This window comes from Pieris brassicae, chromosome 2 (genome assembly GCF_905147105.1).
Source record: "Pieris brassicae chromosome 2, ilPieBrab1.1, whole genome shotgun sequence".
NCBI classification, from domain to species: Eukaryota; Metazoa; Arthropoda; class Insecta; order Lepidoptera; family Pieridae; genus Pieris; species Pieris brassicae.
In genome coordinates this window covers 6,917,264-6,969,384 of record NC_059666.1, presented here as the reverse complement: position 1 = coordinate 6,969,384, position 52,121 = coordinate 6,917,264, and the positions used below count along the sequence as shown (strand labels likewise).

The window sequence follows — 52,121 nt, the reverse complement described above, 5'->3', positions numbered from 1 at the left end:
TTTGTGTTTAAGAAGGAAACGTTACAAATAAGAATATTGATATTAATTTGTATCATCCTGTAGTAGTCGGTGCATACTTGTAATAAATGAAATCCGGTCATGTTTTGGAAGGAAAACAACACTTGTCCGAAGGCTAATATCCGAATTTGTTGATAGTGAAGAGTTAACTTGGAAGTAAGTAATTCACTGAAAATCAACTTTATTCGCGATTACCGCAGTAATCATAGGGCTATCGTGGCGCACGCGCGTCTTATAATGTGCGCCTATTGACGCAGTGCTTTACAAAGATGTCACAAACTTTCAGGTAAGCGAGAGTTACCTAATTAGTTAATTAGTGCGTTATAGTGGTTGGTTATTTTCGATATCTTAATAATCTGTTTTAAATACAAAATTAAATTAAAAATATTGTTTATATTACGTTCCATAACGGATATAATTTAAGATTAATTTTGTATACTTAAACATAATTAGGAATTAGAAAATTTAAATGCTTAGAATTATTACAATACGATTTTTGTCTAATTAACAGTATATTTTCGATAATTGTTATTATTCCTAATAAGTTTATAGATTTTTAGTTTAATTCCCAATACATTCTAGTGAGCAGTGTTAGCCTAATGGCTTCAGCTTGCGACTCTCGTCCGTGAGGTCGTAGGTATGAGCCCCAGCTGTGCACCAATGAACTTTCTATGTGCGCATTTAACATTCGCTCGAACGGTGAAGTAAAACATCGACAGGAAACCAGCTTGCCTTAGACCAAAGAAATCTACGGCATGAGTCAGGCACAGAAAGCCACCTACTTGCCTATTAGATGAACAAATTATCATGAAACAGATACAGAAATCTGAGGGCCAGACCTAAAAAGGTTGTAGCGTCATTGATTTATTTTACATTCTACAAGTAATAACAGTGTTTACTACTTTAATATAAAGGTGATTGTCAAATGTATAATAGGACCTAGTGATAACTGTTCTATGTGAGAGACGATATTTATTATTGATAGCATTGAACTGTATACAAACGCTTATAAACGCTATTAACTATAAACCAAATTAAAAATTCACTTGCACTCGTTCGTCTTGGATTTCGATTGCCCTGGAATAGTAAATTCAATTTGGGTGCAGTGACAGTCATTGGATTGCTTGCTCTACTTTTTGAGGCTTGACTAAGTAATTATATCTTGTATGATTTTGCACGGACTTTAGTAGTTTTATAGGAAACTGAAGTTATAACTAGACAGTAATAAATTGATTTTGAAAATCTAAAGAAAAAAGAACTATCGTTATGTAACCAAGGTTAAACCCCTTAGTGATTTTGAGTTTTTGAACTCATAGTGAGTTAATACCGTATAATAAATAATAACAAAAGCAACGAAATTAACAAACCAAATAAACATTTTGCTTTTGTAAAATGTCACTGAAGACTTGATTGTTGACATTACAGTCGTATGTACCTATATAAATTTGAATATTATGATCACACGCATAATATTTCCGGTTTATTGAAGTACTTATTTTATAAACATTGTATAAGAAATCATAACTCAAATCATAATCAATGCATATGATAATTAAAACAATGGTTTTATTTTAATTCAGTCCAACGATGGGACGCGATAGGTTGGTTTGTTTAATTACAATATATTGTGAATTTAACGTTGAAAAATTATAGAAAAATTCACTTTAGCGGGCAATGAGTTTCTCACTTGACCTTTTTTAAAACCGTGCGTGACCAACTAAAGCGGCAAAGCAACAGAATCTACAACAAATGTTGCATAACGTTATGCCAATGTTTAATACCTACTTTAGTTAAAACTGCATTCTTGTCTATTATTAGGCGCATTAAAATAACTTAGATTAATTGAATATTTCAGGTTATTGGCAGTTGGTTTAGCTGTTGTGCTGTCTTTCATCGAGGCACCAGTTAATTCGTTTACGCTCAGTCGAGAAACTAACATTACTCATGATGATCTACATCCTGAGGACAGTATTGTTTTAGAAGTTAGAAATGATATAAGAAGACCGAATGATATCGAGAAAACGAAGGAAGATGGCTTCATTCCGACGTCTGAAATATACTTTAAAGATTTTAAATTTATAACATCGATTGAAGATCAAGCTGTAGATAGTAGTATTGATACAACACAAAACATAGAGTTCACAACACAAAATGCAGAACCGACTGAAAATAAGGAGACGACGATTACAATTACTGACAATGAACATTCGAATAACAAAAAATATAAAAGCATTTTGCAGAACTCTACAAATAAAGAAACGGAAACAACGCCATCGTGGAAGAAATATACTGAAATTAATAGAAAAGTAGTAAATGGTGAATTAAATGACGACAGGAACCAAACAGAAGTTATGCTTACTGACGAAACAGGTGTGCCTCGCCAAGATTCTAAATCTGGAGATATACCTTCGCTAAATCAACTTAAAAATTTTCTTTTTCCATCGTCTTTCTTTAAATCTGACATTGTAAATGATACTACCTCAACGGTTGGAGTTACAGAACAATCATTCACTAGTAGTTCTGAAACAACAGTTGATTTGACTACACCTTCAAAGGAAAATATAGCTACTGTAGAATCTAAACGAGGTGGATTTTTAGACTTTTCTTTAAAATCCCTTTTTGAAGACAGCAATGATAAAAAGGAAAACTCTCAAGAAAACAACACATCCAAGCCTAAAGGTAGGAGGTTAAGTTGGCGTTTCGGATCACGATATCGAGGAAAAGAAGACAACTCCGCGGAGAAGAGTAAAGAGAGGTCACGTTTTAGATTTAGAAATAATAAGGATCGAAAGGCCGACAATAATAATAGCAAAGAAAGTAAAGAACAATATTCAAAAGAAATGGATTCAAGGGAGGATTCTGAAAAAATAACATTACGCCCAACTGAGAAGGATTCCAACAGTGAAAATGATCAAAATGAATCGGAGCTTAAAAAAGAAACTAAAGACCAATCAAATGTTAATGAAAAGGAAATTTTAGCAGAATGGAACCAATATGAAAACAATAAAGGACACTCAGAAAATGTACTTAAAAATGACAACTTGCCGCCAAAAGACAAAATGAAATTAGAAGAAGAGAGTAATCGTAAGAAAATAGAACACGGTAAATATATTACAACTACTGAAATAAATATATGGTATACAGGTTCGGGCGAAAAGACACGTTTCCGTGAAAAGGAACAACGAAAAATTACCGAATATTCAAATAATTCGGAAGAATCACGAGATAATAATTCTAAAAATAGAGGTACATCGAATAGAAATACATCGAAAAGTTACAAAAATGAAGATGAATCTTCACAATCTAAAGCACGGGACAGAAATAACAAAAATAATAGAAATGAAAGATATAATGAGTCCAAAACCGATAAAAACGAACATAGGGATATAAAAGAATATAAAACATATAATTCAGAAAATTTAAATGAAACGCAAAACCCTAATGACATTAAGAATAATGCCATGGATTCGCACATTCGGCAAAAACCGTCAAATAATGAATACATTGAAAATCAAACAAATCAATATGACAAAATAAAAACGACTGAGGTAAATGTAGAATCTGATCAGGAAATAACGAAAACGGGCATCAATTCGACGTCAGATATTACAAAAAATGATGATGTTAAACAAGAAAATAACAGTTCTGATAAACAAGTGACATTAGAATATATCAAGCAATTTTTATCTACGATTGACGAAGAAGAGGAGAACGAATCTCGTGCCCCTACCATAGATGAAATTAGTACTGCAAAACCTGTTGACGTTGAAATAGAAACCACGACGGAAGCTTTGGACCCTTACGAACCCTTTAAAATTCCAAATTTATTAATAAGCTTACCCAGTTCAAGAAATAAAGACGGAGATCTGCAAATTAGTAAATTAAATCGAAATGAGGCTAAAGAGTATATTAATACAGTAGATACGACTACGGAGTCTGGTTTCACCGAAACATATTCAACTGACTTTATTAATCCCACTACTAGTGATCAGAAATATGAAACCAAAAACAAAGACACGAAAAATACTGAAGCGATTATTCAAATGGTAAGTAAATGTTAAGTAAACATATTCCGTAATATAACTCATTAAGTAATAACTTAACTAATACAATTTATATTTTAGCATGAAGATAATCGAAGAGAAGAACTGTTAAAAGAAGAGGTGATTAATAACAACGAGGAAAACTTTGGAAAATTTAAATACGAGCTAACTACTACACAACAATCGACAATTCCTGTTAAAATATATGAAGTAAACCAAAAACCAGAAGATGAAAAGTTAAGTGTTAAGCCTTTGACTTTTTTGGACCGATTAAAAACGACAATTTTATATCCTGTTGGTATTAACTACAAGCCGCTTAAAAAAATTGAAGTGCAACCACCCAAGTCATTCATGAGGGATCCCGATGATAATAGTTGGCGAAATGAAAGCTTGAGTTCGCTAGGCATTGTTTTCAAACCGAAGAACTCTTCGAAGCCTTTCACTCAAGTATTAAAAAATAAGACGGAAACGGAATGGAATAATTTGGTGGAAAAGCAAAATACAAGTGAAACTCCTGACTTGCGAGAAAGGTTAGAGAAAATTGCTGAAATGAGAAAATCTAAGAAGAAAAAGACTGATGCTTACGGTAATGTTCTTTATAATGACTACGAAGAAAGCTTCTCGAAAGAAACAAAAGATTCCGAATATTCTACAACAACAACAACAATGATTTCAACCACAGAATTTACCACAACCAGCACAGTTGCTCCTGCAATAGACCCAGAGTCGCAAAATTATTCTAAATCCGCTACAAATTCATCAACGAAGAAACCTAAAAAAGTATTTAATGAAGCCGAATACTACGATACGTCCGAGGATGATGATGCGGACTACTTAACATTGGCCAAAATAGACCTCAAGAAATTTACAGTTCCTATCGGAACCGATGCTTACGTGACTCCTCCCACTTGGCTAGTAACAAACACGAGACCAGAAAATCACAACAACTACGAAAGAAAACCTACTCTGCAATATTTTCCACCTTTAACGACACATAAAGGTATGTTTAGAGATTACGACACAGACTTCCATAAAAAAATGGGAGCTTATACCGAAACCGAGCCCCCGACAAACGTTTTACCAGTTTCATACACAAGACCTTCGTCACCTATTCCGAATGATAGGACGGGGCACTTGTTTACTCCTATTAGTAAATATTCGAACGACAGAACAACCACCGAATTTATAGATTATGAAAAGCCTGGGTTCATGACTCAAGCCCCCGTTATACCTGACGCCAAAGACGGCTATACGGTTATCACAGATGATGGCAGCTACAACAGAGCGGCAGATGTCATCAAGCACTACAGGGACTTCTTGAATGCTGTCGCCAAGGATCACGAGGAAGACATAAATGAAGACTACAATCCATATACAAAAATTCCAACACAAGGTGTCACCGTGAGTGACATAATTCACAAAATTAAACCCAAACCGGATATGGCGGAAAATTATGATTATGACAATGATTTCCGGAAAGACGTCTTACAAAGATTTGTCCATAATTTTAATCAGAATAGCGAAAGATTTAAATCAGGCCTTCCAATGTTGTATAACAACAGCGTAATTCACGGGAGCGCTGGCGACGGACGGGAGGTGGCATCTTCACGAGCCTACCTCAGTCGGATGTTGACGCGACCTTCTGGGGACTGCGACAATAACGCAACGGTGGAACTGTCGCCGGCATATGAGTTGCATTACTACGTGCCTGAAGAAGAAGAGAAAGAACAAGTGGATCCGAAGCCGGCGACGCTGCCCTACCAGTACCGGCTATAAGCTGCAACTGTAAATATATAACATAAGTTAATATATAACATCTGCTTCAAATTGCCGCAGATATCGTGTGGTAACAGTGGAGTGTTATTGTTAGTCAAGCGGAACTATTAATACCATTTCGAAGGCGAATGTGCATGTATATTATGAAAAACGCGTGGTGCTAGCTAGGTTAGTATAGTCTATTTATAAACCTATTAAACACGATAATTGTTACATTATAAACAAATACTTTTTTATATAACATTTGTAACGTTTAAGAAAACCTGTCAGTACTTTTGTGTATAATAAGGTTCTATTAAAATTGGACAGGAGTGTCTTGAAATTTATGTTAGCCACATAAATGTTATTAGGTTGCCTGGTAAACTTTCATCACAATTACAAATTTTCTTATGCATATGCGTGTCAGCCGCCAGCGCTTATTTGAATAATTGAGTAACTCGATTGTAAGCGTAGTCGATATTTGTGATGCCCGAATTATTGTGATAATATACGTTGATTAAGTTATATGTGTTTTATTCACAAAAATACTCAAACGTTATTACACAATTACACGGTTACCGACTGTACGTAATATTTCAACGTGAACAACAATAGAATTTTTAATCTCCATATTTATTGAATAATGGCTTAGTAATCATTTTGAATGTAATGTCTTCATAAGCCGGATTTGCACTCGCCACCCAACTGGCATTCTGATTCCCATGAATTGTTGGATATTATTAAAAATAAAATCAAATTGCGTTTATGTAAAATTTGAGAACTTGAGAATTAAGTTGTCCTTAAAGAAGAATCTCCCCATCAGATTTCTACTCGATATAATAAATTAACATAAATAAAACTAAGGTCAAGAAATTAAAAACAAGAGGCTTTTAAAATACAATTTTATTGACATTTTATTTTAATAGTATGCAAACATCACTCGATCTGTCGATCGTTGCCGGTTAGACGTCACTTTGAGCATAATAATAATACAATTGCGGGTCCTATATTCAACGAGAGCTTAATTAAAATAGTGCAAATGCAAATCTGGGTCCAATAAATAGTTATATTACAAATAAAAGTTATATAAAAAAAAAGGAAAAAAATTTCATACATGAACACATTTCTCTTTGGGTAATGGCGAATCTTGTGTCCATGAAATAATAACATCCAACAACGCGGTACACATACAGCACTCGCACATATAACATCATAAAAAGTTATAAACAGTTGTGATAAAGGAACCATTCAGTTTTAGATATAAGGAGACTTATGAGCTAGACTGTCCGGACTTGAATACAATGGTACCAATTCTGTTATACAATTAAGCTCTATAAAATTCAGCAGTTGTTACATGTCATAAAGGACACCTAATAATGCCATGTAAGTCAGTATTTGTACCATTGTACTGCGTTGCTGCCTATATTGGACCGGCGCGGCCGACATGCAACAATACAAAACGAATAACAAATGCACCACGGCGTATACCTACGAAGCGTTAAAGAATCTAAACACTTAGAAGTCTAGACTTATGAACCGGTGTGTACTCTGTAGAACTACCAAGATTTCGGCAAGTATCGAAACGCGTCCACGCAAAATATTCACACAGATAACGCAATACATTGCCCAAGGTAGACTATGAGGTATAATCATATGATTTTCTACGTCAATATTAAAATCCGAGACGGAACAGTGTTAGTGATGAGCCTAAACCTATTTTACGGTAGCATAAACAGATGACTAATAAAACTTTAATGATAAAGCAAGATTACATAGAAATTGAACGATCGGCTATCGAAATAGGTACGTATATTCATTTATATATACTCTAGACTAAAAGCGATTATTTACATAGGGCTCGCCACTTCACTAGCTATATACTTGCCTTTAGGCGTCGCCTTACTTGCCATCGGTATTTCGAATGTAAGTCCTATTGACGCTATTAGGCCAGATTCTAATGTGTGCTAGGATTTGTTTTGAATGATTGCGACCCGAGGCAAGCAAGGCGCGCCCCCAAACCTTACGTAACATTAGCCAGTCTTTCGTTTACACTACAACTAGACATCACGCACACGTCGCCTCACTCCGCTATATCGAAGCCTTTCTGTTGACCGGTGATACGTTATAAGGAAAAACAAAGGATAATATTTTATTGGAGATATTGATTTGATTGAGAAATTAGGAAAGTCTGTAAGCCTAAATTGGCACCTGCTTTGGCACCGAGCTCGGAAGAGAAACAAGAAAAGCGTTTCGAGAAAAGCACCTATTTTTTAAACTCCTGATAGAAACCGATAATTGTCGAAAAAATGATTAAGCGGTAAACTGAGCCGGATTCAAATGTTAATTTGTAAATTTATTACAATCCACGCATTGATAGATATAAAACTAAAAAATTATGATACTTTCGAGTGAGTACGTCAATCTCCGTATACTTACAATTTACTTACGAAAAGCTCTAGAGGAAGCCTTCCTAAACTACGACTATCGTTTAAATAGTTTAAATATCTCATTTATACACATTCATACAGATCTAAATACTAACCCTTATAAAAAAATTGAATCAGTCCTAAAGTGTCTCGACTGAAGTATATCCATCTCTTTTCAGCATAAATACAATGACAGCGACGATTCTTAGATCGGCTAGAAAGTAAGTTCAGTGAAAACAATAAGACTGATTCAATTTTATAAATGAGGAGTTATGTCCTTAAAATTTATCGCATAGTGGTGCTAATTGTGATGTATCTTGATAATTCGTTGGTTCAAACGGCTCAAAATACAAAGTTCGTTTCCCACGCTACTGTATTAAAGACTAACATCAGAATTAGTACACACGCTGCTGACACGACATTGTAATCTCTATATTAATCGTTTTATGTATAACGTGCACCTAATAACAGAGTATCGTCATCGTAGTTACCACTTTAGTTTGATAAGCAAAATGGTAAAGTACCAATCTTTGTATGAAATTTTTGAATACTGTATATTGTATTCATAGAAATGTAATTGAAAAAGCATTATCTAAAAATCAGATAAAACACTCAAAACAAAACTAATGAAATCGTATTCAAATTTGTTCGTAAATTTATGTGTATGTGGAGTCTAAAATCTAGACGCTTTAAGTGTTTATAGTTAATTTCAAGTAACACTATTGAATAAAATCGCGTTGCTATGGCGACCCCTATATATGAGTGTTTAAAGTTATTAAAATTATAAAAAATATATTTAATCAAACTTGAAGAACGAAAGATGGACTTAAACTCTTGTCGAGTACTTAGCCATTTTCCTTATCACATTGTGGTTTAATGACTTATAAAAGACGTAAAAGCGTATCAAATCACTCGGGCCTAGATTCATTCGACTAGCAGACGTGCCATTACCGCACAATAACATCTCTAAAATGCAGTAAACATTGTGACTGTGCTAATTGATCAGATATTTGACAACGGACTAAGACTGAAAATTATAAAACGTCAAAAGTATTGCATTATCACTCGCTCAAGTTCCAACAGTCTCACGTCAGACTACGAACTGTCAAACTTCAAATAGAAAAAATGACAGGTCTTGAAAGTGGATGTAAGTTGGAGTGACGTTTTAGAATACGGTTCACACTATAGTTTAATTTTATTTTACAAATTGGATGATATGGATACAGTAAAAATTCTCTCTTGCATGTAGTTTTGTTGTTAAAATCCCCCATATTTGGTTTACGGTTTATAAATTTCAGTCTAAACGCATATTAAAAGGTCGTTGCCCTATTGCCTAACATATAACACTCCATAGCGCTCAGTGCGCGCCTGTATACTGGGTCCCAAACATACAAAGCAGTCGGCGATTAATAAAGAATCCAGAAATTCAAGTTTGAATTTAGTTTCGTATTGTAACTGTTATTTTAAACTAATTCAAACGTGAATTGTGGTAAAGACGCGCCATTTTGCCTACAATACTTTCTATTTGACAATCAACGCACGTGTCCTATGTACAAAGAATTCTTCTATGGGACAGAATATTTTCCTATACTAAAATTAACAGTCGTAGCAAGTACTGTTATAATTAATTGTGAAAACAAAATCAGTTAGTCTATTAGGCGCGTCTTCTAGCTTCAAAAAACTATAGAAGTTCAGCTGTTCAAAGAACAACTACGGTAGGACTGAAGAACTTACGTTCCAGTCGTGGAAAGGGGATTAAAGTAGCAGTAGGAGGGGACAGCAGAGCAGGCGCGCGGCAAGGGGACACTAGCTGGCGACGTGCTGAGGGGCGCGGTGGGGCAGAGCGGCTGGAGGCGGAGGAGGTGCGGCTCCGGGGGGCGGGGGAGCCGTACCGAAGCTGCTGCGGAAGGACTCCTCCATCAGCCGGCAGATTTTGTCGCGGTCAGCCTGAAATAATGTTTAAAGAACTTTATTTCTTATTACAAAATTATATTTATTATTACATGCGAAACGTCCCAATTTTAGTTCACTACATTCACTTTGACATGCATTTTTAATGCCCCCTTGAATCTGCCAAACACGTCAATATTGCGAATTTTAGATGGCAACCGATTAAACAGTTGCACAGCCTCATACCCAATCGACCTCTTCAAATAATTTGTGCGCGGCTTCGGCAAGATAAGCAAACTCGTTCGACGAGTGTTGCGTGTCGTTGAGTGTTGATTTTTTTAAATGATAAGCCACTATGGAGAGAGTCATTTAATTTTTTTAAATTAAGATACAAGTGCTATAAACATACAGTTGTTTAATCGTCATAATTTTGGTTTCTCGGTAAATTTTATGAGTCTGTGTTAAATAATTGTATCTAAATAGTGCTTTCATTAATTTATTTATTACATAGCTTAATAGGGGCTTTTATTAAACTGTTATTAATGAATATTAATACTCTTAAACACAATTAAAAGCAAAATAATAAAACATATATATATATATATATACAGAGTGCGTGGTTACCGTGACCACGCTGTAAAGCACGCGAAACGTCGGACAAAAATTAAATTTATGTAAATAATTATAAACTTATAATAATAATACATAGCTTCAATCCGTTTAAAAGGTGTTTTCTTAATGTGTAAAAGCTATATTAACAAAAGACAATAATAAAAATCAAAGTCAATATTTAGCGTGAGGTGTGATGGAGATCTTCCTAGACCGATATATATTCCAATAGCGATATACCTTAGACCTTTATAGATATAGACCTTTTAGCTCTAGGCTTCAGATTTTTGTATCTGTTTCGTGATCATTTCTAAAAGGCTAGCTGATGCTGAGCAGCCCCCTGTGCCTAACCAACACCATCGACTTTTTGGGTCTAGGGCATGCTGATTTCCTCACGATGTTTTCTTTCACCCGAACGAACTAGTGTTAAATGCGCACTTAGACACAAAGTAAATTAGTGCATACCCTGGATTCGAACCTATAACCCCAAGGTTAAGAGTCACACGATGAAACCTCTAGGCTAGACACTGTTCAATCTTTGATGGATATTTTTATTTGTAATAAAATAAAAACCAACCATTATACCATAAGCTGTTGTACTATGATGATTGTCAAAATATATTTAAATTACAATAAAGCACTTAAAGAAGTAATGTAATACTGGTCGTATGAATACCTCATGTATGAATCCGAGTTGCACAAGATCGTGGGCGAGCGCGTGCGCAGAGTCACGGCGTGAAACAGCGCACGTGAGCTGGCGGTTCATCTTGTCGTCCATACGCAATAGAATGGTCATCTGTTATATACAAATTAACATTAATAATTTTCTTTGCGGTCCGTTCATAATCATCATGAATAATGTTTTTGATCAAGTCGTCTCACATAGACCTTATATTTATTTGTCATAACAGGAACACAAAAAATAAATAATTATCAGGCGCTACAAGCTTTTTAGGTTGACTCTGGGCCTCAGAGTCTAGATCTATTTCATGAGCATTTGTTAAACGAATAGGCAAGTAGGTGATCAGCCTTCTGTGCCTGACACACGCCGTCAACTTTTTGGGTCTAAGGCAAGCCGGTTTCCTCACGATGTTTTCCTTCACCGTTCGAGCTAATGTTAAATGTGCACATAGAAAGAAAATCCATTGGTGCACAGCCGGGGATCGAATCTACGACCTCAGGGGCGAGAGTCGCATGCTGAAGCCACTAGACCAACACTGCTCATAACTGCAATATAACAACAATGATTATTTATGACCATTTCCAAAAAAAATATTTTTAAGAGAAACACACTTCACCTATCAAAGGTTGTCGCACAAACGTACACAAGTGTACGCGCAGAGACGCAAGCGCACTCCAATGGGAAGGATCCAGGTCCAGTACGATCGAAGTGGCATGAAAGCAGGCGCATGACCTTCAGACTTACGGTGATACGGCTTCCACACATCCTGTGAATGGTCACTTACCAGCAAGTCAGCAACATCAGCGTCGGGATGGTGCGGCTGCGGCTTAAGAGAGCACATCATGTTGACTACTCGTCGTGTCTCACGGTCTCGAGCGCGTGGCTCTGGCGGGGCCGGAGCGCTCTCAGTCGCGGTTCGCGACCTTCCTCCACCAGCGGCCCGACGCCCACCGGACCACCACCCATAAGCAGTTAACGGATAAATGCCGTACCTATAAATTGTTATATTTATTTAACATATACAGTGCCTGTAAATACTATAGTAAGAAAATTAAATTTAAGTAGAATTTGGCCACTACTTCTGTTGTGGTCACTTGTCAATAAGGACTATTTATTTTAATGTTTATTATGAAGTACTTAAGTAGTACTTACTGCTATTTCCCTTCTTGGTTTGCAGGAAAATGCCTAGGCGTTTCATAATTTTGCATAACACGATAATGGTACGGTTACATATCTTAAACATAATATAAGTGCTCATGCTCAAATATAAATAGACCTTCACTTCTGAAATATTGTATTATTTAGAATATTTAAATACAATTCTAGAATTTGTAAAATAGATAAAAATCCCTCTGGTAAACAATATGAAATTCAGAGAAGAGCTTTATAACATACTCCAAAATCAAATAAATTTTGGTCCTTCGATCCAGATTCACTCACTTGACATCCTCAACGAACTTCTCAAGTTTCTCGGCATGTGGTGGTAAATCCCGAGCGTCCAACTCTCTTCGCTCTCCGTCTCTCACACACCAGGCCAGGGCTCCACCGCTGCCACAAACCTCGTCCGTTATCGTTTCTGATATGTTAGCTGGAACCACAAGCAAGTCAATTTATTGTTGTTTCTAAGAAAATTTTGTTTGATAGCAAAATGAAAAACAGTTTAGCTATACTAGGACTTACTACTACATATTGTTTTGAATGCTACCAATATATTATAATTTTTATGCAAAATACGTAAATATATCTTGTTGAACGCAGTTTCAAGAAGTATTTCGTTCGTAGAATAATTCTTCGAGATTTTTCACTGTGTCACTGTTCCTCCTCCTCCTCTAAAACGACTGGACAGATTTGAATTATTTTTTTGTATGCGTTTGTTCGCCCTATATACTTTAGATTTACAAATCAGCCCAAGATCCTAAACGGATGGACAGATTTTGATGAAATTTATTGTGTGGACCAGTGGAGTCGAGGTTTACATTATTAGATATATTTTTTGTATATAAGATGTAAAGTGTTCAGGACAACGTCTGTTAGATCCGCTAGTATTGTATAAAATATAAAATGTATGTCTACAATTGCTTATAGTACGAATTATCAAAGATTTCATAGGAGAAATGATGCTCTTCACTAACCACTTGTATTGACCAATGTATGCGCTGCCAGAAGCTTAAGCGAGTGCACCTCGAACAACAGCGGGTGAAACAGCAGCTCACGGGCCGTAGGTCGCATTGCCGGATCCTTCTGGATACATCTGAAATGTGTTATCATCACATTAAATTATGCTAAAGGATGAATTGGCATGATGATTAAACAACACGTTATACGTGAATTGGAAAAGTTGGCACGAAAATAAATGATACTGACAAACGGAAAGTGTTTTTCCTTTATTTGAAAAATATTAGTTTCCAGTATTGCATTATATACTATAATTTAATCTAAGATAAAAATTACAATAAAAAAGGTAAGTACAGTAAATAATGTCAGAAACAATAATATACAATATTGGATGTTAAGATATAATAATATCAGTTTAAAAGTGAAAAAAAAATCTAAATGTTGTAGTATTTTTCAGATTTTATGTCAATTTCAGTATTTTTACACAATATTACGCCGCCTATTCACATATTATCAGTATTGGGGTCTTCATATGGTCCAACAATAACTGCGTGGCATTTTTGACATAACTAATTAATTAGACATTGGTGGCTTCATGTTCCCGGCAGTGCACCAATGGATTTTCTTTCTATGTGCGCATTTAACATTCGCTCGAACGGTGGAGGAAAACATGGTAAGGAAACCGGCTTGCCTCAGACCCAAAAAGTCGATGGCGTGCGTCAGCCACAAAAGGCTGATCAACAAATTAATCTAATAGGCAAGTAGGATCATGAAACAGAGACAGAAATCTGAGACCCAGATTGATATTATATATTATTTGATTAATAAGACAATATAAATTTTGGAAATAAGTTTGTTTTTGAAGCTATCCAATAAATTTAGTCTTTTTTTCTGAACGACCCTAACACTATCAGAAACGTATACTCGTGTACGCAAACTGCGTATATCGAGTATACGTTTTTTTGTCACCTCGAATAATTCACACTGTACCTGTAAATGAAGTCTTTCTGACGCGTCTCTTCTAATGATTCAACAGTTCGAGCGACATGTTCTTCTGTGACGTGGCTGCCAGAGTCCCCGTTGCCTTGGATCTCCAAAGCCGCTGTCTCCAGCGCACACATACCAAAAGAATAGATATCCATAGCCGGTGTAACCATTTGAGATGCTGCAAAAACAGTATTCAATTTAAAATTGTGCGTTATATATTATGTATGTATTTACGACATTAAATTTGTCTATCTTTATAAGAAACTAGTAAGATGCTCCAATATAATTCATTCATTCAATTTTTTTTTCTTATATAAGTTAATGAAGTTCACAAAAGCGTATTTACATAAATTACATTGTAGCATATACAATAATGATGGCTAAAACTAATATTATGTTGATTTAATTTTCTACAATTCTAGTGAATGGCTTAAATGGCTAAGGTTCAGTAATAGTCTTTGTTTTCTATACTAGTACGGTTCCTGGGTGATCAGGATTAAATAATAGAGGATTTTAGTTTAACTCTATATAAACCACTCGAGTACAACAATAGAATATAAGCGAAATAATTAAATGTTAATTGCTATGTAACGAATGAATGCACTGTACAGATGCAGAGAGTGCCATCTAACAATGCTCTCGGGGCGTAACTCTCATGATTTAGGAAATCGTCACGCTTATAAAACTATGAAAGTCTGAGTGAACAAAATGTACAGCCTTGGCTCGTAGAATACTGTTTGGACACTATATTCGTGTGTCGGATGTCGTGTAAAATCTTAATATATATAAATCTCCTGTCACGATGTTTGTTCGCGATGGACTCCTAAACTACTTAACCGATTTTAAATTAATTGGCACACCGTGAGCAGTTTGGTCCAACTTAAGATATAGGATAGCTTAGATCTTTAATTACAGTCGCAATTTTATTTTATTGCAAATTATTTGTCTATAATTAATTGACAGTCACAATTATCTGTTAACTCCAATAGATTCTAACAGATGTCGATACTTTTCGACTGGATTGAGTAAGTAATCAATAGATGGCACTGCTATCGTAAACCGACAAACGTGTCATATAAGCTACAACTCAATATCATGATTACCACGTGTTATTGAGGCTAAAGTATAAATTAAATTTATTTTGTAGTAAACGAAATACCCACTTTTTTAATTTTTGGTATTAGCATAGCCAACCACGTGTTACTTAGACCGAAGTGTAAATCAAATTCAAATTATAGTGACGATAATATAGTGAAATTATTATTTCGTGTCACGGTATTAAGGCTAACTAAAACCACATTAAGGAGAAAGGAAGTTCGCGGGGGCAGCTAGGAAATTATATTTTATATTATACATTCGTCTAGGCATACTTACATCCATACTCGGGTGCGACGAGGTGCATATTACGCATGTTATCGCGGCATGTCTTAACGTGGTGGTGTATGGCATCAGGCGCCACTGATCCAATCTTCACCAACCCATTGTGCTGGATGAAGATTGTATCACAAGTCAGGTTTCCGTGCACTATCGGAGGCTCGCATCCATGCAGGTAACTGCAATAGTATATATAAGATAATATTTCGATTAATTTCGATTCAGTAAAAATTAAAAGCTTATTAGGAAATTAACATGAAAATGTTCGATATTGCTTGTCGAGCACATGGTCTAGTGTTTTATCACTTGATTCCAAAAGCTTAGATCAAATAAATATAAAAGAAAATCTTGGATCAGTAAAACAAAGGACGAATCGATGGCGAGCTTCGTTTAATTCTGATTGGTCCAGAGCATGTCTAGACCAACACGCGCACACATTTGCACATAATACGCCATTCCGCTGTCCAATCACGAACGCGCAATCTGGTGATTCATTTTACACCAGGTTTATTGTTAATTGTATTAAATGTTTGTACCTGAGTGCGGAAAGAATTTGTGTGCACCATCGTTTCCAGGCCTGCAGTGGTAGTCTTTTCACATTTCGTTTAGTACGTTTGAGAAACTGCTTCAGTGACCCACAAGACATATACTCCGTTATGAATATGACCTGAAAACATCAAGCGCCGTTTATTATCTAAGTTTACGTATATTCTTTCAGTATAAATAGAAAATAATAATGCAAGAAGAATATCGTATATCAGCTATTAAAAAAACACCGCGAAAATATACAATGTTTTTGTCAAATTTTATTACAAATTTTGTAACGTAGTTACACTGTGAAACCGTCATGTTGACAAATCAGAAATTCAAATTTTTTGCTTACCCTCGGTTTATCATTGTGTGTGTCTGTCCAGTAGCGGTGGAACTTGACGATGTTGGGATGTTCTAGCCGGGTGAGGTTGTCAAAGACGGCTTGAATCTTGTCTTCTTGCGCCTTAAAATTTTTGCGCTCAGAGAATTGTACCTCATTCCACACTACTTCTACGCCCTCCTCTGTGTCCATAGCCAGGTGGGCGCAGTCTATGCCGGGAACATCACGCTGTTCCACCTGGAATGTTAATGTATTTTGTTATTATACTATCAATAGTAATTTAATTACTAAAAACGTGAAATAAAATATAATAATGTTCATCATATACTACAAATTTTGTGAGAATATGCACATTACACCATTGAAGACTTGCAACTTGTCACCAAAATGGTTCTAAAAGTACGAAATGGTTGTAGAAGGAATGGCAACAGCAAATCATTGACACGAGCAATCATTCAATTGGCTCTGTGCTCGGTGCGCTTTCAATTACATCTCCCTTGGCTTATTATCATAAAAAATATCATAAAAATAAGTACATTAAAAAGATTATTCTGGACGCAAACACTTTAGACTCAGCTTAAAATCTATTTTTTTATTACATTCATAAACCTGAGTATTAAAGCATTAAATAGCTAATGAATATTTTCTTATTCTCCTGTAACTTTACTAATGAAATGCACGCCATGAATACGTCTCACATTTATAAAGCGTTTTTATTTAAAAATACTAACGTTCTTATTCATTAACTAATGATAATGTTCTCTGACATTTATTTACTTTCTGAGCTATTCAAGAGTGACACCTTTAACAGCCATTGGAAGTGTATAGTTTGTATCGCCATTTATGAAGTAAGGTAAAAAGGTAAAGCTATCTTAACTAAAATATATCAGACCAATTACCAAGATATCCGCCTGACATCATGAGACGGCCAATTTTAACGTACAAACTTAGTGCTTATTAAGATTAAGTTGTCGATTAATACGTTATAACAAAACCATAGACCAGATACTGTTTTCAATAATTGAATGCTATCCTATATGTTACTGTTAAAGTTTGCGTTAAATTTTCGATATTATTGCAACTAGTTAGTGTTGCATTCCGTACCTTTGTCCGAAATTTGCAAGGAATATCAACTATTGAAAACCAGCTATCGCGTAGTGAGAATATAATGTCTTCACAATTTCCTAATTCTTATGAGAAGCGTAAAAGGCTGACAAGTGAACTTAATTGCATATAATACTATAAGCTCTCTGACATAGAGTTGAAAGCTTAATTTCAATAAAGCTTTTAATAGCTACCAATGCAGTAACTAATTGTCCATATTGACACACCTCAAGAACACCATAGCGTTTTACCTCGGCCTGAAGCTAACCTGGATTTACATGGTATATAAACAAACTTTTCACAAAACTGAGATTTTTAAAAGCTCGTTTAAAATCAATAAATTCGAAATGTATACAAGTAAACTATTTAAGTATTAATGGATATGTTGAACATTAATGCCTTGTTCATTACGAATGCAGTAATTAAATTGATTGAGTACTCAACTTTCGATAGATTTATTGAAGAGAAAAGGTAGTTGTATGATCACGAGTCTGATCATTCATTACCGCTTTCTACTTTCAAGTTTGTCCATAGCGATAAATCATTTAAAAGTTTACGTAACGTAAAGTTTAAACTCAGTATATTTCAAAAGTAAAGTATTTTCATTTTCTTCCATTTTATTTGGATTCCATTTAATTAAAGAATCTCACGATTATTTTCTTGCTGAATGACAGAATTTTAGCCACTTTATTAAAATCTTGTAAATACTTGTGATACTACATGGAAGATGTTACAGATGGAATTACATAAATGTGCCAGGTCCAACTGTCATCAGAAAGCACCTGGTTATCCAGCGCGCTTACCTTAGCTTTATCAATCACTTATTTTGTCTGCTATAAAACAATTTTAATAATTTGTTCAGTCACTACCAATGTCCTGTCTTAGGGTCGTCGAGAGTGGATGTTCTTCCTATTTTATTTTTATAGAACAGGAGACAACGGACAGGAGGCTCACCTGATGTCAAGTGATATATGTGTACGTCGCCCATGGACACTCACAATGCCAGAGGGCTCGCGAGTACGTTGCCGGAAGTTTTAGAATTGGTACACTCTTTTCTCAAAGGACTAGGGTCCTAAGTCGAACTGGTTCGGATATACTTCAGCAGGCACTTCAGTGGGCAGCTGGTTCCACATAGTGGTGGTGCGCGGAAAAAGAGTGTCTTAAAAACGCTTAGTTGTGGAAACACGGACGTCAAGGTATAATTTCGTATACTGCTTCGATGTCCGATGATGAACACCGCAGCAGGAGTTAATTCGAACAACTTCTCTGAACGCTCTTCGTGGTAAATGCGGTAGAAGATAAGGAGTGACCCCACATCTCTACGCAACGCCCAGAGATTAGTCGTGGATGGTCAAGTGGAAAGACCTGGTACGGGAGAGCTCCCGCCCAGAGCTGAGAACTCCTAGCTTGAACTTAGCACCAAGGTGTAATGATTGTATCTATTATCGCCTTTTTGAACACCCCTTCTCGTGTGCACAGGATATTTCTTATCATTTAAATCGCGATCCACGCGATTAAAAACAATGTATTCTATTATTTATCAGTTTGATAAAAAGTCACACAATTATATTATAGATATCAGTACACGTGGCAAGTTCGTTAACTTGTTCACGTGACACGTGCACCTACCGCCATTATTCGATCACAGTCCAATTAACACATCAATTCGATTTCTTAAGACTGGAGCTTTTATCTCTCTCATTCAGGTTCAAGGTGCCGTCCTAGGCAAACGTGTGAATTATTGCTAAAAGGAGAATCATTGTCATGGTTACAGAAGTCTATCAGAAACTGCAGGTCTTAGGCCAAATTGCGCATGGTCGGGGAACATTCGCAACAAACACAACACACACAGCACAAACATTTCGTACTTAGTATTGTACAATACAGTTGTACTTTTATCTATAAGTACAATGGGTATTGAACTATTGTACAACATTCGCATTAATGATAACACTATCGGCGTACGCGCAGGGTTCGTTAGCATTATGATTGCAGCGCAATGCAACATGACGTTCTTAGCCCGTCACGTGAATTACACAGCTTTTGCGCATTATTTTGTTTGTATTTCGATTGCGGAAGCGTCCAGTGATGGATGGCCTTGTGACGACGTTAGCACAACTAGAGTTACGGATGTTATTAAATATGTCAAGTCTGCATTATATATTTATTAATACAGATGTGTTGTCTAATAGTTTAAATTAAATGCAAAACCCATAGAATTAGGATAATTTAAATATGTCTTATTTATATGCAAAATACTGTACAGATTAATTTTAGGATTTGAAGGCTGTTTGTAATTGTAGAAGGCCGCACTGGTATAGTTTTTAGCCCAATAATGTATAATAAGCATAGAATTAAACACATACTATTAGCACGGCTGGTTCCCGTGGGGAAAGCAACTACCACGTTCCTTTACATATGAAAAACGAAAAGCAGAAAAAATAAAAAAGCCGCTCCACATCACAGCAATTAAAATTATGCATTTCAACCCAAGATCCCTATCATACAATTAGATATGAAGAATGCAATGCAAAGATCAGCCAAAAAAACAGAGAAATGGAAAAATATGAAGGAGGCTTTTAGCCTCAAACAATAGTAGACCACTACAAATAAAAACTACTAAACTACTACTAATTAAATTTTCTACAACTTATACTCATATTAAGCAATGTTACCAATTTTTAAGGTGTAAATTATTATCTCTCATTCTTATTGTTTTTATTGTTATTTTGTGTGTTTTGTTACAAATGTTGTGTCAATATCTAGTTAATATTGTGTTAATCTTTACAGTAATTAAGATGCATTTAAGTTTCGCTATTCTTGTGGTTAACTATAGTCTCTCTATTATTGTTCTTTACAGGGTTGGCTGAAAGTGTCCTTACTGGGTTGTTCATATTTGAAAGTTTAGACGAGAGAGAAAAAAAGTATTCTTCAATAAAAAAACAATAATTAGTATATGCCTAATAGTTAAGAAATACTTATAAAATTGTCTTTATAAGAAAAAAATTGCAACCTTTAAATATATTTATAGATAAAATATGCAAATTACAGTAAAACCCTTAAAATAATTCGACAGAAAAGGATCCACAGTTCCTACAGGAACTGTCACAATACAGTTATAAACATAAGATGTCAAACTCGACATCAAACATTTTGGCATTAATTTATTAACAGACGTGTGAGTTTTTTAATGATTCTGATTTATTGGAGCCGCGTGGCCAGATATTTTCAACCACAAATACATACGTAACGACACTGGTTACTGATGACTTTTAACTGACGTAGAAGCCAGGAATAGATTATTCCCGACAGTGCGAGCACCCGTACCTTCCGCCCCAATCAATCTTTATCAAGGTCAATGTCGAGACCTCGAGCTATGTTATTTCGCACTCGATTGACTTCCTCGCGATTGCCTAGACATGTTCGATGTAACTAATCATTTTATAGATTTAGTTTAAACAAAAAAACGTAATTGTTATAACTTAATATAGGTTGGGAAAAAAGTTGTATCTGGCTGGTTTTGGTATTATTAAAAGCTTAAATTTTATAGAAGATAATTCCAAATTCAAATTAGGAAAATGTGTGATTTTTATTTATTTTTCGTACTGTCAAGATGAGTAAAGCTAATGAAGAAATTTGATACATTTTAAAATTTTATTATAATTTAGTTTAAGCGTTTTCAATCCGGAAATTTTGATGTCAAAGATGCAAGTTGCTCTGGTCGCCCTATTACAAATAAAATTGATGCCATTTTTGAAAACGTGGGTGCGGTCTCTTCAGAATTCTTTAGGCAGTGTCAGGGTAACATCACGAGAGGACTGCTAAAACCAATTGTCGCGATATTTTGATGAGAAGCAGCAATTTTTCTATAGCAATGGGATCATGTCCCTAGTCCCTACCTACAAGATGGCAAAAAGTTATCGAACAAAACCTACATACTTTAGTTAAATCTAAATAAACTATATTCAAAAAGGTTGTGAATTGTCTTAAAAAATGCGAAGAAACTTTTTCCCCAACCTATTATATTACTTGTAACTCTTTAAATAACACTTTACAATCTTTTGAGCATCTAGGAAACTCTAATAAGTTAAATATGTATTAGTTTATTTGTGCCTAGAATTTTGTCACATTGCCAGCGACTAAAAGGCGCCAGTCAGCTGAAAGGTAAGGCATATTTAACTAAGAATAGAAAATATTTCATAGGTTTGCGGTTTTCTACACTTCGGAGTGCATTCGGTAATTAGATAGGATCCAGTACAATTACCCTTTAACGCGTACGAAGTCGTCGACCCGGGTGGACCGCGGCGCCCGCGCATTATTCGCAACAATGCTCTGGCAGATTTCCAACCTAAGCACAAGGTATCTAACGCCTAGTCGCGTTAATCTATTTTCATTTAACTATAGCCATTTAAGCCTATCTTTGATGTTTCAGATGCAACGGAAGTGACAAGTATAAAAGCTATTGAATCGCTAGCGGCGTTTGCGTCAACAACTAAATTACATACAGTTATATGTGCCTTTGGTCACTATATTTATAAACAAGTCAAGTATATGGTAGCCAATTATTTTGTAATGCTCAATCAATACACGATGGAATAAGAACAGATATAATAAGATTAAAGATGTTGAATTTAATTAGAAAGAAGCGATCATTAATGCTTTCAAACCAGAAAAAAGCCAGTGTTTAAAAGCAAACATTCTGCAATAAGTTATTCTTGGCAGAGCAACTTAAATCCAACTGGCTATTAATAGAGCGGAGCTTACGTACACCCGACACTGCTAAGAGAATCCTTTAACAAAAACCATTTATAAGGGACTATCTTTTGATAGAATTCCATGCTTCAAGGAATACTTCATATAGTTCGTTTTGACCGGTACGTTTGTTTCAGACTTTCTTTTTAACAATAATACCACAGAGTTTCTATCGTATTGTGTGCTCTAAGATATTTTCGTATTGCGATCGATCCATTGTACCTTCAATCTTTCAACTCCAAATTCGGAAAAACACCTCCAAAATTTAATATTACCGCCACCGTGCTTGACAATACTCCTTGTGTATTTATAATTAAAAGCCTTATTCATATGTGTGACAATAACACTTTTTTCCATTCTCGTACCATCGTATTAACATAATTTTTAGCTAATAATAAACGCTTCTCTCGGTGTTGCTTGGTAAGAAATGGTACCTTTCGAGAGATTCGTCCAAACAATTTAGCTTCCACTAATCTTCAGCTTATCAGTCTTGACGAGATATTTATCGGGTCATCAGGCGAAAAAACTTCATTTTTAATCTGGTTGGAGCTTTTACTTGGGTATTTTTGAGGAACACGGCCGATTAGCATATCTTCTCTGGAAGAGGGTTTTCTTAGCCGAGCCTTTTTTAAGAACATTAACATAAAAAACAAAAAAGCTGGTTACAAAAGTTATTAGGCAACGGACGGCCTTCGGCAAGCGATTTCTTGCAGGTAACCCCGATATGGAACAATTAAAAACAGAAACACCTACAGAGGGCAAAGTACAAGAAGTGCATAAATAATTAACAAAAAATTAAATAACTATGGATGCTTTTTTAAAATATTTCTAATTAGTCATTCAAGCGGCCAGTAACAGAAAATAAACATTTACACGTGTAAGAGCACGTGTAATTAAAAATAAGATATATATATAAGAAGAAAAATCACCTCGATGAATGCGCTAATTTCAATAAAGCAAAATAATTATAAAATAATTTAAAAAAAAAACATGAAAGAACCCAATTTACCTAGGACCACCAGCAACCGATATTATACATGTCCAGAAATGCGTAAACTACTAAACCGATTTATGATGAAACTCGGACTGTTCGCAGAATATACCTGACAAGAATGGATATGACATATTGAGTTTCTGAGAAATGTGGACAAACATACATACAATTTGGAAATTTAGCACTTAAAAGCATATCATCATAAACATTATGCTGTTCCAACAATATCACATCCATACAGGTAAAACTAAAACCCTCCTTTTAGTCGGGTAAAATCGGAATAAAATTTTTCCTTTCAAATTATATTATGTCAATTTTATTGCTTCATTTCGAATATTAATTAATCGTGTTTTGAACTATGTTAACAGATTAGTTGCAAGAATCTAAAATATTTGTAAAGTTTTTCCAAATAATGTAAAATACATACGTGACATATTAATCGAGTCACTGTGTGGAAATTAATTAAAAATGAAACATTTACGTTTCGTAAATGAATGACGCAATCCAACAGGTATGACATAATGTATGATAAGCAAATTTGTCACAATTTTCCAGATATTTTCAAATAGTTATTTACATAAAGCCGTATCCGTGTTCGACTGATTATGTTTTATTAACAGATAATACATAATTGAAGATGTTTTAAACAAACTACAAAAACACAAAAGATTGTCTGCGCATAACCACTACGATATGATGAATAAATAACCAGCCTTCGCACGGCTGAATACTTACTTTATTAAATGTGTAGTTAGACATAGTATCGCACTTTTTGATGTCTTGTATAAAACTGTAGTGCATCACTTTGTTCTATTGTCTATATTTTCTGTAGCGTTGGCGATATAGAGATTTTATTAGTATTTTTCTTGGTTATAAAGATATTCTATAGCAAGTTCAACTGGAATAATGTATAATTCTAATGGTCAAGACATTTTCCACTTTCTAATTTATATTATTACTGTAGATGATAGATGAGTACAATATACATTTATTTATATTATATCTAGCTACTATAGCTTGTTGCATTACATTGTACTATACTTTTATGAAGCAAGTCTAGCATATAGTTTCCATCAAACATATCAACACTTAGGCGGTTTCATCATTAGATTTAACGTCATAGGTTTTAGATAAACCAATCCAATTATACAGCTACTGTTTTGTATTTTAATTTACATATGTAACATGGTATTTACCGGGATAATATAATTGAATCGTTATTCAAAAGTATTTGCCTGCTATGCTTAGTGTTTATTTTAATATTATGACTAATTGCTTCAACATGTCAAGTGAGGCATTGTATCAATGGTTGCAGTTCCTTACAATTTCATTATAAATCAGTAACTTGGCCATTAAGAGTGGCGAAAAGTATCTTTCCAGGTCTTCTCGCCGTCTCTACGCCTTTGGAAACTAGTAAAGAGTAGACTTTGCAATTGTTTAATACTTTCATAAGCCTACATATTTATTAATAGGAATAAAATAATGTTGATTTGGATAACAATGGAAAATATTTGTTCTCATTGTGCTAAAAAGCTACCGCCTGTGCCTTGGTTCGCCATACATTTAAATATTAGATAAAATTCAGGGCCGTCTTAATCGCGTTATGTTATTACTAAGAACAATAACCTTATCGGATAACAGATAATACCGTTATCATTGCTATACAGTCAACATTGGTTAATGCTGTCATTAGAGAGAAAGATAGGAAATAACTTCTTATAAATTATACTGGTACAACAAACATTTTGATAGGATTTTCATGAGAAAAGAAATAATTTTTTCTACACTCCAACTGTCATTCATGAATTTTCATAAAGATAAAAAACTTTTTAGTATTTATTTGAATTCTAAGAAGGTATAGGTTAGTAGAAATCAGTGACGCTACAAAATTTTATTTCGACCAGAACCAAACAGGCCAAGTTATTTTTTTAAATATTCATGATATTAAAAAGATTAATTAAGCCTTGTATGCCTGACAAAAGCCATCGACTTTTTCGCTTTATGGCATACCGGTTTCCCCACGATGTTTTCCTTAACCTTAAACACGAATTTTAAATGCTAACATAGATCGAACCTATTCCCTCAGGGTTGAAAGGCGCACGCTTAAATGACTACATTACCTGAGTCCTACACTATACAAACATTTGACTTTGTTACTCAGTTATCATGTAGACAAAGAATTTGAATCGGTAGCTATTAATTTTAATCCAAATATGTACCTACTTTTATTGAGATTCATACAAAATACATAAGTTTTTTTAAGTTTAAGAAGCGGTCAGTGGAACTTGTCCCGACGGAGAAAGTGTTTCTCGTGACTTAAATGAAACAATGCAATAAACAATTAAGATAAGTATTACACGTACTCTCTATGTAATTACGATACTGAGAAACATGATACATATCGAATAACGAGCTTGTTTTAAATTTAAAATTTCGGAATAATATGACATTTTTTCTCTTACGAAATTCAAGCAATTTTGTAATTTCTCGATTAATATTTTGCCGTAGACATACTAATATAACATAGGAAATCGCCTCAATTCCATGAATATAGTAGTGCGTACAATTGCTTCTTAGTTTTAGGTGAAAAACTATGTATGCTCGGAATATGTTAAAAAATAAAATACCTAATGATATTTACGTTCCGAGGTAGACTCAGTTAAATAAATTAAATTGTCGTATTTATTGACGTAGTCTGTATATTACAAAAGACAAGAAGTTTTTTTTTTACTTTTTATAATTAAAGTAACAAAATATGTACGGATGTGTTATCTTGCAAAAGAGTTAGGCTGTAACCTGAAAACGTTATAAAACACATTAGCGCGACTACAGTCAAGTGGAATACAACCTAGATATAAATATAGGTCACTTGCCGCTGTGGCCACCCGTATATAGAGCCTCTACCTATTGGCTATACCTTAGACCGTGACATAATAGTCGCACACATTACGTTACCTCTATACTTTACTATTATGAATTATGATACTCTGTCGTCGGCATTATCCTATTACACTAGGCGCCTGTCTGCGACTTGAGCCTCACCCTTCCGAAAGATTGATTTTTATACAAAGAGGAATTATCGATGTTTAGGTAACTAAAAATACATTTAAGAGGTAAGAAATGACAACATTCTTTCAATATAGTTATGTATATCAGTGTAACAAAATAACATCTTTCAACAAATGAATATTACATTTGTAAAGGTCAAAGTCCGTTTACAGGAAGGTCAATGAACTCGCAATGGTTGAATTGGTAGGGTTAGTATGTACAGAACATTTCAGGACAAAATATGACCTTCAACAACACTTTTCGAAACTATACAATAATCATTTGCCTTTTGTATGTACGTCATCTATTTGCGTAAGTGTCTTATTATGCCAGTGCCAATATCTTCTGAAACGCAGATGTTATGACGTAGTTATAAAAATTATACAGACATTTCTGGTTATTTTTACTTTATAATATTTTGTAGACAATATTATTAGACATCATATTTAGACTAGATATTATTGGGCTGAAGAAATCTTTACACTTTGGTACTAGTAATAAAATATACATACTGATTCATTTCCTTGCAAAAATCTGTTCTCACTATAATTGTATTGTATATATGTTTAATAAATAATGCACAAAAAAGGAAGTCCAAAAGACATCGAACATAGGTCCATGTAAACATTAGTTCAGTTTTCGTTAATGAGATATCCTTGACATGTACTTTATATTGTTTTACGACCTACCCCACTGTATGCACGTGACGTCACGCGCCGGCGTTCTATTGGCGCAGCGGGAACATTAACTGATATCAGTCACAATTTGTAGTTTGACGTCAAGCTGTGAGCGATTATTAATCATAAACATGGAAATTCAAGAACATTACAAACTAAATAGATCAGTGACAAAGGGCGGCTTATCTATTTATTCCCTTCATCCTTTACGGTAAGATAAATTATAATTCATATTTAATTTACTTTCTAAATGCTATCATTTTTAGCTATCGACTTTTTAAAAATATATTCCTAAGATAAAAATTGAATGGATATATGTATAATCAAAGTTAAAACATAATTACGTGAAACCGACAACCGAACCGATCTCATGACATACTGCCAAACAGATAAAATGGTATACAGTAATCCTGCCTATAACGCGGCATGCGTATAGGATATCGCGTTGTAGGAGTATTCTTGAACAATTCAAAAACTAGGACCACGAACTTAATGAAGATAATTTTATAACATAAAATAGCAGTGATGGCCTAGTGGCTTCAGCGTGCGTCTCTCGTCCCTGAGGTCGTAGGTTCGACCACGGCTGGCCACCAATGGATTTTTTTTATATGTGCGCATTTAAAATTAGCTCCGACGGTGAAGGAAAACATCGTGAGGAAACCGGCTCACCTTAGACCCAAAGAGTCGACCCGAAAAGATAATCACCTACTGACAGAAATCTGAGGCCCAGACCTAAAAAGGTTGTAGCGCTATTGATTTTTTTAAATTTTATAACTCAATTGAAACAGGTGCAAATGTACGCCAAAACTAAATTTTGTCTTGACAAAACATTCTAAATTTCACACTACAGAAATATATCTCCGCGTTATATGGGGACCAACAAACAATACAATTCACAAAGTCCGGGGTTCGAGTTTATGCGAAGTACTTTTTCAAGAAGCAATAGTTATATAGGTATATTAAATATAAATCGTATAATTTAGGATAAGAAATACTTAAAAAGATATTAGAAAGCTTCTACTGTAAGAGGATTTGGCAGTTAGTAGTAATACTATTTTAAGGCCTGCGTGTCTCCAGTCACGTACGCAAGGGCTGCTTCTGTTTTAGGGTACGCGTTTTTTGCTGATTATTGATAGACATTTATTGATATTATTATAATATAATAATACAAATAGCTTTAATCCGGTTAAAAAAACGTTTAAAACGGTTAAAAAATTGTTTTCCTTCAATGTGTAAAAGCTATGTTAACCAAAGACAATACTATTTACTAATATTTTCAGTTTTCTCATAAAGTCCAAAAATGAAAAAAAGTTATAGGACACAATTTCACATTGAATAATATTAAAATTTGGTTTAGTACACACACACTGTTGTAAACTTCGAGGAGATTATTTATCGTTAAGAAATATACACACACATTATGCATTGTGTGTATCATAACTTAGAGATTAACAAAAAATGCTCTTAAACCTACACGTCTTATTCCATACTGAACAACGCTTCTCGCGGAATTTCTATATTATAAAGGCTTGCCAATATATGAAATTGCTAAGCTCACATAAAGGAAACTTTTAGATGATTATACGCAACGAATATTGTATAGCAGAGTTTAAAAGTTTTTAACACACTAGTCATTGGCCCTGTTACCTCATACCTACCTAAATACCTACAGGAATAATACTTTCTCCTGGAAAAAATATCGCTTCAATGCTGGAAGCATATATATAGATACTTCTTACAAACTCAAAAAGTTAAACTGCGTATTTGTTGATAATACCTACCTTTTCGATACATAATTCGCAGCTGCCGTGACTATAGGAGTCCCGTTTCGTACTTAGATACCAATAACCATTAATCTTGGGGGCTCGAAGCGTGGGAGTGTTTTTATACGATTTGCAAAAATATTACTAGTAGACAACGAATCTCATCACTGATAGGATTTCGTCTATACATTTTTATTGTACATATTATATAAAATATACATAACCAATTTAGTAAATTAAAACCAAAAACTTTTGTTACGATTTTTAAATGATATTGCTGCTGCCTTTTATATTTTAATAATAATAAGACTCAAAATCTTATGCGTAGACAACTGTGCAATGTACATAATTTTATTAACATGTATGGATTATATTAGGAAGTGTTAGTGCTTTAACAAGCTATTGAATTTGTTATTATTTTATTGAAATAAAATAAAACAGTAATAATAATAAAATAAACTGTACGTTAATTTCATTAACACGATCGTCACTTATATAGACGTAAATGATAAAACGTATACAATATACATAAGTTTTCTAGGTGCATTAATTTTATCTTCATTACAGACACGTTATTGGAAACTGCACTAACAAAAGCCTATTTTTCTTACATTTCCTAATATCTGTTTAAGTATTACGTAAGCATATTTACTGCTACTACTATTTTTGTAGGAATCCACGAAAATGCTTTTAGTTTTAAAACATAGACAATGTGTGGTTGAAATGTGAAAAAAGTAAATAATTACTGTTGACGTAATCATCAAATAAGAAAATCAATGCCCCCCCCCTGCCCTCTATAGTGCTTGTGACATGAACGGCCCCATTATACATTAAATAATATTCAACTGATTAAATTTATTTTAAAATTTTCAGTTATCTCGAATTTTCCATTAAGTAAATAATTTTAAAATGATATGATAAATTATTTACTTAGTGCCACGACCATGAATGCATTAAGGCAGTGATTCACAGTTTGGGGCGATGATACACAATAGAGCAACGAGGCTCACTCATTACCATGAAACACGACCATTAGCCGATAAATTAGATTTATTAGTTTATATTGATAGGTATTTTTATAATCTACGTTAGTGGATTAACTCGTGCAATAACAACGTGTTAGATATTAAGTTATAAAGTTGGAATTTCATACTGATTTATTTAGTTTATTATTTAAAAAATTTCGCCATTTATAGGTCGTAACACAGTTTGGAAGCATAATTGTTATTATAAAAATATGGATGATGTATGTTCGACCGACTCTAAAAGCAGAACGCAGAAGTCTGGACTTTATTTTATTGAAAGAGTCACATAGGTTATATTTCTGAGGTCCCATTACCCGCGTCTAATGATGAGATCACGGAGAGATCTAAGAGTGAGATTCAGAAACGAGACTAAGCTAAGTCTAAGGGAAAGTAATTTTTCGTATTAGATAGGCTCACCTGAAACCATTTGGGTATACTTTTATAGTGAATTTATGATGAAGAATTTCAAAAGGATGTAACAAAAATAAAAGCTTATTATAAACATAGCCTATGTGGTTTCTATCAATCGTCGTCAACATCAAAAAGCGCAAACGTAGAACGTAATAAATTACCATTTCGCGACATCGGTGACGTTATTCAATAAATGATATATGGCTCGCAAGAACTTTACAAAAGAGTCATAAATTACAATACAACGTCGATGATGGCACAATACTAATGTGGGCGAATGCTAGGGCATTGTCTGATCATAAACCAACTAAACAGGACACTTGTTATACAGGTCTCAGAGAAAACCTAAGTGAAACCCTATCTAGATTAATTCATTTGAGTATAAATTGAATATAAAAGTTATTGACAACACGATGGAAACATAAATTCGGTATTAACCATGAATTAAACGAATTTTAAGTTGTTAAAAGACACGGATATTTTATTTAAACAGAAAGTGACGGACGTTTGGCCCGCTGATGTTAAGTGAGATGCGGCCTATGGGAGGGAACACCTGTCTAGGTGATGCCTATTAAACCGCTGCTTAAATGAACCCCTATCTGTCTAGGAACGATGGGAGGGGGCAAAGAGTACCATTCCTTTGCCGTTTTTACAAGAAACGACATCGGGTGATGTCAACAACGATGGGATGAAACTCCAGCGTGATTCTAGATGAGCGTTTTTAAAATCTATCAATCTTAATATAAATCAAGCTTCAACTATTTTTTCAAACGTTCACGAATATTTAACTCTGAAAAGGGCCGCAAATTCCAATTTCCCGGCAACCGATTTGCATTTGCATCCAGTCGCAGTCGAGACACTTTATAGCTTCCTTCAACTTATTCGTCCGTCTGTTAAAGATACTTTCGAAACGATACTTGCCAGTCACTCACAGTACAAAATTATTTAAGATTAAATATATATATATATATATATATATATAGTACTTATAGTATCTGAATTTTTTTCATTAACATATATTTTTAATGTAAGGTCTGTTTGGTTCGACACCTAATTTTTTGCACTATTCAAGCGATCGTTTTAAAAAGTCTCAATTAAGCTTTCCATTTTTTTATTTAACAACTTAATATATCAATTCAAATACAACGCTTTAATATTAGTAATGACACATTCTTGTTTATGGTAGACACAACTAAAGTCTAGTATTATGGATTGTCTGCCTGACACGGTTCAACGTTTCCGTTCAATGCCGTTTAGTACAATAGTTTAAAAACCGTAAAATGTTTTGACGCCGAACGCTATAAAGTTCGAATAAGGCCATTATTCTTGTCTCTGTAATATTCATAAACATCCGATTGTATAAACTTCTAAAACACAACTGTTCAGACTCTTGTTTTTTTAAACTTATCAAAAATATCACACGTCATAGAAAAAATTGTTTTTATATTTAAGCTATTAAAATACGCACCTATAAATGAGTAATAAGGTCAAATATAATATGAAACCTAATTTTAATTAGAGAATACGCCTAAGCTCTAGGTAAGGTGACTCAGCGACTTTCTACCGTCTGTAGGTCGTCTGCCGTCTCCCGTCTGGCTGGGTTGACCTTATCGGTGCTGTAACACTTCCATTCTATTGTCTAGTGATAAAAAGCGACCCAACGATTACGCTTAGATAAGTATTTTCTACAAAAAGTAAGTGTTTGAAAAAAGGCGATATGAAATCGAGTTTATACGGGGAACACGTGATGTTCTGAGTAAATAGACATCAGTCTGCCATCAACGGGAAAGAATATAACGTTTCTAGGGATATCGAATCCACGATCTCAAGGCGCAATACCACTAGGCTTCAGGTGCGGTAAATAGGAATAAAAATATGAATACAAAAAGAATTAAGACGCACCATCTTAAAGGATAATTATAAATAAGTAGCTAATTAAAACTGATAATTTATTTTTTATTGTCTGTCTTCGTAATAAAGGATGTTCATGAAACTGCAGTAATCAAGGTTATACAAAACAATGAACAAGAAATGGCAATAACGAGAATCGTTTATGAAACTTGTACAAGACAGACACAAATAGATTATAATACAGAAGGTAGCACGAGCTAGTACGAGATTGACAAAATTGTTATTATCTTGTCGTTAATAGTTGTGGTTTACCTTCTCATTCATACACACTAAATAAGAATTTCAATTAATAAATCATTCAAGATAGAAGAAATGTAACGAATTTCTATAATGTTAAATATATTATAAGTCGATATGCTCACGTGATATAGTTCGTTTATTTGACAAAGCTTGCACTAAGCCCACTGAATAGGTTTCGTGCGAACCGTCTTCGTGACCTAACTCGCTTTAATATAATAACCACTGCACATCTAATCAGTAATCACAAATTATTTCTACTTTTCCCTAACGATTTATGCTTTATAGAGTGAACATATTTGTTTTCGCTTTTCTACTTATTGCCTATGCCAAAACATAGATTGCTTTTTAACCAACATATAAAACTATCGATCAATTTGACGTGTAAATTTTTTAATATATAATTATATTTTATATATAATATATAATTTTATATATATATTAGATTAGAATAAATTATAAATTATCGTTAAATACATACAATTCTCAAAACCAACTGATAGAAGTATAAAATATTACTGAAATAGCGCAATTTGAAGTCGGTTCAATGTACGCCAGGTCGGAATAAGGAATTGTGTTTTTGTTCGCTGATGCTAAAACCACATTACAGGGTCTGTTTAGTTGGTCTTTTGTAAGATGGCTCGCGCTATAGCGACGAGTATAAACTATAAGCCTAATAGTGGTTCACGGCCACGAATTAAAGTAGCGTGGCAAGTCAGAACAAGTTAGTAAAATTTTGTTAATAGCTAAGTTCATTACTAAAATTATTGTAACTGCGGTGTTTGCGTTGCCTCGTGATGGTCAGTATCAAATTCGATAAAAAAACAACAAAACCTAAAATAAAAGCGAAAACACCTAACCGAATAGTGATTAGATTCATATTCAATTTATATTTCATTAATTGAAGTTATATAACCAAGATGTCGGTTGCTAGCATTATTAAAGCTCGCAGTTTTACAAGTGTTTAGTAAAGTATTTACGTCTGTGTCGCGTCCATATGAGACAAGATTATGATCGTTTATAAAAATATTAAGTTGTGTGTAATGAAGTACGTACAAAAGTGAAAAAATATGGATTTGGACATCCTTACTTTCGCATACACGTAGGCGCTACTCGTGCCATGGCCTACTAGTAGAGAAATGAAAATGGTTAGGCGAATGTAGCTCTTATAACCATAACCATAGTGAAATTAGCATTAACGAATGGTGAACATTCGATGAGTAAGCGGGCAAAAAATACAGCGATTGTAAATTATGAATGAGTGTGTATTTGATGACGGATAAAACGGACTGTTAGAAAGGAGTTGAACACGCCTAGTTTTCTTTTGCCTGATGGTTTCTGATTAAGCTATTCCCAACATGATGTGGACTATACCATACCATATTTTAGGTGTAAACATAATCTATAAAACCGATGACCTAGTATAAAAGTTGTTAATCTAAAACAAATAATGTATCAACGTTACATAATAGAGCCGTTTTGCTAAGTTTAAATATGTAATTTTACATAACTGTAACTTACATAACATAATTCGAAATACTTTAAAGGTAATTAATAAGTCTACATTATACTAAAAGAGTAAGTTTAATTAGTGGTCAAAATATTTTTTGCGTGTACGTCACAACTCTCAATCAACATTCTCAAATACAAAAATGTTCAGCATAACAGTTCATATTCACTGAAGACCTATTAAACTATGTTTTAACCAAAGGCAACTTTCTTCTACAAAGCTAAAGAGAAAGACGTATTTGAAAAGACTCATTTCATTATTCTGTGCAAGCAAGTCCTGTTTATTTATTGATTTTAAAAAATAACTTACACTGAGCTAAGGCTGTAGTTAATAAGGGAACATAATATCTTTACAATATGTACCTATGCTACTGATTGCAGAGATCACACAAACAAAACATGTATAGGGAAAGGAATATAAATTATGTCAATTAACAATATCATTATAAGTAATAACTTATCAATAATCATATTTGTGCAATATCCAATATTATTTAGTCTCTCTAGTCTGTTTATAGCTACATACTTATAAAAGGCCATCCTGATAATCGTAAGTATATAATAACGTTTTTAACTTCCTAATTATGTACACAAAAATAGGCCACATTCTTATTAGTATTAAGAACAGAGTCCTCTTTTATTATGTCAGAAGTTATTGCTTTCCGATAATAATAAGACATATTGATGGTCAAGATGTTGGTGAAGAAAAATTATCAGTGTAGAAAGTGACAGTGACTTTTAGTTGCGCAAGCGCCGAATACGCGGTCAGTGACCGGCGCAGGGAAAGTCGGGCTGAACAATTGCTACTTAATTGTACCTTTGTCGATAAGTAACATGAAAAAAAAAGATTAAATAAAAATAAGACTAAACTGCTTTCAACTTATGATTGATCAGAAAGTCGCTCATAGCAAGAGCAATGTATAGCTATTATAATATGATTCCATTAAAAACAAGCTACAAGAATGCATAAATGTGTTAGAATCTGTCTTCGGTGATGCGAAAGCATAATCTCATACATTGAAGATAGTCTTTTCTAATGTATTTCTACAAAGGAATAATCATTTCAGCTCTATCAGGATGAAGGCAAGTAAATAAAATATCTATTTTTCCTTAAAACTTATTAAACATAAAATTTATAACTATTTATAAGGAATTTGGTAAGAAAATGTTTTATCTGTCTCATTAGAATAAATGGTATACTAATTTAATTAACTTAATCCAAAACAATATCATGAATTTAGTAAAAGGAGTCACCTACATCTTTTCTAAATACCATAGTAAAAATATGAGATTCATTAAAAAATAACACAACATAAAGAAGACAAATAGATTGTTACACATACATACTGAATACGTTGTTATGGAAGTGTGTAATAAATGAATTTCACACAACTGTTATCAGGCATTGAAAATTTGCAATAAAAACATAGAACAAGGAAAATTTTGAATAAACATATAATAAGATGAGATAGGAAGCCAACGAATAAAATTAATTATCCATTAGGAACATTGTATTATAATAACATTCATCAAATTTTTTGAACTTTCAAGGTTTTATAAAGGTGCAAAAAATTTCACATATATCAGGCTCATATAATATATAGAATGTATTGTTGTAATATGTATGGCCGCTTTAACTATATAAGTTATTAAAATAATGAATCACTCACAAATAAGTAAATAAGGTATCAAAAGTTTCCAATCTTAATCCAAATCAAGATTTACTTTAATTTTTGTAATCTATTATAGCTGCATAAGCTCTAGTCTTTCTGTACTATTATGGTATATTATTAATCAGTATATTTGGTATATCTAGTTACTGAATGACTTTTACACAAATAATGTCTAATGAATATTGTTTATAACCTTAGAATAATTAAAATAAAATAAAAAATAAACAAATTTAAATCTAATTTCTAAATTGATTACAATTTTAAATAAAATGGCAAGAACATGAACAGGTCAACATATTACGTCCTAACTATATCGAAATGTTTTACTTAATTAATCAGCTGATGACATGACTGTCCCAATTTTCAAAAATACATTTAGGAAAACAATACGAATAAGTACCTCTTCCCGTCTTTTGAGCCAGCGGCCGCAAGGACTTTCTTCCAGGATTTCGCTTTCATCCTCGGAATCCTCCCCACTTTCCCTGGGCGACTTGCGCTCTTTGTCGATACTCCTGCCGCCCGACATAGCACCGATTAATCAAAAACAAAAATACTAACAAAGTGTTCGTTTTACTTGAATAATATCTCACAAACGTTTTCTGGAAGAAAACACTCGGAAATATTTTCAAAATACACTTTTTCTTGTAACCATAACCAAGGTTGCGAGTCGAGACGTCACTGTTTTCAACCAATCCATTATTTAATGTACAACACGCGGAAAAATGGACCCATTAAACGTTCTGCGAAAGATTTAAGTCCACACATTTGTCTATAAGTAAAGAAATAAATGATTATTATTTAAATCAAATTATCCACCGGCGAAACTCTCATCATGATTCTATTCATGTTCGACTGTGTTCAATTTTCGCAGATCGCACATATAATCAAATACATCAAAGTTCAATACCATAGAGTATAGATTTTAACAGACTATACGTATTCAGACTATAGCACGTATTTTAATATTTGCAAGGAACTAGAAATTGACTTTCACTATAGATCGATAATATCTGAGTTGAAGCGAATGACTTAAGAAGTACCCGAGTTTTAATCAATAATAATATCATAAAGAATTATATAAAAAGAATCGTTTCTTAAAGTAAAATGTAACTTTTAATTTGTAAAGTGTTATTGACTTGTCCATAGATGGCACTAAAACAAAATACTAAACATGAACTGAAACTGGTTACTCTTGTTATTTCAACATCTAGTAACATCTCTTTTCAAATATTTCTTATTACTTAATATCTATCTTAACTCTTTGTAATGACATTTAGATAATTTATCCACAATATTTGTTACCTATACCTCGCCATTTCGTAAAATATATGCATGATCCAGTAAATACTTTTTTCGCCATAGAGGGCGTTAACAAAGAAAAGAGATGTTATAATGCGACCAAAAGATGGCGAGCCTCGATCATAATATATTATGGTCTTTTGGTGACATTCCTTACCCTTTGATTACACTTTATCATACTAAGAAATAATAATGGTTCTCATTAAATAAATATTATATAGAAAATGTAATGACCATATGTATAATTTTCTTATTTGAGCTTATCTCCTCCGTGAATTTTAAAATTTATAGAAGTCAACTTTTTTAACCGGACATAAATATAAAGCATTTATGTGTGTAAGATAATTGGTTGGGTTTGGTTATAACGATTTGAGTCGGTAGTTCAATATGGTATTGTGTACTGGTATGCCTGACAATGTATGTGTAACCCAGCCTAAATGGAAATGGGGTAATGTTTTTTACCATTTATTGTATTTACTTCAGTTGACTGAAAATAACGTTATACCATGGGACATAGATGCTTAATTTACGTTTATAGTGTATTTTTGATAACTGTTCATAAAAAGAAAGGCTTCACTTCATAAAGAAATACAAAAGAACTAATCATATTGAAAATATTAAAAAGGCGTATATAGTTTATATATTTTGCAAAAGTAGGCACTCCGTACAGGGGCGGATCTATTTAAGGGGTTTTTGGGCTGCAGCCCAGAACCTAATAGACACAAAGACAGTAAACGCAGAGCACAACTGTCTATCTGGTCAACTTTATGTAATATGTGGGATAGCAGTGGACTTTGGACAGTTTGATAAGCCTACCTAGACTTTAACAAGGCATTTGACACTGTTGATAATTATGAACTCTTGGCTAAGCTTGCAAGAAAACAACAGAGCTGTTGCGATTTTGGCCTTCGTACCTATTACAGGGAATTTCGTGGGGTTGGTACTGAGCTATACTACGTATATATAGGTATTAATATTAATACCTACTAAGTTCTTGATAGGGGTTTTAGGGTACAATTCATTAGAACTTGAAGAACTAGAAACTCGTAGAGATTTAGCTATAGCAATTTGGTTTAAGCGTAATTAAAACGAGACGGAAAGCGCATACTTGCTGGCAGAGATCGTGAGACTGTACGTTCCAGACAATTATTACCGCTGCCGGAAACATAATCTGTTGGCTGTGCGTTCGGCTCGCACTGTCCAGCGTCAACAAGCTCCCATTCCTCGGTTACTCTCGTTGCTTTATAGGTTTCTCGACTCTTCACCAGAGAGCGACCTATTTGTGAAGCGTATGGGGGTAATATACTATGATTTAAAAATATACTTGGATCAGATTAGAGGATAGCAGGACGTTTACTGCCAATTTTGTAAATAGCTTCATTGTATTTTATTTTTAGTTAGAATTTGGCGATGCATGAGCTGTAAATAAATAAATTATGGGTACTAAGATAGAAATCTTGAACCGTGAAATTTGATTTTATGCACAGTATTATCAATACAGTCAGAGCCTTCCGATCGCTGATTGAGTTTTAAATAATTAATTTTCAATCTTTAATCAAACTAGAGAGTCTGAGAGGTCAAAAGGCATATGGTGCAGGGCAGGGACAGGGTGCCACGCAGCGTCTTATACCTAGCCATACCTACTATTACGATCTTTCCTTTCTTTTCGTACAAAAGCGTAACACAAAACAGCAACGTTGCATGTAAACACGTTTTTAGGAACTATACATTATTTATACTATATAAGTTGTTGGTTGCAGTAAAACCTCAAAACTTATTGTTGAACCCAAACAAATGATTAAGGAAACAGAATAACCCCGGTTCAGATTGTCTGTAGAATTTTATAAATCCCTAAAAAGTCAGCCAATTGTTCCGTATACGCCGTACCGTGTCGCATTCAAACTAGTTCCAAGTTTTGTGGCGTCGACGCCGATTTTCCTGTTCCCTATATTTGACAAATCGCTTTAATCCCTCATACAAACTGTCAAAACTTTTCTCTTCCGGTATCTACTTGAAAAGCTTGTGAAGTTCTTATACTTAGTTTGCTGCGTTGATGTATATGTAATGCCAACTTTCGCTATCTTTAAATAATATAAATATGTATTAAAAATCCATGTAAAGTATGTGTTATGAGTATAAAGTAAGATACGTTTTAACGATTATTAATAGTTTTAATAAGAACTGTCTGATACTTGTCTGGTTTTGCTACTAAAAATAACAATATTAAATATTACGTGACGAGACTATTCTATCTAAATAGCTATCTATATAGGCAATTTTACGTATATACCTTTTATAAAAATAAATGTCCATCAATACATTGGGTATCTTACATCGACGTCCCGTCATAACTGACAGAAGTGAAAGTTTATAGGGCACTTTCTGCCACGATTCTACGTAACCAGCTGCCTTTTGAAGTATTTCTGAACCAATTCGACTTCGGAACTGACGAAAAGAGAACAGCATGCTAATTCTCAAAAAGCTGGCAAAGCACTTGCTTGCACAGTTTTTCCATGATGGGGTTGTGTCACATAGCATCAACAGTATAAAAAAATCGAATAATATCATATCGATACATATATCTAAACTTCAGGGCATTGAGAACATAAAAATACAAGGAATTTAATATATTTTTATGTTGCAATATATTTCGCTTCATTATTTAGGCTATAAAATTTTAGGTCCCCGGGAACAGTGCCAAGCTGGTAACGTTTGCAGCAAGGTATTTCTACTATACGTTATCATTTAAAGCCTACCATTTGGACTGGAACGCTTAGCTTTTTAGCCTGGCACATTTCCAAAGGTTTTAATACATATTACTTAGTGATGCAACGCGATACCTGATCCGAATAAAGTTGTTTTATTCCATGTGATCCCATATTTCTGTTGGCTGCCGACATCAGCGCTAAGGATACAAAAATGTCACAATCGGTATCGCTGTCGCTATATGGAGTGCAGGCGCAACAGTCCTTTTTTGTAATTCCAGAGCATGCCTAAAATCGTTAACATATTACAGTAGTATCTTTACCCATTATATAAAACATTTAGGAGGTGAGTTTATTGGAAGCGGAATCATTGCAGTAGGACTTGGGGATCAATGCGAAGAGGTTAAATTAATCCAACCGACCTCACATAATTTCTGAACGTTCGGAAATAATTTTGAAGGAGTTGGTATTTCTAGGATATTGAGCAATGTTCTTCTGGCATTGCGACTCTCTCACCTGAGGTCAATCCCGGCTGTGGATGGTAGTTGAGTTTCATATAAGTGAGCATTAATACTAGCTCGCACGGTCAAGGAAAACATCGTGAGGAAACCGGTTTACCTCAGAGCCAAAAAGTCAGGAACAGTAGGCTCCACTGGTTTTTATTTTTAGCATATTTACTATACTAATCGGACTAATATACTTATTTAAATTTTAAGCTATGATAATCAATAAAACATATTGTTCAATACGGTCGTATCACATTGAATTCATATCCCTACGTAAAAAATATTTTTCATAATTTTTATTATCACTTGTATTGGACACTTTTATACGAATAATATTTTCTTGAGACTTTACATGTTGATGTAGTGTTGGATGTAATGTTGGTTGTACAGCGTGCGACTCTCATCCCCGAGGTCGTAGGATAGATCCCCGGCTGTGTACCAATGGACTTTATTTCTATGTGCGCATTAAACATCCGCTCGAACGGCGAGGAAACCGGCTAGCCTTAGACCCAAAAAGTCGACGGCGTGTGTCAGGCACAGAGGGCTGATCACCTACTTGCCTATTAGAGTAACAAATTATCATGAAACAGATACCGAAATCTGAGGCCTGGACCTAAAAAGGTTGTAGCGCAATTGATTATTTATTACATGTTGATCTATAATATTTTTCGATAAAATTGTGGTAGTTACACTTGAATTGTATACAGGTTATCTGTGGTTTCAGATATGCTTAATAATATCTATATAGGTTTATGTTTTTCTATGAAAATATCTTTATTAGTAATCATAACAATCAAATATACAGTATTAGTAATTCCACCAGCATAGGAATAAGAAAAATAATTAAAAAATAATAAATTTAATATCAAAACAAATTCAAAAAGTTTGGTCCCTGTGGCAGTGTAACGCTAGCAACATTTCCTCGTTGTATTGCGATACTTATTCGTTGAGCGAGGAAAACACCAGCTCTGAGGTCACCGGTACTATCTACCAGCGCTAATTTAAATCTTTAACAATCCCATGTGCACTTCAACCCCACGGCCCAAGACTCTACTCCAAAGGGAACAAAAACGAAGTTAGAGGAAAAGACATTTTGCATAGCTAGACAAAAATAGTCATTTATTCGAGGCTATCTCTATTCTGATCATTATAAGACTTAACGAGGAGCTGAGCAATCATACATTGTTGGCTTCAAAGCGTTTTATTCCAAAAGTTTTCAACAAGGGCGTTATTCGAGTGTAGATTTTGATGTTATTGCCGTCTGCGATAACGTTGGATGAATTACGTTCTAATAAGCATTTTAAGAAATTTAAAGTATTTTTGACTTAGAGTATGATTTTTCATGACAATAGTTCAATTTTAAAGACTGTCTTTTGTGTTTCTTTGGAAAACACCGCACTAAAACATAGGCATATTAGGTGTGCCAGTGTGCAGCTACCTAGTTACGGAGTGTTTGGGAAATTAAACATAATTAGTAGGCAATATTTTATTGCGCACGGGATTAACTACCAGCGCTAAATAGTGTTGCTATACAAAGTGGGTCGTATACATTAACTCCTACAGTATTTATGCAGAATTTTTATGTTATAGATATAGAGATTTTTTAAGCCTGTTTAACCCCCAAGGATTTCCTTGGGTGTGGACCAATACCATTTGATAAGGACTGAGTCGCTAAGCTATAAATTGTTGACTTCATTTTTTTATAATAAGAACAATATGCGTGCATATGACATTGTTGAAACTATATTTATCTTTATTAAATTTATTAATCTATAAACTTACATTCTGATTCTTATACATAAACACACTATTTATCTTAAAGATTATTATTTAATATTGAAGGATATTATGTCACGTTTGTTATTAAAATTGTCATCTTGAATATAAATAAGCGCGACGAGACTGATAAGTACAAGATATTAAATTATAAAATCATTTGACATCTACAATACATTTATTAAAAGAAAGTCATATAACTCGTCTAACCGTTTTAAAAATAGAATTTTCAAATGAAACTATAATTCTAAAAGAATTCTATGAATCCAGTTCTGAATATGCCATGCTACGCCGGTCATGTCGGATATGTCAGAAAACATGAGCTACGGATTTGCTAAACTTTGCTACGGAGCAGCTACAAACTTGCTACGGATTGATTTCTCACAAATTGCTCGTTGAAATACGTTCAGAAATGAAATGGGAATTGATGCTGCAATTTTGCTTCTTTAATGATATGTTGCCGCTGAGTTTACGACTCTGTTTCACTAAAATTTTCAATATTTTCAATAAAAAGTATAATAATGTGAAATCTACGGACCAGTAGAATAATGACGGAGTAAATCCGTTTCATTTAGAGTAAAAATCGAAGTTTTATTTTTTCCAAGAGCCATTTATTTTAAAAAATCTACTTAGTCTAATGGTGCACAGTTGGAAAAATTTGGGCTTCAAACTCATGACCATAAAGTTAAGATTCCTTCACTTAATCACTTGGCTACACCTGCTAACTCAAGCAGGTAAATAATATTGTATAAAATGTTATTTGAAGTAGAATGCATTGTCTAAGGTATTTTGTAAGAAATGAAATGACAACGGCTTCATTGTGACTATTCATTGAACGCTCAAAGGACTTACAAATAAAAGGTAAGGAAGTGAATTCGCATAGGGTAGAGCAATGCTTTAGAAATGAGTATTTTACTGTTTAAATCTTTATTCAATCCATTAAAGAAACACTTACAAGGTTTGCTTTTAAAAATATCAAGCAAAGAAATGAAACGATGAACAACTATTCGACATAAAACCTTATTTCTCCGAGAATCGTTATAGTTTATGTTATAACGCATACGATAGTTACACGTTAATAGATACAAGATTCATGCAAATAAAGACTTAAAGGAATATATTTGAATATTGTTGGAACAGTTTTCGATATTTGTATGACGTGAGCTGAGGAAGATTTCATTTTGCATTCTTTGAAAATTCAATATATTCGAGTCGCCAGATTATTGCATAATAATATACTCCTTTGTCTTGATATTGGGTGTTGCCTTTTAAAATAAGATTATATTTAATTCATATAGCAATAGAGGAATTCAAGTCATCTTTTTGGAAACCATTACAATGAAACAATTATTCTTTATACATCGAACATACTTCGGAACTAAGTATAAGTTTATTGTTTGAGTTAATTTGTTTATAATGCAGCATATTATAGTTCAGCCATAATTTCTGTTACAAATGAAAATACATTTTTTTATGAAGTAATCTGATATTATTAAATTGTATACATACATATTTATTGAAGTCTCAGCAAAAAATAAAAAAAATATTCCTTCAGAAATGACCACCTTTGGCTTTTATAAAGACCTTTATTATGTTTGGCACCTATATATGGATTTACGCACTGTTTCCAAGGGAAGTTTCGCCACTGCTTGTTCCAAATACTTTTTAAGAGATCACCGAGTCGTTTAAAGCAGGCCATGTCCTCTCAAACTGACCATAATTTGAAGTCTAAGACTAGTTAGTTTCCAGATGACCCTTCGTCACAATATAAGCGTAAGAATCAGTCAAGATTTAGTGGTACATATGACTCCCGTACGTCAAAAACTTATTGGATTTAACATACAGGAGATATAGCTACCTAAGTTACGACACTGAATAGTATGTGAATGAAAGACGTATAAGCTAACACTTTTTATATAAACTAAACGACACGGTTTAAAAAATATAATAGATCTGTCAATTGCCATTAAAACACAATTTGTATCATTAAAATTTGACGACTGAATAAACTTGTTATAAATCGTATTTTCGTCAATCTCTTGTTAGCGTGTACAATAGTATATATAGGTGTGGCATATCGATAGTATGTGTGGATCGGGGACGATGTGACGGTATAGAAAATTATTAGGTTACAGAAGATACCGTAAGGTTCTCGTTTTCGAGACATACATTTTAGAAAATTCCAAAAAATTCACCCTTTTTGTTGTCAACAACTACAATGCCTTAGCTAAACACCAGTTTTGACTAGTATATAGTGTATACAGCGTGTTTTAAGCTCTCTATAATTTCTGTATAGTCAAAAGCAGGTATAACGTTCATTTAGTAGCATTCAACACATTTTACAGTTTATACAAGTTATACATCTATATACATAGAAAAATATGAAGTAATCTTTTAGGAGGATAGTGTGGTTTTATTTCCATCCAGCGATCTCTCCAGCGAGATAAGAATAGTGTGATAACTGACAGTTATAGCGACGTTAAAGTTTATTATTCAGGCGTAAAGTGTGCGACATTGTCGCGCTTGCAGTGGGATCACGTAGAACTCTCAGATAAAGCCTATTATTGGATATCACGGAGTTTTTATTGAATAAGTCAATCTTGTTTAGTTTGTATATTCGCTGTATTTTTTACTCCACTATTAGATAAATTATTTTGATCTAAATTCAAATGATCACAAATTCAATGATGAAAATTGAGATAGAAATACCTTTTGACAGGAGGCAAAATTTTGCTCTTAGCAATCTTGATAAGATTAGTAGGTGTTATGTATTTTTAAATAAATTGTCTGCACAAAGACATCATTAACATTACGAGGCAGCCTAACTTTATACTAATAAGAAATTTAATTCTAACCTTAATTTAAAACCACTATTTCTTGTCTTTTCCATGGTTTTTCAATAATTATGTATAATAGAATTAAATATGTTCGTGTTTATTTTAAAGGTTAGGTCAATTACCACACATTATTTTATTTAAAAAGCAACAAGCATTAGTTAATAATCTAAAAACATATAAACATTCTAAGAATAATGTCTATATGTTGTCATTAAGTTATTGAAGATTTGGTACTTGTGTACATCAAACCACAAATACGTTACTTGTGTATTATAGGGAGAATTATATGATGCAGTCAGCCGCAACGCTCAATCATCGTTGGAGCATATCTAGTCTGAATTAATTAACGCCACTGATTATGGCATATCATTAACAAGTTATATCAATAAGACAAAATCGGGTTATTAGATTAAATTAATAACTGTATAGGAATCCTCCGAAGCAGAGTTTTGTACATAAGTCGATCACGAATCATGAAGCTTCGGTTGATGAGTATTGAAAACATCTAAAGAAGCATTGGCATGCAGAGGCGGCCTTACCCATAGCGACGCTCCGGCGGCAGGTTTTTATGAGGCCCTTTGTCCTTCGTAAGAGTTGATTTCGAAAAGTATGTGATGCGAATATAGGTCTGTTTGTTTGGTTTAGGTATTTGTCAAGTTTGAGGAGAAATGCTTAAGTTATGCAAATAAATGGAATTTGGGTTTTAAAATATTTTACATTGAAAGGTTTAAAAAATTAACAAATACAAAATTATTTTATGATGACATTTTAAAATTGGTGTTTGCGGATTTGGCTAAGGCTAAAATATTTAATCAAAGCACAATACTCTAATGAATGAGCTACATCATTCTCAATTGAAATATTAGCAAGGATTGAAAGCCGATCTTGTGTCATCGAATTGCTCACATATGTTTTTATAATTTTAAGCCTCGTTGTGTACAACTGTAAGAGATAGCAATAATTCTCAGGACTATTACGATAGTGGAGTAAACTTCAGTTATTTTTTTTTCTATTATGTATTTTAGCACCGAGATAATGTCGTCGGTTCATACACACGAATGAACATATTCAGGTCTTCGTACAATTAATGTCCATCAATATCGCATTATTCTCCTACTGTCATAGATATTTGCAAGTCGCTGCATTGCTTCAAAAGTTCACTATCACTAATTTACTTTATTTTTTTATATACATGAAACCAATCATCTTCCCCTTCATAATGAAAATGCCTTTTTTACGTCGTCTTCTGACATTTTTGAACTGTCTGTCAATATCTTTTCCCTCGGCTATTTCTGTCGCTGTTACAAGAGATGACTGAAAAGCGTTTTCTCGATAATTGTAGAGCCAATGTGTAAATGCGTCTAGGTGTTGTATAGCCATCTAAGTGCATGTTTTCGCTATGCCATATTTTATATATAACATTTATCTTTGTAAGAATATTGATAAAGTTTGTATCTCAGGTTGATAAAGTTCATATTTCAGGTTAATAAAGTTTATATCTCAGGTTAATAAAGTTTATATCTCAAATAAATAAAGTTTATATATCGAGTTGATAAAGTTTATATCTCAATCTAATAAAGTTTATATCTCAAGATAATAAAGTTTGTATCACAGTTTAATAAAGTTTATATTTCAATTTATTAAAGATTATTTCTCTATTTTAGCAAAGCTGGGAATCGAACGTTACGCACCAAGAGCACTACTAGTTAAGCTATCTGATACTCGCACCTGAAAAACCAGATTTTTTGTTGCAGTAGATAAATAACCTAGATACCAACTGCAGCGCCTGCACAAGTGGCTGCATGTGCTTAATATGAGGGTCTGTACCATGTAGTGTTTTTCTTAATATTTCTCTTTACACAGCTACACTGGACCGACTGAACACAGCAGACCAAAAAACGAATATAATGACAGCAAAAATAAATCTAATTAAAAATAGTTTATTATTCAAAACTCAGTGTTGTACTTAGAATAAGCACGTGAATATTTGGCATAATTTTGAAAGTACGGTAATTCTACAGGATTGAAACTTAATCACCTTGTTTATTGTTCGCTTTCACAGAAGCACTGTTGAAAATGTCGGAATGTTTTGTTGTTTAAAATGTGACAAACATTAGTTTCAACTGTTAACACCACTGAATGTCCTGCAATGTTACTAATATTTGCAAACAAGTGTCTCTCAATATTTAAAGTCTCTTTTGAACAATGAAATGAAACCTTTGCATCTCGACTCTTGATCAAACTCTTTTTATTTGGGAAATTATTACTCGATCATACCGTCGATCAAAACATCGATAATACCTACATGTAATAGAAATTAAAATCGATTACATGATACATCAATTAACCTCATTGGACGCCTGACAGACAGAAAATTTACGGTCTCATACTTAAACGTACGGTTCCTTAATTGGTTATGGAATGTTTAATCACAATTATTACATACGTTTATCATTATAATCATCAAAGTAAATCTGATATAAAGTTAATATTAGCGTAAAATTAAGTGTGAATCCGAGTCAAGAAATTGGATCTTAACGACGTCCATTAAGTTTGGGAAGCCTATAAAATATGACTCACGTTCAGTGCGTGCTGCGTATACCCTTAAATTTACTGAAATGTTTCAAAGGACAAAGAAGAAACCGCAGAGAAGAAAAATATAAATATGCCTTGGTGGTAGTTGAAATAAAAAAATGGGTGATATCTAATCAAATGATCAATGACCTACGTGGAAATAAATACACTTTTTTTAACGTTTTTATCTTATAAGTGTAGTGTTTATTACTCGAATACCTATTCGTTTAATCAACAGTCTAGCCCTACCACAATTAGCCTACGTTGCAAATAACACAGCTAATATGACTTTCGATAAACGTAATTCCATTTAGAATACTGAGTAAGCAGTCGTGGGTTTACTCAGAGGTCTTGCTGAGTTTTCGAAGAAGAAATTACCTAGCGGCTATTGAAGGGACTTATTTTTTACAGTTTTACATACTTCATATATCTTGAGAAAAGGAAAAATATTTTTTCAAGGTACGAAAAGGATATATGTAGAAATTTATGTTTTCGTTACAAACTACAATAGCTCCTTTTTGCATTAAGTCTTAATAGTAGGTAGTCTGAGAAGTTGTAAACGTTTTTTGGTCCTATTAAAGTTCAAATTTAGACAATATATAAAAGTAACATTTTTGAAACGATTTTGTCAAAGTCATACTTTGCTAGTTTATGAGCTCTGTGATATATAAAGACAATGGCACACAGTAACGCCATTGCTCCGAAATATATAATTCTATTATGTATTCTTTATTAATGAAACATACGAAATTATAACAAAAGATTGCGGTAAGAAAACTTCTGCTCAACTTTCCTATTGTATCAATAATTTATGTTAAAAGCTTGCCAAGTCGAAAGAAAAACGGATTTAAGCTCATAATTTTAACAGTGGTTTAACAATGCTTCTTAATAATTCAAAAATAAATTCGGAATTGGTTATTAAAGTCATACTAGAAATATACGTAGAAATGATATCAGTGTTTTCCTCACTGCTTAAAAAAAATACTGCCTTATTCCTTACTTATAAAAAAATACGTTGTGTCCATAAAAAATAGCAATAAATTATTTGGAACAACCAAGTCACATGTACCATTGGAATATCGAGCAGTAAATTATACTAATCTATGGGAAACTGATGTTGTGGCAAAACTTATTTACCTAGATTTGTAAGGGTACTCAATTCACGACGTTCTCTTTTTAACATCACAATTCTTTTTGACACATAGAAAGAAAATGCCGAGGTTCAATCGCGCCTATCTTCTCACTATGTTATATTATGTGATTGTATTCAGCAAAGCACTGTATCAACCGAAATAGAAGATTGCAGCTGTTATCAAGCTCTAACAGTTTCAGAACAGTAAATAATTATACGCCCCAATTAATTGTCAGTACATCAATACTTCCAAACCTCCTCTAATCAATTACTTCTCAAGTGCTGGAGTTAAATTACTTTGAATATTCACAAAATCATTTAATTAACGACTTCAAAACTGAGCCAAATATTTCGCTCCAAATAGATGCCTCAATGGTCTCAACCTTCCAGTGTCAAATGCTTTAATAATTAATGTCATTGAGGGCGTCATTAAAGTAATATAAGATTTCTTTTTTAGATCTTTTAATTTAAAAGAACTTAAGCGTTTGTATCCAACGATCCATGTTGATTAGGCTAAAGCAATTAACCACTTGAAGCGAACATCTTTTATGAGTCCTTTTGGTTTATGCCTATTTATTATTTGACTTTATACTTTTCCTACGTAAATGTTATAGTTGATGTTACTAATTCTAGGAAACTAAGATATTAAAATTCCTGTTTCAACTTTGTAGAGGAAAGGCGCTTCTTATTGTAATTATAAAATTTGTTATTTGAACAATGACGCCAAACAAGCCATTTATTCGCCATTATGTGTGGCAAAATATGCGAACTTTAGATTATACCACCATAATATTTTTGTACCATATTTTTGTTAATAAATAATTATGGCGCTTTTTTTAAAGTTAAGTGCACGTTTGCTTCTAAGACCTTGGTCTTTAAGGTCTTAGTGTCGTGTGTGTTATATTCATTCGAATTGTGTCTTTAACGACTAGTTACCAGGTTTTATTAAAACCATAATACCGGGCAGGCGTTGCGTAATTCAAATAATTGTAACTCATTTATCTAATAACTTTGATTGCACTCCTTAATTTCCTGTTATTGTGGGCCAAACAAAACCATTCCCAATTTCGAAATTTTGAACATTCCCAATGAGGTAAATTTTTTACCTAAGCCCTTTAATTCATAGACTAATATTATTAAGGAAAATAAAGAAAACAGTTTGATTGACAGCAATATTAATTACTAAGCAATTCTGTCAGTAAAGTGGGCCAAGACTCCAGATAAATAATATTATAATAGCGCAGAAACTGGCGCGATCGTAAAGTATCCACTTTACGATGCATAAAATTAACTCACTTAGGACAACGAAACCTACTCAGCTGTGGATCTTATAATTCTATTAGAATAACATTAAAAAAGTTATAAAACGTGAGTTACGATTTTTATTAAATAGGTAGTTAAAATATTAAAGAACTGTTTAACGTATGGTTAACGTAATTAAACAATAATTAAATATAAATAGCATATAATTATTAATGACATCAATGCGGCTTACGCTTCGAATTTCATGGTACACTTCGCCAGGCTTTTAGGTTTAAATACTGTATTTTAGAAATTGCATCAACAATTCTGTTATATTGCTAAAACTCCCAATCAATGGATGACGTATTTCTAAATTAAAATAGTTTTTAATTCGAAATTATGACACAAATTACAACATTATCATGTATTTTTTAGTTTTAAACAATAAATATTTCATTTCATTTCGACTATGTAGTTTTAGTCAACTTAGCAATAAAGAGATAAGATAAAGTAATTTACCGTTTAATGTATATAGAATATTTAAATCCAGCAATACATAACGTAACATAAGTTTTAAATAACAGGAAATATGGTATTTTTAAATGGCTTAGACAAAAATCTGTGTATCGGAGTTAATGCCTTCAAAAGGCTAATACGTGGGTAACACTGAAAATGTTTAGAACTGTTCAGATAGTCACTTTTTTTGAATTTAAATTTTAGAACTCTTTTGTAAAATGAAAAATGAACATTATTCATTTGTCATTTGTATTTGTAAATTGGCGGCAAACCTAAAAAACTCTTGTTACACGTGAAAATGAATCTAACGCGAGAAAATTTTCAAGTTATTCGCTTTACGAGCAATGAACATGCGGTGAAAGCGTATCAAAATGCCATAGAATAGACCCCTAAGGCTGAATGGGCCTACTGCTTTTCTGAGTAGTTCCATCGGATGCAACGATGTGTAGACAGGAACGGAGGTTACTTCGAAAAACAATAAAAGTATTGCCAACTTTCTACATTAATCCGTTTTTCATTTTCTAAACATTTTAAGTGTTACCTATTATGTGTTGTTGTTACGAAGACGGGTTGACTGCAACTTTTCTTGTTCCACTTAAAGAACTTTTCATCAGGCTGAAATGTGATTTCTGACCGTTTCAGGAGAGGGTCAATCACATATTATAAAATTCTAATTTTCATAATGTTACCCTAGTTTTAAGGAGGCTGAAACATTTAAGCTCGATTCAATATATTTCAATATGTAATAAAGCTGATTTACACAATACTCAAAAAACAATTAAAGCCAAGTACTTTTGTAAGAATCCGTTAACATTATTACTTATGTTCAAAAAGCTTAGAGTAAACCAATCTACCCTCTTCACCTGCCAAATGGTTTGGAAATTGAGACCTCTCTAGAACCTGATTATTTCTTTGTTTCTGGACAATTGTTTTAAGACATACATATAAATTGTAAGAATAATGTACCAAGAAGTAGTGTTGAGGTCTTTCGGGTAGTAAACGAGGTTTTTACCTAACTCCTCTATTATATTAACAACTACTAACTCTAGGGTTTTTTTTAATAAATTTATATGTTGTGGAATCCCATAACACAAATCAAGTTATGTTTTTAAAATCTTAAATTAATATAAGTGATATAATTTATTTCAAGTGTTATCCAAAAATAAGGCATGCCACGGGATTGTACAACCACACTTTGTTTTGAGTATATGAATGTTATAATATGTCACGAAGCAACGATTTTCAATTTAGTAAATTATTCCAAAGCCATATTTAACATTATTTATCTCTTTCATGTTTCGCGCTACTCCCGAACATCTAATCTGAAGCCGAGCGAGACGAAAGGGAACGAGGTAAGGCGAAAGCATCATGAAAATAATACCTCTGACCTTCCAATACTTCTGACGTAGCCACCTTGAGATGGCGCGGTCCAACAACATACGATTAACGTCGATATCGCTATTCAATTCAATACAAAATTGTTTATTCATTTAAACAAGACAATGTACACTTATGAACGTCAATAAAGAAATACATAGTAAATGGTAATTTTACATTTACTGTCAGTTTTACGCCATTTGTTTGATACAAATGGCGTAAAACTGGCGAGTAGAACTGGTAATAAACTCGCCGCCACTCTTTTTATTTGCCAAATTTTTGT

General features: G+C 33.5%; 2 protein-coding genes across 2 annotated transcripts; one reads left to right on the top strand and one right to left on the bottom strand.

Moving 5' to 3' along the window:
* The first annotated feature begins 250 nt into the window (after nt 1-250).
* Nucleotides 251-6,341, top strand: LOC123720860 (putative uncharacterized protein DDB_G0282133). The gene is made up of 3 exons (XM_045677674.1): nt 251-304; nt 1,874-4,064; nt 4,143-6,341. The coding sequence occupies exons 1-3, from the start codon at nt 288-290 to the stop codon at nt 5,835-5,837; spliced, it is 3,903 nt and encodes a 1,300-aa protein (XP_045533630.1). The 5' UTR covers nt 251-287; the 3' UTR covers nt 5,838-6,341.
* A 361-nt stretch (nt 6,342-6,702) lies between these two features.
* LOC123718584 (nuclear receptor-binding protein homolog) lies at nt 6,703-36,737 on the bottom strand. Its single transcript, XM_045675227.1, has 10 exons — nt 36,275-36,737; nt 16,783-17,007; nt 16,436-16,566; nt 15,900-16,078; nt 14,529-14,703; nt 13,556-13,674; nt 12,864-13,011; nt 12,208-12,415; nt 11,418-11,537; nt 6,703-10,189 (listed from the first exon to the last, which is right to left on the bottom strand). The coding sequence occupies exons 1-10, from the start codon at nt 36,398-36,400 to the stop codon at nt 10,049-10,051; spliced, it is 1,572 nt and encodes a 523-aa protein (XP_045531183.1). The 5' UTR covers nt 36,401-36,737; the 3' UTR covers nt 6,703-10,048.
* Nucleotides 36,738-52,121: the final 15,384 nt, after the last annotated feature.

Excerpts from the sequence above, each read along its gene's own strand:
- LOC123720860 (XM_045677674.1), top strand. Across the intron at positions 4,065-4,142 it reads CTGAAGCGATTATTCAAATG|CATGAAGATAATCGAAGAGA; the intron begins GTAAGTAAATGT and ends TTTATATTTTAG.
- LOC123718584 (XM_045675227.1), bottom strand. The coding sequence starts at position 36,400 with ATGTCGGGCGGCAGGAGTATCGACAAAGAGCGCAAGTCGCCCAGGGAA. Across the intron at positions 13,012-13,555 it reads TACATTGGTCAATACAAGTG|CTAACATATCAGAAACGATA; the intron begins GTTAGTGAAGAG and ends TTGTGGTTCCAG. Across the intron at positions 11,538-12,207 it reads CTGATGTTGCTGACTTGCTG|ATGACCATTCTATTGCGTAT; the intron begins GTAAGTGACCAT and ends TGTATATAACAG.